The sequence below is a fragment of the Nicotiana sylvestris genome, chromosome 4, assembly GCF_000393655.2.
Source record: "Nicotiana sylvestris chromosome 4, ASM39365v2, whole genome shotgun sequence".
Lineage (NCBI taxonomy): Eukaryota > Viridiplantae > Streptophyta > Magnoliopsida > Solanales > Solanaceae > Nicotiana > Nicotiana sylvestris.
Genome location: NC_091060.1, coordinates 125,855,817 through 125,927,905, shown reverse-complemented (window position 1 = coordinate 125,927,905; position 72,089 = coordinate 125,855,817). Strand labels below are relative to the sequence as shown.

General features: G+C 38.5%; 5 protein-coding genes across 5 annotated transcripts; 1 reads left to right on the top strand and 4 right to left on the bottom strand.

Moving 5' to 3' along the window:
* Nucleotides 1-23,628: 23,628 nt before the first annotated feature.
* Nucleotides 23,629-24,426, bottom strand: LOC138890130 (uncharacterized). Its single transcript, XM_070173491.1, has one exon. It carries the CDS (start codon nucleotides 24,424-24,426, stop codon nucleotides 23,629-23,631), a length of 798 nt encoding a protein of 265 aa, XP_070029592.1.
* Nucleotides 24,427-24,461: 35 nt separating this feature from the next.
* On the bottom strand, nucleotides 24,462-25,091 carry LOC138890129 (uncharacterized). The gene has a single exon (XM_070173490.1). It carries the CDS (start codon nucleotides 25,089-25,091, stop codon nucleotides 24,462-24,464), a length of 630 nt encoding a protein of 209 aa, XP_070029591.1.
* A 10,432-nt stretch (nucleotides 25,092-35,523) lies between these two features.
* Nucleotides 35,524-37,346, bottom strand: LOC138890127 (intracellular protein transport protein USO1-like). Its single transcript, XM_070173489.1, has 5 exons — nucleotides 37,151-37,346; nucleotides 36,920-37,060; nucleotides 36,602-36,724; nucleotides 35,851-36,526; nucleotides 35,524-35,533 (listed from the first exon to the last, which is right to left on the bottom strand). The coding sequence occupies exons 1-5, from the start codon at nucleotides 37,344-37,346 to the stop codon at nucleotides 35,524-35,526; spliced, it is 1,146 nt and encodes a 381-aa protein (XP_070029590.1).
* Nucleotides 37,347-43,754: 6,408 nt separating this feature from the next.
* Nucleotides 43,755-44,558, top strand: LOC138890126 (uncharacterized). Its single transcript, XM_070173488.1, has one exon. It carries the CDS (start codon nucleotides 43,755-43,757, stop codon nucleotides 44,556-44,558), a length of 804 nt encoding a protein of 267 aa, XP_070029589.1.
* Nucleotides 44,559-59,627: 15,069 nt separating this feature from the next.
* LOC104239642 (uncharacterized) lies at nucleotides 59,628-60,182 on the bottom strand. Its single transcript, XM_009794322.2, has one exon. It carries the CDS (start codon nucleotides 60,180-60,182, stop codon nucleotides 59,628-59,630), a length of 555 nt encoding a protein of 184 aa, XP_009792624.2.
* Nucleotides 60,183-72,089: the final 11,907 nt, after the last annotated feature.

Genomic DNA, 72,089 nt, shown 5'->3' with positions numbered 1-72,089 from the left:
TACAGTTACAAAGTGGTACGCTCGGTCCAAGTATGACACCGAGTGCCAGTCATGCCTCTTCAAGTTTGGGGCGTGACAATATTATATATATATATATATATATATATATATAAGCATGATAAGTATGCATATACGGTGTCACTTTAGAGATTCAGGTTAATTCTTATATATCTTTACTTAATGTTGACTTATTGTTATGTTTCAGTTCTGCCTTACATACTCAGTATATTATTCGTACTGACGTACTTTTGTTGGGGACGCTGCATTCATGCATGTAGGTATAGATAATCAGTTTGACGAGCCCTCATAGTAGATGATATTGGCATTCATTGAAGGATCGGTAAGACTCCATCTCATTCGGAGTGCAGCCGAGTCTATGAGTCATCGTGTCAGAACATTGCTATAGACTTACGGGTAGGCCAGTACCCTGTCCTATTTGATGTCAATTAATCTTAGAGGCTTTGTAGACAGAGGTTTAGTTTGTATAGTATGTCAGAGGCCTTGACGGCCTATATGTATTCATGTTTTAAGAAAAATGATTCAGTGATAAAGTATTTTCCCACTTACAGTTGTCCATTATGAGTTGTGATCATTTTGGCCCATGATAGTTGAAAAAGGAATGAGTTCAGCCTCGACCTATGTATGCTCTAATTTTGGTCGTATGATCATAAGTTACATAGTGGTTCGCTCGGGCCAGTGTGGGCGTGACACTCTCTTACTTAGCAAGCTATACATCTTTATTTAATGTACGAAAGCTCTTAAAATTATGGGTTGTGGGCCCCACTTGGTATGATGACTTGGCTAAAGAATTCCCTAATCTTGCCATCTAGCTCCAAGACTTGCCTAGTCAATATTGAATTCCCTACTTACGGCCACCTGAATGCTTATCCACCCAATAATTAACCGCTAATTTTCTTAATTAACCTTTTAATCTCCCACTAACCAATAATTAACTAATTATCCACATAATTAAGAATTATCTCAATTACTTAAAATACTACTAACTTTTAATACACTTTATACATCTTACTATCATGGTCATGTGGTACCTTGTATGGCACTAGTCCATAAATACGGGGTATTATAGCTTGGATCGTATTTTATTCTAAAATAACAACCTTTAACGAAACTCATCTTCTTTGATATGTTTACCCTCTGACCTTCACAACACTTACTTATCACTTGTTTGACATATCATAAATACTTATAATCTCGAAAATAGTCTTGTCCTCATCCTAAAGTACTACTATTAAAATATTAATAGATTATGGTACCATATAAAATTAATACATACACTATTATTTCATTAAAATATCCATGTAAAAATATATATATATTTTCTCCACTTTTAATTTTCCTAATCTCATATAAAAAGTACAAATTTTCATATGCTTAAATTCTTAAAATGATAAAAAAATAACCTTATTTTCTTGTGAGAAAATAATTTCTATCCTTACATTAAAGAAAATCTCATAAGCTTTCTCATATTATGTGTATAATTTAAAGCATATTCGAAAGTAGTAATATTAATAACTATATAAAATCATATTTTTCAAACCTTTTTTTTACAAAAAATGTTCCACTCAAAATACTATATCAAATGTATATAATGGTATCAATGTTGTTAAACTTACGGGGTCTTACAATAACATAGTCACAAATTCTTTATAATCTCATGAATGGTCTTAATCTCTTCAAGCTCATATGGATTACTATGACTCATCCTAATATAAAAGTACGGGATATATCAGTTCCACTGAATAGGAACCCCTGATGTGATCCATGGAGGTGATGGTCCCGGAGCTGCCAAAATCTCAGCTAGCCATAGGCAAGCTGCATCACCCAGTGAGAACTTCTCCAGGTATTGCACCGACTCCACATCCTCAAACGCCAAATATGCGTTCAGGGTGCTCTAATCTAACCTCACATTCAAATTACTCACTTTCGACACCTTGGTCCCCATTTTTATATGCGCCATATTGGCGTAAAATTCCCGGACCAAGTTCTCTTTGTCATCCGCCACACTTTGAGTGAACCATGTCCACCCTTTCCTCTCCCAGACTTGTCTTTACACCGCCGGGTTATATCTATCCAAATCTTTCAATAAAAACTGACGCTCAAGAGTGAGTGATCTCTACAGCCACTACTCTCGGAATCTGTTGAATGTAGTCAAACTAACAAACCTATCTTCCCAAACTTCTTTCTTCTTCGACCTCTTAAGACCGACAACTCTGGTATCACCCCCTCCGCCATCCTCTGAAATATCATCCTCATAAACTATAGTAGCTGGTGCGTCGGGGGTATGTGTAGATGAGGGCTCTAAATCCTGACCATCTTCTGAACCCTCGAAAGTGCTAGCTGAGGTGGAAGTCTCAACTCGAAGCTGAAATATCTCTTGAAGCTACTGTGGCTGTGATTCAGCATCAGGCTGCTCTTGCAAAGAGTCGCCTTACGATGCTTCCCTAGACGGGACATATGAACTTGATTCAGCGGGCTCTTTAGCTCTACTTCTCCCGATTGTCACCTTTTTGGATATAACTCTTTGTAAGGCGAGTAGTAAGGTACTCTTGACAGGGCCTCGGGAGGGTTCACCCCTCCTCTTTGATGTATCACCTCGACCACGTGAGCTAACCGTATTATGCAATAAATAGGAACAAGAGTCAGTTCTAGTTTAAGTACAAAATAGCAGACATTTGCATAAATAAGTATATTGCAGGGTGGGGAAGTACGGTCCGCATAATTACAAGTGCGGCCACAGGTGGGGTTGTGCGGATCGCATAATTTAAAAGTGCAGCCGTAGTGATGATTCTGCGGTCCGCTTAATTTAAGTGAGAATGCACATCTGAAGTGCGGTCCGCATAATTTTGAGTGCGACCGCACAATGAATACCTCAAAAGTGGCAATTCTTTGAAGACAGAGAATGCCCTGATCTGCAGGTGCACACACTTTTCTGCGGCTGTGGTTGAATTTTTGTGGACCGCGTAATTTCAAGTGCGGTCGGCACAATCTAGCAATACCAAATGCCCTAACCTATAGATCTACGGACCGCACAATTCCTTGTGCGGACGCATAATTCCTTGTGCGGACGCATAATTCAAAAATTAATGGGGCAGAGTTCGTAGTGTTTCAATTTTTAGGCACAAATTGGACATGGTAATAGCAATAATCATGATAAGCAAATACCCAATCCCCTAATAGCAACTAAGAGTTCACCCAGCACAATCTACAACCCATATGGATAAGAATTTGATAATTGGTCTAAAAGTAACTTAACAAATTATAAACTAAAATGAAGAAAATTGAAAAATTCTAGAGATGATTTGAAAATACTAGTGATGAACTGGTGTTAAGGAAGTATCAAAGATGTTGAATCAAGTGTGCAATATTTTAGCTTGTGTTTTAATTTCTCAGAACATGGAAAGTTTAAATAGTAGAATAAGGCCTACTATTTATACTTACGAGATTGGACAAGAGTTCAATTTTGGCCGCCGTTCTTGCTCCACCATGGTGACCACCATACGGCGAAGAATGACAAGCCCTAAGAATTTCAACTTGTTCCTCATCCGGTACACATTTTCTAATCACTCCATTCGTACAAAACCAAAAAAGGTATGGTTCATCCCAATAATAGTTTTGACAATCTCATTTGAGCTTCTTTCTTTGGTTTGAAGATAACTCAACCGGAATGATACCACTCACAAGATAATATGCTAGATCAATGAACCAAGGCACCTCTTTCATAGAAATAGCCAAGAGTTGCTCATCGGGGAAAGAGTCATTGATTTCAAGGCCATCATGCGGTCTCCCCTCCTCCTCCAAACGAAACAAGTGGTCTGCCACTAGGTGTTCACTCCCTTTTCAATCTTGGATGTCTATATCAAAATCTTGCAACAAAAATACCTATCTCATAAACCTTGTTTTGTAATCTTTCTAGATCATAAGATAACGAAGTGCCGCATGAACCGTATGAACAATTATTTTTGCACCCATCAAGCACGGGCGGAACTTCTCAATAGCAAACACAATGGCAAGGAGCTCTTTCTTTGTAAGGGCATATTTGACTTGGGTACTATTCATGGTCTTACTTTCATAATAAACCGGATGAAAATTTTGTTGATGTGCTGCCCCAAAATAGCCCCCACCACTACATCACTTGCATCACACATGAGCTCAAAATGAACACTCCAATTTGGAGTGATGATGATGGGAGTAGTAGTCAACTTGAAGTCCCGACCATCGAGAAGTCATCCATGAAGACTTCAAGGTAATCCTCCACCATATCCGTGAAGATCGTCATCATACACCTTTGAAAAGTTTTCGGTGCATTGCACAACCCAAATGGCATCTGCGAGAAGGCGAAAGTACCATAAGGACATGTGAAAGTAGTTTTCTCTTCATCCTCCGGAGCAATAAGAATTTGATTGTAGTTGGAATACACATCAAGGAAACAATAGAAAGCACGGCCAGCCAATCTATCAAGCATTTGATCTAGGAAGGGAAGTGGGAAATGATTCTTCCTTGTGACTTTGTTGAGCTTAGGATAGTCCATACACACTCTTCACCCGATCACGTTCTTGTAGAAATAAACTCATTCTTATCATTGGTGACCACCGTCATGCACCTTTCTTTGGGACACATTGAACCGAAGAAGTCCACGAACTATCGGAAATGGGATAAACAACTCCGGCATCCAACCACATAATTATCTCCTTTTTGACAACCTCTTGCATGGCTTCATTGAGTCTATTTTGATGTTCAATAGATGGTTTGGCATTTCCTCCTAGTTAATATTGTGCATGAAAAATGCGGGGCTTATCCCCCGAATATCCACCAATGTCCATCCAATAGCCTTCTTCATCTTTTGTAGCACCGCCAATGTAGAATCTACATGCACGTTAGTCAAACAAGAGGAAAGAATAACCAGTGAAGTAGAAGAATGGACAAGAAATTCATACCAAAGATGTGGAGGTAATGGCTTCAACTCCAATATGGGAGGCTCCTCAATTGAAGGCCTTGTTGGAGGAGTGGTTCTATTTTCAAGATCCAAGGACAATTTGTGGGGATCATAAGTGTACGACCCCATTCCTTGCAAAGAGTTCACACATTCCACGTAACCTTCCATCTCTTCATTATCACAATTGAGCAAAACGACCTCCAATATATCATCAACATTCATTACAACACTTGTTTCATCCACAATCATATCGGTCACCAAGTCCACAAAAGAGCACAACTCATTGCTATTGGGTTGCCTCATAGACTTACACACATGGAAAACCACTTTTTCACCACCAACCCAGAAAGTAAGTTCTCCGACTTCAACATCCACTAGAGCCTTCCCGTAGCAAGGAAAGGTCTCCCAAGAATAATCAGCACCTCATAGTCAACCTCACAATCAAGAATAACAAAATCCGCCAGAAGAATGAATTTATCAACACAAACCAACACATCATCAATTACTCCCAATGGTTTCTTCATGGTACGATCAGTCATTTGTAATCTCATAAATTTTGGTCTTGATTGCCCCATTCCCAAAGTTTTGAAAACCGAATAGGGCATCAAATTGATATTTTCCCTAAGATCAGAAAGAGCTTTAGAAAATTTGGCACTTCCAATGGTACAAGAAATTGTGGAACCGCCGGAATCGTCCGATTTAGGAGCCATTGAATGCACAATTGAACTCACTTGATGAGTCATCTTTATATTTTCACAATTCATTGTTTGCTTATTTGTCACCAAATCTTTCATAAAACTTTGCATAACCGGGTATTTGCTCCAAAGCTTCAACCAATGGCACATTGATAGATAGACTCTTCATTATGTCAATGAACTTTTTGAATTGATTCTCGCCATTTTGCTTGGAAAAACTTGAGGATATGGAGGAGGAGGCCTAGGTATTGGTGCCTTAGCCTTTTGCACTATCGGTTCTGGTATGTCAATAATGTTCTCCCTAGATGGGTTCACTTCCTCTTGAGCTTCCTCCATATTCTCATCAATACATCCGCACTTCATCATTTGTTTGCACCACATTGTTTAGGATCTCATCTTCTTGTACCACTTGCTCATCATCATAAGTTTTCTTTGATTTGAGGTGGGTGCATCCCCATATTTTCCATTCCTTCTAGTAATGGCCATGTCATGTCCCGTGTTGTGCCCAACCTTTGGGTTCATCATCGTGTCACTTGGTAGTGGCCCCTTAGGACGAGTGTTTAAAGCGTAAGAGATTTGCCCAATTGAACTTCCAAGTTTCGAATAGATGTGTAGTGTGAGGCTGGTTGAGCATCGGAGTCGACATTCCTCTCCATCATTTGTTTGAACATATTCTCAATCCGTCCTATCTCATTGTTGGAAGAACTTGGACCTTGGGAAGGATAAGGAGGCAGATTGCTCAGTTGTTGATACATCGGCGCCTTTGAAAGCCCGACCCCCGTTTCCCTTGGTTATTGTTTCAAACCCCCTAGTTGTTGCCTCCCCAATATCCTTGGTTGTTGCCACTCCAATTTCCTTGGTTATTTCCACAACTCCAACTTCCTTGATTGTTTTTACCATTCTAATTACCTTGGTTGTTAGAATTCAAATTACCTTGATTACCTTGAGGCCGCCATTGTTGTTGATTCGGGCCTTGAGAGTTGTTTCTTTGCCCTTGGAAGTTGTTCACATATTGAACTTCCTCCTCTTGTTCATTGTAAGATTCATCTTGATTAACTACATTATCTTCTTGCACATAATTCTCCACACAGTTTTGCATTTGTGGACCCTTTTGCCTTCTCTTGTTTACCATCATACTAACTCCCTCCATTGCATTGACTTGATTAGGGTTTTTCACTTGTTGAAGTTGAGCCTTGGCTAATTGATTCATTGTAGTGGTTAACTCGGCAATGGCTTGCCCATGATCATGCAATTTTTTATGTAGGTGAATCACGTTCGGATCACCTTGAAGAACATTTGCTCTACTTTTCCATGCTGATAAAGTATCTGCCATTTAATCTAAAATCTCACAAACTTCCGCATATGGCATTGTCATGAAATTTCTACCGGCAAGTTGGTTGACCACGTATTGATTGGTAGTATTGATCCCCGATAGAAACTTTATTGAATCACAGCCTCCGTCATGTCATTATTGGGGAACTCTTTGACCATTGTTCGGTACCTCTCCCATAATTCATGTAACGACTCATTGGGCTCTTGTTTGAATGCTAGAATCTCATCTCTAATAGTAGCCATATGCCTGGGAGAAAAGAACTTGGAAATAAATTTCTCTGCCAATTCATCTCATGTATGGATGGAATGGTTTGGCAATCTCTCTAACCAATCCAAGGCTTTTCCCTGTAGAGATAAAGGAAGACTTTTGTTTGTTTACTCCCCCAACAAGTGTTCACAAACCCCTTCAAGTGTTTGTATACATTTTGACTCAAAGCCCCGGTAAACAATCCTCGTTGCTCTATTAATGTAAGCATTAAATTCGTGATTTGAAAGTTTCCCGTCCTAATGTGGGGAGGGACTATGGCACTTGTATACCCTTCATTAGACAACATCCGGTGTGGAGCCGCTTTTGGTGGAGGTGGGGTGGAACTGGGATAGTGTCTTGAGGCTGTCAGCCTCTTCTATTTGCTTGAGGTTCAAGAAGAACCTCTTCAACTTGGTCATCTTCAACGTCCACATCCCACATAGGCATGTTTTCGAGTGGATCATTGTTGATATCTATTGTTGCAACTACAATTGTTTTACAAAAATCAGTAACATGGAAGGAAAAGAAGAAAATTCACACACAAAACCAAATATATAGCTAAATCCATTTTTAGCTCCCCAGAAACGGCGCCAAAAATTGATCACGTCCAAATGTACACCTGTAACGAGGTATGACACGGTCGTCTGCAATAATAAAACCCAACAAGGAGTCGGGATCGAATCTACAGGGAGCTAAGATGGGAATTAGTAGTATATATTCGTAGTGAGTACGTGAAGTATCTAGATTGAACTTCCATAAATAGGGTAGTGTTTTTACTCTTAAAATTAACTAAGGATTGCAAATCTAAAGGTATAAAACTAGAGATGATTGTTTTTGAATGTTTTTCAAAGATATAAAAAGTCCTAGGGCTATGACAATGACCTAGGTGTTTGCCTAATGGGATAAAGACTTTTATACTGTTTTATTGACAGGGGTGTATTATAGCTCACAACACTACGTTGCTCACTCAATACCTCTCGGTCAGAGAGTGGTTTTGCCCAATTTGGCTTTCTCATGTCCAAATGGGTATCTACCAAAATGGTTAATAAGAGCTCAAGTCGGATTATTACTATCTCTAGGTTCAACCTTTTAATTGGGTTAATCAATCTCCCAATTGATCTAATTCCTTGTTAGCTAAGTTAACATAGACTAGGTTTCTCTTTCTCAAGAAGAAACCAAGTCAAATAGGCATGAATCAATATTTTCAACCATTAATTCCACAATTGAAGCATGAACCTAGAAAAATAACAAACACCCATTCATAAACAAGCATAAAATTAATCACCCATAAGGTTTACACACTAGGGTTGGGTCACAACCCTAGTAAAAAATCTAGCTACTCATAATGGGTGTAGCAGAAATTAAAGAAGAAGAGATAATGATACTCATATTGAAAGATTAAAATATAGAAATCCAATGTTAAATCACCAAAATAAACTAAAGTTTCCTAAATGAGCAAAGAGAAACGGCTACAACACTTTGAATAATCAAAACTTGACCAAAAAAAGTGAAACTATTCTCTTTATACAAATTTGGAATTTTCGGACAAAAATGCCCTTTCGGAGGTTCTGCGGCCGTACAATTCCATGTGCAGTCTGCACTTTGCTTCAACTTAACAGGATTTGGATCTTTTGGCCGCACAATTCTGAACCGCAACCGCATCTCTCATTTTCTACGGTCCGCACATTTTTGAGTGCGGCCGCACATAGCTCTTCTACGGACCGCACAAATGCACTTGCAATCGCATAGATGATCTTCTACAGCCACACAGTAATTGTGGGGTCCGCACTTCCTTTGATCTTGAAATGAAAACTCTCTGAACTTCTGCTCTTGCATAGCTTGTGCTGCTACATATTTCATGTGCGGACCGCACTTCTCACAATCCTCTGATATGAATGTCTTCACAATCTGCGGTCCGCACTTTGAGCTTCTATGCCTTTTTTTGTTCTTGAGTTCAGATCACTCTTTCTTGAGTTGGATTTCATCTTATTGGCTCATTTTCCAATACTCCTGTAATTAAGCATATTTCATCAGTTATAATTAAATGCTTTTGGACTAAAATGAAAGCTAAAAGGCATTAATAAGTAGTCAGAATCCCCACTTATCAAGTTACGATTCACATTCAAACACAGAATGAATGCAAGGACACACCAGAGATTACAGTTAAAATAAAGCAGAATTATGCTTGAAGGGAAGGGACCTGCGGTCTGCAGAATTCTCATTGATGCCGTGATAACTATGGATTCTAGCCTATCTTATTATATTTTTTGCTTAGGTTTTAGATAAAAAATGTGTAAAAGTATTCCCAAAAACTGACTTAATGTGCTTGTTTGTAGGATTTGGTTAAAATGAAACAAGAAAGTCATAACTAGCTCATAAAGGAGTTAAACCTGCACAAGTTTAAAGCTGGGTTAAAAGAACTGACATCGAAGGAATAGTGCGGCCGCGGAAGGTCCACTGCTGAGGCGACCATAATTACACTCTCAACGGAATTGAGGTTCAGAGAAGGCAATTTTGGCACAACAGACACTATTGAGCGCGATGAAATAGCGCAGCAGCGGAATTACTTTACGCGGTCGCGGTCCATATTCTGCTGAGGGCGAAATTGAGAATCAGAGGACTGGAGATTTGAGCTCAAATGAAGAGCGCGGTCCGTGAACATATTTCGCAGCTGCGGTTGAAGACAACGCTGAGGCGGTTACTTTTCCGCTCCCACCGGAATCAAGTCCAGACCAAGCTCAGAAAAGAAGAAACGCGGTCCGCACTTGCTTTTGCGCGGCCACGAAAGTCTAGGCGCTGAGGCGCTCATTATTATGCTGTCAACGGAATCTCCGTAGGGGCATTTTTGTCCAGTAATTTCAATTGTGTATAAATAAATCTTTTACAGATTTTTAGGTTATCTTTTGTAGTGAAGAGCTCGTGAACCGCCGTACTTAGCTATTTTGAGTAATTTTAGAGTAACTTTAGCTATTAATCTTAGATTTTATCCTTGTAATTCATATTTATGGCTTATATTTCATCTTCATTTTTTATTTTTACCTTTACTATGAGTATCTAAACCCATTATCTAGGGTTGTGACCCAACCCTAGTATGAGTATTTAATGGTTCTTTTATTTTAGGGCTTAATTGTTTATGGGTTAGTGATATTTAGCTTGTTTCATGCTTTAATTGTAGAATTGGTGGTTGCAAACACTGATTCATACCTTTATGACTTAGACTCTTCTTGAGAAAGAAGGACTAAGTCTAGGAAATTCAGGCTAATAAGGAATTGGGGTGTACTCAGAGATTGATAGCCCCAATTAAAGGGTAAAACCTAGAGATAGTAATACCCGACTTGAGCCAATTTTACTTGTATTGTTTGAACACCCAATTGGGCTTGAGAAAGCTAATTAGGGCAAAGTCACTCAAACTACCGAGAGGTATAGAGTGAGTAATTATGTATAATGGTTATATCACGACCCCAAATATAACAAGCTTGTCCTAAATCTTAGATCCCATTAGATACTTGCCTAGGTGTAAGTCACTTCCCTAGTGCTTTTTATCACTTGAGAAAGCCCTTACAAAAATATTGTACTTAGCTTATTTTCAGCATTCATTAGCATTAAAGTAGAATAGTAATAAACCCAAACATGTTTAGAAGTGCAACTAAAAGTAACACACGTAGCTAGATTAGATAGAAACCCAACTCCAAACCAATATTAACTCTCTAAGGAAATTGATCCTGACCCCTTGGGTAAAAGCTGCATCGACCACTCCTCGCCATTATATTGTGGTCTACGGTTGGAGCTTATCACTTTTTGGCTCTGTTGCCGGGGAGTTAAATGGTTTTGGCAATCTATTTGACTAGTTGTGTGTCTTGTTTTTCTTTCCTTCTGTTTTACTAACTTGTGTGTGTTAATCGATTCAGGTACAAAATGGCAAACAGTGATCCTAACGGAAATGTTATCCTAGGGGAGGAGGTAGATGATAATGGTGATGATGAGGTGCATCTAGTACCTCAAGGACAAAGAAGAGACCGTCAGGCCAATGACAATATTCCAGACCCTCCCCCAGCTCCTCCACAAGTGGCTCCTTGAGTGCTTCCAAATGAAGGATATGCAAGTGCAATTGTTCCACCTCGAATTTGGGCGGGAAATTTCTAGATTACAAATGTTATGCTCACCTTATTGGAGCAAAGAGGGTACTTTACAGGCACTCCCCATTAGAATGCATATAAACATCTAAAGGGATTTGTGGATACCTGTTGGGTAGCAAACAAACAAATGTGTCGGAGGATGCATTAAGACTGAGATTGTTCCCTTTCTCACTTAGAGGGAAAGCTCTGGACTGGCTTGAAAGACTTCCCAACCATTCCATCACTATGTATGATGAGTTGTCCGATAAGTTTATAGTCAAGTTTTTCTCACCGGGACATATGGTTGCATTATGGGATGAGATCTTAACATTTAAATAGGAACCAAATGAACCCCTTCATGAAATCTGGGAGAGATATAGAACTATGGTCAAGGAATTCCCCAACAATGATATGACTAAAGCAATGATCCAACAAACATTTTATTGGGGTATAAACACGACCAATCAGTGTGTGGTAAATCAGTTAGCAAGAGGTAATTTTATGAAGTTGTTGTATGCAGAAGCATGTGACATTCTTGATGAAATGGCTGACACTTCCTCAGCCTAGCAGAGTCGGGAGAATGTTCCTCAGGGGGGATCCTCATGTCATAAATCTTCACAAGGAACTTCAGGACCACGGACAAGCCATAACTGAGTTGACAACAACCATGAACCAGTTAGCCAAAGAACAACTTCAGCGGATTTAGGGACCAAAGCAAGTAAACACAATGGAAGGTGTTAATCTACTGGTAAACAAGAGAAGACAGTCTGGTCAACACGTGAAAAGCAATCTAGATCAATTTGAGCATGGTAGTAGTGGTTACAGCCAGGATGATGGGTATTGTGAGCAAAGTGAAAAGGCTTTGTATGCCAACAACTATTAAGGCCAACGAGGTAATGCTCCAAATCAACAATGGAGATTGCAAGGGAATAATCAGAATTGGGGCAACCAAGGCCAAGGAAATTGGAACAATAACAACAACAACAACAACTCTAACAATTGGGGCAACAACAACAATTGGGGTGGCAACAACAACCAAGGGGGTTGGAATAATAGTAATCATGGTAATTAAGGGTCGGGTTTTCAAAGACCTCCAATGTTTCAACAGCCAAACAATCCGCCTCCATTTCCATCCCAAGGTCCCAGCTCGTCTAACAATGAGATGGGAAGGATTGAGTCGATGTTTGAGCAAATGATGAAAAAGAACGCCGCCTCTGATGCTCAATTGGCGTCCCATAATACTTCAATCCGCAATCTAGAGGTCCAACTTGGTCAGATTTCGTAAGCTATGAACACTCTCCCTAAGGGGGCACTACTTAGTGACATGGTAGTAAACCCAAAGGGTGGGAACAATACCGACCATACAATGGCAGTGACCACTAGGACCGGTAGAGGTGGTGAAGCAAGTACCTCCAAGCAAAAGGAAGTTGTGAGTGATGATGTTGAAGTGCAAAATGATGATGATCCTATAGTTGTTGAGCAAGTGAGTGAAGAGAATGTGAATGGTGAGGTGAGAATTGATATTCATGATATTGAGGAGGAGATTCAAAATGACGTGAACCCATGTAGGGAACACGTAATAGACATGCCGGAAATGGTGATGCCTAAATAAAAGTCTCCTTTGCCAAGGCCTCCTGCACCTTACACTCAAAGACTTGCAAAGTAGAAGAATGAAAACCAGTTCAAGAAGTTTATTAAAATGATGAAAAGTTTGTCGATCAATGTGCCCTTGGTGGAAGCTCTTGAGAAAATGTCGGGTTATGCCAAATTTATGAAAGACTTGGTCACTAAAAAGAGATCTATGGATTGTGAGACCGTCAAAATGACTCATCAAGTGAGTGTCATTGTGCACTCTATGGCTCCAAATCTTAAAGATCCCGCATTTACCATTCCATGTACCATTGGAAGTGTGAATTTTGCAAAGGCATTGTGTGATTTGGGACCTAGTAATAATTTGATGCCTTACTTCATATTCAAAACTTTGGGTATTGGTCAACCAAGAGATACCTCAATGAGATTGCAAATGGCCGATAGAACAATGAAGAGGTCGCTTGGTATTATTGATGATGTTCTTTTCCGGGTGGACAAGTTTATTATGCCTGTTGATTTTGTAATTATGGACTGTGAGGTTGACTATGAGGTGTCGATAATATTGGGAAGGCCTTTTCTTGCAACAGGGAAAGCATTGGTTGATGTAGAAGCAGGGGAGCTCACCTTCCGGGTGGGTGACGAAAAGGTTGTCTTCCACGTGTGCAAATCAATGAGGCAGCCGAGGATGAAGGCTTGGTAGAATGTGTTAATGCCTTGCACGGAATGGGTTCTTACTCCTATGAGCCCCATAAACTCTCCTTGGATCTTGAGAATAGAACGAGTCCACCAACAAAGCCCTCCATCAAGGAACCTCTTGTATTGGACTTGAAGCCTTTGCCTCCACACCTCAGGTATGAATTCTTGGGTCCTTGTTCAACTTTACATGTTGTTCTTTCTGCTTGACTTACTAACGTGTAGGTAGATGCCACCTTTAAGGTGCTTCAAAGAAGGAAGAGGGAAATTGGATGGACTCTAGCTGATATTCGGGGGATAAGCCCCGCCTTTTGCATGCACAAAATTATACTTGAGGATGATTCCAAACCCTCCATGGAACATCAAAGGAGGTTGAACGAGGCTATGTAAGAGGTCTTCAAGAAGGAAGTTATCAAGTGGCTAGATGTAGGGGTTGTGTATCTCATCTCGGATAGTTCGTGGACTTCACTGGTCCAATGTGTGCCGAAAAAGGGGGGTATGATTGTGGTCACAAATTAGCAAAATGAGTTGATCCCCACTAGGACTATCACCGGATGGAGGGTATGCGGTGGACTACCGGAAGCTGAACAAAGTGACCTGCAAGGATCATTTTCCATTGCCCTTTCTTGACCAAATGCTGGATAGACTTGTTGGGCGTTCCTACTATTGCTTTTTGGATGGGTACTCAGGCTACAACCAGATTATGATTGCACCAGAGGACTAGGAGAAAACCACCTTCACATGGCCGTATGGCACCTTTGCATTTTTCCGGATGCCATTTGGTTTATGTAATGCACCGGCTACCTTTCAGCGGTATATGATGGCTATATTTACTGACATGATGGAAGACTTCTTGGAAGTGTTCATGGATGATTTCAGTGTTGTGGGTGACTCTTTTGAATAATGTTTGGGTAATCTTGACAAAGTGTTGGCCCCATGTGAGGAGACAAATCTAGTGTTTAATTGGGAAAAGTGTCACTTTATGGTCGAGGAGGGCATTGTCCTTGGCCATAAGATCTCAAAGAACGGTATTGAAGTGGACAAAGCAAAGATTGAAGTGATTTTAAAACTCCCACCTCCTACTTCTGTCAAAGGAGTGAGGAGCTTTCTTGGTCATGCGGGCTTCTACCGAAGGTTCATCAAGGACTTCTCCAAGGTAGTGAATCCCTTGTACAAATTATTGGAAAAGGAAGCAAAGTTTGTGTTTAATGATGAGTGCATGAAAGCTTTTGAGCTTCTCAAGTATAGATTGACGACCACTCCCATCATCACCGCACCCAATTAGAGCTTTCCTTTTGAGCTAATGTGTGATGCCAGTGGCATTGCAGTTGGAGCGATCTTGGGGCAAAGGGTGGACAAGATGTTTCATCCGGTGTACTATGAAAGCAAAATTATGAATCATGCCCAGGTTAATTACACGGTGACGGAGAAAGAGTTGTTAGCAATTGTGTTTGCAATGTAGAACTTTAGGCCTTATCTTATGGGTGACAAAGTGATTGTTCAAACTAATCACGTGGCACTCCGTTACTTGATGACCAAAAAGGATTCTAAAGCTCGATTGATGAGATGAGTTTTGTTGCTTCAAGAATTTGACCTAGAGATTGTTGATCGGAAATGTTGTGAAAACCAAGTGGTGGACCATTTGTCCCACTTGGAGGAGGTGGAGAGACCTAAAGATGGTCTCAAAATTAGTGATGCATTCCCGGATGAAAAACTCCTCTCAGTTTCTGTGAATAGTATGCCTTAGTTCGCCGATGTGGCCAATTGTCTTGTGACCAGCATTGTTCCGAGTAAGATCTCTTCTAACCAAAGGAAGAAGCTTAAATGGGACAACTTGGATTATTTCTAGGACGAACCTTATCTCTTCAAGATTTTCAATGATGGTGTGATTCGGAGATGTGTTCCAGAAGAGGAGCAAATGAGTATTCTTGATGCTTTCCATTCCTCTCCCTACGGTGGTCATCATGGTGGGACAAGAACTGCTTCAAAGGTTCTTAGTTGTGGTTTTTATTGGCCTACTCTGTATAAAAAATGCTGGTGAGCTTGTCAAGAGATGTGATGAGTGTGAAAGAGCTGGTGGATTCTCCAAGAAGGATGAAATGCCTCTCACCACTATTCTTGAGGTTGAGATTTTTGACGTGTGGGGCATACACTTCATGGGGCCTTTTGTGAGTTTGTGTGGCAACACTTACATTCTGGTGGCCATTGATTATGTTACCAAGTGGGTTGAGGTTGTGGCTTTGCCCAACAATGAAGCCCGGAGTGTGGTGGCGTTTCTCAAGAAAAATATCTTCACACGGTTTGGTAGCCCTCGGTCAATCATCAGTGATAGGGGTTCTCATTTCTGCAATCGGACATTTGACACTTTGCTTGCAAAGTATGGTTTCAGTCACAAGGTATAAACCCTTTATCATCCTCAGGATAGTGGACAAGTTGAGGTCTCCAACAAGGAGATAAAGAGCATATTGTCAAAACTTGTCAATGCAAATAGAACTGACTGGTCAAGGAAACTAGATGATGCTTTGTGGGCTTACAAGACTGCTTATAAGACTCCAATTGGTATGTCTCCGTGCCAGTTGGTATTTGGGAAGGCGTGCCATCTTCTGGTTGAGTTAGAACACAAGGACATGTGGGTGCTGAAGAGGTTAAATCTTGAGTGGGATGTTGTAGCAAATTTCTGGGTAGAGCAACTCAATGAGCTAGATGAGTTCCGATTTCATGCCTATTCCAGCTCGTCCTTGTATAAGGACAAGATGAAGTACTTACATGACAAATATGCACTGAGCAAGGAATTCAAGGAGGGTGACTTGGTTCTCTTATTCAACACTCGGTTACGACTGATTCCGGGAAAGCTCAAGTCAAAATGGAGTGGCCCTTTTAAAGTGGTACATGTGACTCCATTTGGTGCTCTTGATTTGAAGAATAAAAATGGTGAAGTTTTCAGAGTTAATGGACACTGAGTCAAACACTACTTGGGAAAATTTGATGACAGCCACGTGGTGGCCTTGATCAATTTCAAATGATGATAGTAACATGCTTCGTGCTGCGACGTTAAATCAGACGCTTCTTGGGAGGCAACCCATGTGTTTTTCTTTTTTTTGATTTTCTTATTAGTATATGATTTGTTTTGGACTAGCTGGTTGTGAGATATGTGTAGGAATGTTTGATGCAGTGCAGGATAATACTAGAAAAATTTGGCTAAGTTTGTCACTGGACTGCTGACCATGCTCAAAATTCCACGGTTAGCGGAAGCATTTCGCGGGGGCGTAATCTGGCAGCGGACGCGGACTTGAAAAGTCCAAAATAAGAACTCTCTAATGTTTCAACCGCGTCCACGGTGGTTTTTTCGTGGTCAGCGAATCCTTTCTGCAGTCGCAGCCTCTTTTTCGCTCTCAGTAGTAATGATGATTCTGCAGCTCTTAAGATAGCCAAAAGCACGGGCCGCGGTAGAATTCTGTGGCCGCGCCAGGTAAGCTTTGTGGGTCCAAATCGTTTTAGTATAAATAGAAGGTCATGGGACCTTTTACCCTTTTCGCCATTTGAACTCTCAAAAGCATATTGCTACTGTTCATCTTCGTTACTCTGAGCCCTAACTGCATAACGCCAATTAGAAGTTAATTTCCAACACAAAATCAAACTACTGGTATGTTCAAATCATAGCATTGCTTCTATAATTTTATTTATTTTTTCTTTTAGTTTAACTTTTTCCTCTTTTCTTTTAGTTTCAATTAGGGTTATGTAGTTTGTAATTAGTTGTTACTAAAATCCATGAAAATACTTGTTGTGCATGGCTAGGAGGGGTGAGTGGTGTTTTTGATACCCATTAATGATTTGAAAAAGTGAAACCCTCGGCTGCCCAGTTATTTTTTGAATTCCGCGGCTACGGATGTAATTCTGCGGTCAGCGTTCTTGTGAAAGATTGAGCTAAAAATGGTTAGAATTCCACGATCAGCGGTGGAAATTCCGCTAACAATGGCCTTCTTTACGCGGTCGCGCTTCATTTTTCGCGGACAGTGGATGCTAAGTTCAGAGAAATATAAAATTGGGTTCGCGGTCGCGTTTTTTTTTCCGCGAACAACGCTTCAACTTTCGCGGCCTCGCCCAAAATTCTGCTCTCAGCGGTTGATCAACATCAGAGATTGGGTAGTCTGAATCCCAGTCCTCCGCGGCCGCGTTTGAAATTTCTCTCTCAGCGGTAGCTAGTCCGTGGCCGCGCCCCTTTTTCTGCTGTTAACGGACCTCTGCCTATTGGAACACTGTATATTTTTCATTTGCTTTTTTATTGATTCTTTTAGCAACCATACTAATGATCTTTCACTGATTGTGTATGCAGACAATGGTAAAATCTAGAGGTGGAAGCGAGAAACAAAAGGGAAAGCTGAGTCCCCCTGGGGTAGGGGACGAGAAAAAATCAAGTTACCCCTAGCAGTGCAACAATCGATTGGGAAAATGTGAAAGGCAATCAAAGCTGTGGACAAAGACACATTCCATTCCGAGGGTAGTGATTATGTCCCTTCTCAAGAGGCTTCGGATGGTGATTATGTACCTACTCGTGTCCCGAACTTTCCAGGGAGGTTTTAGTTGAGAGATGCGCCTACACCCCCAGCTTCACCTACTTCTCCTGCTTCTTCTGAGTCATTTGATGGCTCAGAGGAAAGTAGTGAGTCTTTAGTATTAGCCTCTCCTACAGCCTCTCCACCTAGATAAGAGCCAATTGATGTAGATGTTGAGATACTGGATGACAGGAGATGGGGTGATACCTAGACTAGAGGGTTGGAGAGAACACGGAACCCGGTGGTGTGGCAAGAAAGATTCGTCAGTGAGAAAGCCTACCACAAATTTGGGGAATGGTGGCCTCAGAGGTCACTCACACATGAGAGGCATTTCATAGAAAAGGATCTTCTACCCCACAACCCCAATGTGAAGAGGCAATTTGATGAAAGAGTGGGGTGAAAATTCTTCACAAGAAAGCTGCCGGAGGCTAATAAGCATCTAGTCAAAGAGTTCTACACCAATGTAGCCCATATAAAAAGGGGAACTTATGTGACTAAGGTGCGGAACCAGAAAATCAAATTTGATGGTAAAACCTTGAATGACTATGTCGGGTTCAATGACAAGGACGAGTCCTTGTATTTGGAGAAGGTGTCCATGAATGAGTTGGCCCGCCCGTGGATGGCATCAATAATTTCTCTCTCGAGGACTACTCTAGCATGGCTGATACCAGGGATCCCAATCTATTGAAACTCATGACAATGTCATATCGGTCTCCCGGGCGATTATAGTGGGGGCCATCATGGCGGGGTACCCGATCAATGTCGGGAACAATATGTCCAGGGTGATCACTAGAGTGGTAAACAAGAATGAGAGATCCTACCCTTTCATGAACTTTCTCACTATGTACCTGGAGGATCAGGAAGTCGAGGGAAGGGATTTTGATACCAAGGTGAAACCCAAGAGAGCATTCTCCTGGTACAGTCTTCAGGGGTCCGACAACCCCAAGTCCAAAGGAAAAACCTCCACTTCCAATGACAAGTCTGAAGAGCCATGGGTGGTGGCTATTGGTTCTGAGCCTCCTACTGCCATACCACAGCCTCCTTTCGAACCATCTACTTCTACACCTACTTCAGTGCCATCTTCATCAGCTTACCCTCTTACTGCACTGGGGGTTAACCAGACTCTATACAGCATCAACAATTGGATTCAGGTAGTTACATCAAAGTTGTTTGTCATATCCAGCACAGTGGCATCTCAGTCAGTTCCAGCTCAGCCTCAAGTGCCATCTTCTGTGGAGGAATCACTGAAGGAGCTTTGGACAACTAGAAGAAGCTGATGGATAACTAGAAGCTGATTATGGATGCTTTGGAGGCACAGGGAAAAGCTATCACGGACCTGAGCAAGCAAATTAAGAAGATGAAGAAGACTCGGGCTTCCAAGGAGTCGCTGAAGATACTGAGGAAGGAGGTGGACAAGATTAGATCAGCTGGGGACATTCCATTGGATCTATAATTAGAGGACCCAGTTCCAGCAGCTCAGGCAGCACAGACACCGGAGTAGGAGGCTGATAGAGAGCCTATGAGGAGAGGGGTGATTCCCTAGACTGAGGATCTAGAGATACAACTGGAGGACCCCTCGGGAGGTGACCCATGGACCCAGCCATAGGGCCCAGCCAGTGACCCCACTGATGTGCAGGACCCCATGCAGACGGAGGATCCATAGTGAGTTTTCTTTACTCTCTAACCCATCATTGATCTTATTTTTGCTATTAGCATTGAGGACAGTGTTAGTTTTTATTTGGGTGGGAAGGGTCCTATTTTGATGATTTGATAACTGGATTGTAATTATGAAACTTATTTTTCTTTATTGTTATTTTTCACTTGTGGTATGTATATAATTCTACCATTTATTTTTCACTTCTCGTTATTTTTCAATTTTGGTATGTATATAAAGTTACTTTTCCATGTATATATTCATTCCCTCTTATGTATATTCATCTCAATCCCCTATTGTACATATTCAGTTTACTTTCCGTATTTTACTTTATAATGTCTTTTGCAATTTTTCCTTAATAGCATAGCTTCTTATTTCATTTAGTAGCTTCTTTTTCAATTTATAGCTCATGATCAATAAGCCTTTGGTTTTCTTAATGCCACGGTTCTTTCCAAATGTGGAGTTTGTGTGAACTGGGTGGCTCGTCCCGATGATGGATGGAATGACAACCTTCTTAAGGTTTTGAGTCCCGTTTCTTTTCGTTTTTGTGTAAATAGTATTATTGAATAAAAGTGTCTCAGGAAAAGCTTCACTTGGGCCTAACACATTTACCTTTGACCTTATGGTTAGAAACAAATTGATGTGTAAAGGATGGTGATAGTTCTGACCTTTAGACTCTTGTGTTGGCTAAATAATCATCGAGTGGTTTTTAGGAGCCATTTGTGTTTCTCAATCTTAGCTAAAGTTGTTGTGAGCCCTCGACTCTGTTCTCTTTAGAAATCCAATAGCTTGTGTGGTGAGGTTTTGATTTGCAAGTCCAAGTCTTGTGCTAATAAGTCTAGAACTTGCCCTGAATGTTTGTCAAGGCGAAATTTTAAGTGTAGCTCGAATTGAGAATGATTATAGGCTCTCCTTGATCCAAATTTGAACTTGAAAGCATCCATAGCCCACCAAATATGATATCCCTAGTCAACCCCGTTGAGCCATAACCCTTGTTCTTTCAATAACCATGATACAAGCCTTTATCCGTTTTAAAATGACCCTCTCTTGGCACCCGATATTTCCTTAGAGCAATTGGCAAAAACAAAAGTTTGGGGGGAGAGACAAGGAATGCAAAAGTGATAAAAGGTACAAAATGAAGAAAAGGGAAGGCAAAAGAAAAAGAAAGAAAAGCCAAAAAGCCAAAAAGAAAGTGAACAATGTAGAAAAAAGAAGGGATTCAATAAAAGCAATGATGAAAGGCTTAGAATTATTAGAAAGGAGTAAAAGTATTGTCATGAACATGAAAGAGTGACAGTATGCCCTCTAGTCCCCTAAGGAAGAAGAAAGTGACTCAAAGAATCAAGAAGGTGTGAGCCGAAATGAGAAAATGAAATGCTTAAGGAAAGATGAAACCTACATAGACCGATATACCCTACCTTGAACCAAAAGCCTTCATTACATTTCCGCAAAAGCCCTATATGATGTCGAGTTGAGTGAGCTTACATTAGTGGTGATTCACATGAGGGGCAAGCTTATGGTACTTAGAGCCGGACTTGTGACCTTCCTTTGAGAGAGATGAGTGTATTTGTCCACAATCCTTGTTCTACGTGCTGTAATCTATAGTGAGATTTGCTTATGGAGAGTAGAGGAGAAAGAGTTTGGGTTCCACAGTGACCTACGTAGTAGAGCGAGTTTCCTTGATGAGTTAAGTCAACTCTTGATACTCTTATGTCGCACTAGAGCCATGGTTCTAAAAAGATTGTGTGTTGTTGATAATACATTTGTGTTGAGGGTAATTGTTAGTCCCAATTGATGCTTGCTGAATTTACCTTAGAACAACTGAAATTCTTCTTTCTTTTACCTTGTGGAGGTGGGAATTAAGTTATTTGCTTGAGGACAAGCAAAAGCTTAAGTTTGGAGGAGTTGATAACTATGGATTCTAGCCTATCTTATGCTCTCTTTTGCTTAGATTTTAGATAAAAAATGTGTAAAAGTATTCCCGAAAACTGACTTAATGTGTTTGTTTGCAGGATTTGGTCAAAATGAAGCAAGAAAGTCATAACCAGTTCATAAAGGAGTTAAACCCGCAAAATTTTAAAGCTGGGTTAAAAGCACTGACAGCGAAGGAATAGTGCGGCTGCGGAAGGTCCACCGCTAAGGCAACCATAATTATGCTCTCAGCGGAATTGAGGTTCAGAGAAGGCAATTTTGGCACAATAGACAACGCTTACCGGGGAGAAATAGCGCTACTGCAGAATTACTTTACGCGGTCGCGGTCCATATTCTGTTGAGGGCGAAATTGAGAATCAGAGGACTGGAGATTTGAGCTCAAATGAAGAGCGCGTTCCGCGAACATATTTCACGGTCGTGGTTGAAGACAACGCTGAGGCGGTTACTTTTTCGCTCCCAGCAAAATCAAGTCTAGACCAAGCTCAAAATAGAAGAAACGCGGTCCACGCTTGCTTTTGCGCGGCCACGGAAGTCCAAGCGCTGAGGCACTCATTATTACGCTATCAGCGGAATCTCCGTATGGGCATTTTTCGCAGGAAAGGGCATTGCAGACCGCATAATTTTTCCTTGCACCCACAAAAGTGGATTGCGGTCCACAAGTTTCTCTTTGCGACTGTAATTCAGACATCACCAGAATGCCAACTCTCTGATGATAGAGAATTGGCTATTGTGCAGCCGCAATCAATTTTCTGCAGTCCGTACAATTTACTTTGCGGCCGCACTTAACAGTCATCAAAGTGACAACTATCTGATCATAGAGTCTAGGTTGTTCTGTAGTCACAATAGGATTTCTGTGGTCCGTATAGTTTGCTTTGCGGCCGCAGAACCATGCTTTACTTTAGTGCCCTAATCTTTAACTTTTGCGGACCACACAATTTCTTGTGCGGCCGCGGATTCCAAATTTTTACGAACAGACAGTCAGTTATGCAACTAGGGCTTGACATTTTTTCACACTTTTGACATGGAATTAACCTTTAAGTATGATAATAAATTCACCCATTCCCCTTAGAACATTTATCAGTCTACCCACAACATATCCACCCTAAAAAATTGTTCAAATAGATTCATAGACAAATAGTTCAAAATTTTACTAAAAATCTAAAAATTTAAAGAAGTTAATCAAGATGATGATGCATATTAGAGATGAATTTGTGCAAGAGATGAGTGATCAATAGTTGTTAGGATTGTGAGCAACTAATTTAACACAAAATTTCAATGTTTGCACTTTGTGAGCTTAGAGAGGGAAAAAGGGGAACAGTGCGCATCAACTCCTATTTATAGTGAAGGGTGTCTGACAAGTGAAGGGACGATGAGTGCATATGCGAAATTCCTATTGTAGTCCGCACTCCATTACCTGGGGGCCTCAGATGCCCTAGCATTTTACGTACTGCAGAAAAAGTTGTGCGGCCTAAAGCTTTGTTGCGGACAGAATTAGTGTTGCGGCCGCAGATTGGCCATTTCTCTTACAGACCAACTTCAGAGAGTTGACAATTTCCACCTTCAACTTGTGCGGTCCACAATGCATTTGTGCGGCCGCAGATCATCTTTTGCTGTAGCAATCAAAATTGTGCGGTCCGCAATTCTTTCCAAACTTAGCCAATTTTCTAGGCACAATTCCTATAAAGTACACTCATCCCTGCAACACACTTCAAATCCAGTTAGCACAAAAATAACACCTAAATACAAAAGAACAAAAGAAAAGAAGAAGAAACATGGGTTGCCTCCCAAGAAGCGCTTGATTTAACGTCGCAGCACGACGCAAGTTACCATCACTTGAAATGAATCACTACTACAACGTGGCCATCACCACCTTTTCCCAAATAATGCTTCACCCGGTGACCAATTGACTCGGAATACCTCATCATTTTTGTTCCTCAAGTTCAATGCACCAAAGGGTGTCACACCCACAACTTCAAACGGGCCACTCCATTTAAACATTAACTTCCCGGAAAACATCCTCAACCATGAGTTGAACAAAAACACAAGATTACCCTCTTTGAACTCTTTTTTCCAAATGTACTTGTCATGAAGATATTTTATCTTCTCTTTGTATAAGGACGAACTTGTGTATGCATGGTACCGAAACTCATCCAACTCATTCAGATGTGCCACCCTCAAGTTAGCGGCGACATCCCACTTAAGATTCAACTTCTTTAAAGCCCGCATGGCTTCGTGCTCAAGTTCCACCAGAAGATGACAAGCTTTTCTGAACACTAACTGATATAGAGACAATCGGATGGGTGTTTTGTAAGCCGTCTTATAAGCCCATATAGCATCGTCAAGTTTCTTGAACCAATCCGTCCGGTTAGCATTCACTATTTTGGACAAAATACTCTTTATCTTCCGGTTGGAGACTTTCACTTGACCGCTTGCTTGTGGATGATAGGGAGTTATGACTTTATGAGTGACACCATACTTGGGTAGAGAAACAACCTCAACCAATTTGGACACATAATCAACCGCGACCAAGATGTAGGTGTTTCTACAAGAACTCACAAAAGGACCCATGAAGTCAATACCCAACACATGGAAAATATCAATTTCCAAAATGGTGGTGAGGGGAATTTCATTTTTCTTTGAGATTCCACTGGCTCTTGACATTCATCACTTCGTTTCACTAGATCACTTGCATCCTTTTAAAGAGTGGGCCAATAGAAACCGCAACTTAACACTTTGGCCGCCGTTCTTGCTCCACCATGGTGACCATCATATGGCGAAGAATGGCAAACCCCAAGAATTTCACATTTCTCCTTTTGCGGTAAACATCTTCTAATCACCCCATCCATACAAATTCCAAAAATGTACGGTTCATCCCAATAATAGTTTTGACAATCCTGTTTGAGCTTCTTCCTTTGGTTTGAAAAGAATTCATCCGGGATGATACCACTCACAAGTAAATTTTCTAGATCCGCAAACCATCGAACAACATTCATTAAAATAGCCAAAAGTGGCTCAGCGGGGAAGGAGTCATTGATTTCAAGGCCATCATGCGGCTTCCCCTCCTCTTCCAAACGAGACAAGTGGTCCGCCACTTGGTTTTCACTTCCTTTTCGATCTTGGATGTCAATATCAAACTCTTGAAAAAAAGGAACCCATCTTATCAACCGGGCTTTGTCTTTCTTGGTCATAAGATAACAAAGTGCTGCATAATCTGTGTGGATAATTACTTTAGCACCCATCAAGTACGGGCAAAACTTCTCAATTGCAAACACAATGGCAAGGAGCTCTTTCTCCGTAACGGTATAATTGATTTGGGAACTATTCATGGTATTACTAGCATAGTAGATCAAATGAAAAATATTGTTGATGTGTTGCTCCAAAACAACCCCCCACTGCTACATCACTTGCATCCCATATGAGCTCGAAAGGAACACTCCAATTAGGAGCGGTGATAATGGGAGTAGTAGTCAACTGGAATTTTAAAAATTCAAAGGCTCTCATGCAATCATCATTAAATTGTAACTTAGCATCTTTCTCCAAAATCTTGCACAACGGGTTCACCACTTTAGAGAAATCTTTAATAAAATGCCGGTAAAACCCCACATGGCCTAAGAAACTCCGCACGCCTTTCACCGAAGTTGGAGGTGGAAGTTTAGAAATCACCTCAATCTTTGCCTTATCTACTTCAATGTCATTCTTTGATATCTTGTGGCCAAGGACAATACCTCCCTCGACCATGAAATTACATTTCTCCCAATTTAGCACCAAATTTGTTCCTTTACATCTTATCCAAGTTTACGAGACAATCATCAAAAGAATTCCCGACCACCGAGAAGTCATCCATGAAGACTTTAAGGTAATCATCCACTATGTATGAGAAGATAGCCATCATACACCTTTGAAAAGTCGTCGGTGCATTACACAACCCAAATGGAATCCTCTTGAAGGAAAAAGTACCATAAGGACATGTAAAGGTAGTTTTCTCTTGATCCTTCGGAGCAATAAGAATTTGGTTGTATCCAGAATACCCATCAAGGAAACAATAGAAAGCAAGGCCGGCCAATCTATCGAGCATTTGATCTAGGAAGGGAAGTGGAAAATGGTCCTTCCTTGTGACTTTGCGATAGTCCATACACACTCTCCACCCGGTCACTGTTCATGTAGGAATCAACTCATTCTTGTCATTGGTGACCACCATCATGCCCCTTTCTTTGGGACACATTGAACCGGAGAAGTCTACGAACTATCGAAAATGGGGTAGACAACCCCGACATCCAACCACTTGATGATCTCCTTTTTCACAACCTCTTTCATGGCTTCATTATGTCTCCTTTGATGCTCAATAAATGGTTTGGAACCTACCTCCAAGTTAATCTTGTGCAGGCAAAATGCGGGGCTTATCCCCTGAATATCCGCCAATGTCCATCCAATAGCCATCTTCCTCTTTTGTAGCACCGCCAATCTAGAGTCTACCAACATGTTAATCAAATAAGAAGAAAGAATAACTGGTAAAGTAGAAGAAGGGACAAGAAATTCATACCGAATATGTGGAGGCAATGGCTCAACTCCAAGATAGGAGGCTCTTCGATTGAAGGCTTTGTTGGAGGAGTTATCCTATTTTCGAGATCCAAGAACAATTTGTGGGGTTCATATGTGTACAAACCCATTCCTTGCAAAGAATTCACACATTCCACGAAGCCATCCATATCGTCATCATCAAAGTTGTGCAAGACGGCCTCCAACATATCACCAACATTTATCATAGCACGTGTTTCATCCATAATCACATTGGTCACCAAGTCCACGAAAGAGCACACCTCATTACTATTGGGTTGCCTCGTGGACTTACACACACGGAAAACCACTTTTTCATCACCAACCCAGAAATTAAGTTCTTCGGCTTTAACATCACAAAGATCCTTCCCATATCAAGGAAAGGTCTACCAAGAATTGACACCTCATAATCAACCTTACAATCAAGAATGACAAAATCAGTTGGGAGAATGAATTTATCAACACGAACAAAAACATCCTCAATCACTCCCAAGGGTTTCTTCATAGTTCGATCGGCCATTTGCAATTTCATAGAGGCAGGCCTTGGCTGCCCAATTCACTATGTCTTGAAAACCGAATAGGGCATCAAATTTATACTTTCCCCAAGATCACAAAGAGCTTTTGCAAACTTGGCACTTCCAATTGTACAAGGAATTGTGAAAGCACCGGGATCCTCCAACTTGAGATCCATTGAATGCATAATTGCACTTACTTGATGCGTCATTTTTATAGTTTCAAAATTCATCGACCACTTCTTTATCAAAAAATCCTTCATGAACTTTGCATAATCGGGCATTTTCTCCAAGGCTTCAACTAATGGCACATTGATTGAGAGACTATTCATCAGTTGGATAAAATCTTGAATTGGTTTTCACCATTTTTCTTTGCAAGTTTTTAAGGGTAGGGAGGTGGAGGCTTAGGCAATGGTGCCTTATCCTTTTGCAATACCGGTTCCATCATGTTAATAATGTGATCCCTAGACTGGTTCACCTCTTCTTGATTTTCTTCCACACTATCATCAATATTAATCCGAACCTCATCATTGGATTACTCAACATAGTTCGGAATCTCCTCTTCTTGCACTACTTGCTCTTCATCCACAAGTTGCCTTTGGCTTGAGGTGAGTGCATTCCCACATTTTCTACTCCTTGTAGTAATGGGCATGGCATGCCCAGTATTGTTCCCACTCTTTGGGTTCACCACCGAGTCACTTGGTAGTGCCTCCTTAGGACGAGTATTTAGAGCTTGAGAGATTTTCCCCATTTGAACTTCCAAGTTATGATTGATGTACTGTGGGAGGCAAGTTGGGTATCAGAATTGGCATTCTTCTCCATCATTTGCTTGAACATTGATAGAATAAATGAGTCCACCAAACTATATAAAGACTGGGTACTCTATTAGTTTCCACTGAGAATGCTAATGAAACAGTAAGTAAATAGAACAAGGAGTTTTTACGTGGAAAAATCCCTGCTCAAGGGGGATAAAAAACTACGACCTACATTGGTAGGATTTCAACTTCATTATGAGCAACTTTAGATTACGACCTATGCAATCTAGGAATTAAACTCTTAATCCCTCACTAACTTGTAATACACATATTACAAGCCACTTTGCAATACACCTATTACAAAGACTTCAACTCATGACTAACTCTAGTCATGACACAAACACTAAAGGTTTATGGTTTACAAGGGGTTCCTAAGTAACTTTGCTAGATAAGCAAAGTAGGAATTACAATGAAGAACAATCACAAAGTTACAACTCAACTAAGGACATACAAGATATTAGTTGTAGGATCTAGTCTGTAGTAGTGTTAAACTTTGTTCTTGATGCACTTGAGAATTGAATGCTTGATTGTCAGATGCTTGAATGCTTGAGTGAATTCTCAAATGTTCAAGTGATGTTTTGATGTAATGTTTTTTGTTAATACAACATGGATGACATTACTTGAATGATGTAATCACTTGGTAGGTCAAATGAGAAGTGACTGTAGAACTACGCTGCACTTTTTCTATGTACAGTGCAGGCAGTCACTTTCCAGCTATAGACAGTTGACTTCATACTGCTGTCAGGGAAACACAAGGGTATCAGGTCCCTATTTTTATTCTCTATTTTTTGAAGACATAGAAACTCACATTAGCTGAAGTCCGTTGATTTGAGTTGTGTACCAAGTGTGTCAAGTTCCTTATCTAGTTCTTTGTCAGTAAGTTTGTTAGATCATCAAAACGCTAAGCTAAGGTACTGTAAACCCATCAAACATATTCTCAATACGCCTAATTTCATTGTTGTAAGAACTTGGACCATGGGAAGGATAATGAGATGGGTCGCTCGGTTGTTGATACATCGGGGGCCTTTGAAAACCCGATCCCCGGTTGCCTTGATTATTTTTTCAACCCCTTTCATTGTTACCTCCCCAATTTCCTTAATTGTTGCCACTCCAATTACCTTGGTTATTTCCACCACTCTAATTTCCTTGATTGTTATTGTTATTCCAATTCTCTTGATTATTACTACTACTCCAATTACCTTGATTGCTTGAATTCTAATTACCTTGATTCTTTTAAGGTCGCCATTGTTGTTGATTTGGGCCTTGGAAGTTGTTTCTTTACCCTTGAAAGTTGTTCACATATTGCACCTCCTCCTCTTGTTCATGGTAAGATTCATCTAGATCAAACCTATTATCTTCTTGCCCATAATTATCTGCTCAGGTTTGCACTTGTGGACCCTTTTGTTCACCATCATGCTTACTCCCTCCATGGCATTGACTTGATTCTTTATTTTCTGAAGTCATAGCAACTCACATTAGCTGAAGTCTGTTGATTTGAGTTGTGTACCAAGTGTGTCAGGTTCCTTATCTGGTTCTTTGACAGTAAGTTTGTTAGATCATCAAAACATTAAGCTAAGGTACTGTAAACCCATCAATTTCCTCCTTTTTGGTGATAACAAATTAGAAATTGATAACACATGATTTAGAGCAAAATTGACCAGATGAAGTAGCAAGAACTTCACAAGTTCCCCCTGACTTTATGCTTCCCCCCTTAATCAGATCTCTGTTTCAATTATACTTCCCCCTTTTGGCATCATTAAAAATACACATGCAAGTAATAAACATAAAGAAGTCTAGCCTAGCTAACTCTTTCCACATATGTGCACACAACATGATAGAAAAAGAGAAGTAGAGAGACATAAGTAATAAACAGCAAAAGAGGATAGTTTTTATAAAACATAAGCCTTTACCATTACAGCAAAGGCAGAATTTGGACTGTTATCACCGGGAGCAGTACAAGTACATTCCATCCACACCACAAAAGAAAAACAAAAACAAATTCCATAGTAATAAAAAACAAAAGAGATAATCCAGAAACTGGTCACTGAAGGGTTAGCCTAGGGGACACTAGAAGTTGAGGGCTTAGAAGCTATAGCGAGGGTGTTGAGAACTAGATCAATTCGGGCATTGGCTAACATTTTCTCTGTGAGCAGTTTTTCCTTCAGGTTCTCCACTTGTTGCCTGAGATCAGCACTTTATTTGGTTAGTCGAGCAATCTCCTCATTTGACCCTGGTGCCTCTTGGGCCTGGTGGCTGTCCAGTATGGCATTTTTGATTTCAGCTTCCTAATCTCCTCAGTAGCACTATTTTGGGCATTGATAAGATGAGAAATTGTTGAAGTGCTTCCTACCCCTCCTCCTTTTTCAACACATTCACATTCCTCCAAAGTAGTTTGGGAGAAGGTCTGCTTCTTGGTTCCCATATTGGGTTGTCCCAAAGGCACATCGAAGAACTTAAAGACATGCGTGAGAAGAAATCCATAAGGAAGACCATGGTTTCAATCTTTGAACGTTGCCACATTTTGCATGTGCTTAATCATGATGGCTGACAAGCTTATAGCTCGGAACCCATCTAGTGCTTCCATCAAATATAGATCAGACTTAGAAGTGATGGACCTTCTCTCAGCACGGGGTGGAAGAACCTTGTTTACCAACTCAAACAATAGCTGGTAAACAGGAAGCAGAGGTTTCTTGTGAACCCGTTCCCCCTTCTGGACTGCACCTTCCTTCACAATAGCATTCATAAAATTTGACCCACACACATTCTTGACAAAGGGCATACCATCAGCAGGGACCTTAAGAATGTCCCCAAGCAGAGCAGCATCCAACACAATATCAACTCTATTGACCAAAACACAAATATGATCAGTTTCAACAGGAAAGAGGTTTGCATAGAAACTTTAGACCTCATCCTCATAGACTTTGGGCACATCCACCTTGAATAGATGGCCCCACTGTTGAAACTCAACCATGTCTATTATTTGTCTCGTTCTGTCCATTTGAGAGATTTCTGGGTCAAAAGTGCGAACCCACAGAACCTTTTGGTACCTCAGTCGTTCCTTAGCAGACATACTCTCGTGCTTCATTCTTTTTGCAGAATCAGGTTCCTCACAGTTTTCACCTTCCTTTTTCCAGACTTCACACTCGATTTACCCTTTCTACTGGACTTTACTAACACATCCTCATCAGACAATGACTATTCACTCACTACTTGTTTCAACTTTTCACTACTTTTTACTGATTTTGAACTTGGCGTAGCAACACCTTATCTTGCTTCTTTTTTTGAGACCTTTTCACCAAGGAACTTGGTTCCTCTGTTGCTTCCTCATCTACTTCCACTATAGGAATATTTTTGTCACACACAACCTCTCCATTTTTCACCAACCTCTTTTTCTTCTTCTTGTTACTCCATTTAATCTTCTACAGGGCAGACTCAAAAGCCTCCTTTTCTTGCAACCTAGTAGTAGGTCGCTTAGGAGAAGGCTCGGTAGTGGTTACTGCCCTTCTCTTGGCAATGAACGCATCTAGAGCAACATTATCTTGATTTTCTTCATCACTGGACCTCATAGCAGGATCCAAAATTTCCAAGGGCTCAACATCAAAGTGTGGAGAAGGAGAGTCAAAACTGACCTTGGAAGAGGATCCTTGACCTATTTCCTTAGGAGAGCGGTCAGGTCCTTCAAGAGGGGTCCCAATAGTTCTACTAGTGCAGAATTTTCAAAGAGCACCACAGCTCCTTCTTCCACTGGGAACTGCGTCTCTTTCTTCTGAGACTCAGGAACAGAAGAGATTACCCCCATACACTATTCCATCAGTAGATATGGCCAATATGTTATCTACGACCTCTTTCTCTTGAGACTCCATGGGTACCACAAACTCAGAAATGAGAACAACTGTAGACTGATCAATACTAACTTCTAAGACCTCTACTACCTGAGGAACTTTACTCTATTCTCTATCCTCACTTTGTTCAGTGAGAATCTTAGGTGATAGAGATGAAAGGCCATCGGGTTTTAGGGTTTCTGAGTTCTCGACATTTGTAGGGAGAGAGAGTGACCGGAAAAATAGAGGGTGAAAGAGTGTCAGGTTTGGGAGTGTCCTCTGCAGTGGTTGTTGGAAAGAGGATGGTGAGAGGTGTTTCACAAGGAGCATAAGAATCAAGGGTTTTCTCTGGGGTTTTCTTAACTAAGGAGGGGATTATCGGTTGATCTTCAGCCATGGCAGAGAAGAAATTTGAATGTTCTAGAGAAAGACTGAAGAAAATATATGATCATTCAAAGAGATGAAAGGGTTTTAATGGGATAAGAGATAATTATGAGGGAGAGAGAAACCGGTTCTGAAATATCGGTAGTTTTGTGGGGAGTTGCAACATTTCAGAGGGAGATGAAGGGACTTGAAATGAAAAGACGTGACATACAGGGTCTGAAAAGGTTGCTGACATGGCACTCAATTTTTTGCATCCTTTTAAGATATGTATGAAAAAGCAGAACACTACTAACCTGTGCTGCAAGAACCGGGTTCTTGACCTATCTTTCAAAAATTTTACCACTCATGTAGTGCATCTACAGCTTCTATAATCATCATGCGTGTCTACCTGCAACGGTATTGAAGTGAGTTAGACTTGGCCGAAAAACACTTTATCTAATGTTACCTGAATGTGACTTTCATAGCCAACTGATGGGAATCGGGTTCTCAATTAGGCTTTATTAGCCCTAGCTGCAACCTATTTCTCTCAAAATGTTCCTTGCCTAGTACTTTGGTGAAGATATCTACAAGTTGTTCTTCTGTACTACAGAACTTCATACATATAAGCCCTTTCTCCACGTTGTCTCTGAGAAAATGATGTCTCACATCAATGTGCTTGGTTTTTTTATGTTGAACCGGGTTCTTGGCCATGTTGAGTGCACTAGTGTTATCACATAGGAGAGGCACACAGTCAGTGTACACACCAAAATCTTCCAATTATTGTTTGATCCATAGGAGCTGAGCACAACAGGAAGTTGCAGCAACATATTCTGTTTCAGCTGTTGAAAGAGCCACTGAGTTTTGTTTCCTTGTGCCCATTGAGATGAAACATGATCCTAGAAAGTGAGCCATTCCAGAAGTACTCTTCCTGTCCACAAGATAACCTCCATAGTCAGCACCAGCATACCCAATAAGATTAAAATTATCACCTGAAGGGTAGTACAGGACCAAGTCGTGTGTTCCCTTAAGATATCTCAAGATTTTCTTGAAACCTTGCACATAGCCCTACACTAAAGACAATATCAGGTATGCTGTCATTGAGGTAGAGAAGAGACCCAATAATGCCTCTATACATTGTTTGATTTACAGGAGAGCCAGATTCATCCATGTCCAGTCGAGTAGCAGTGGCAATAGGAGTGTCAATCACTTTTGATGCTTCCATATCAAACCTCTTCAGGAGCTCCTTGATGTATTTCTAGTGACTGATGAATGTACCCTTTGTGGACTGCTTCACTTGAAGACCCAAGAAAAAGTTCAACTCACCCATCATACTCATCTCAAACTCACTTCCCATGAGTTTGGAAAATTCTTCACACAGTGAATCAGTTGTTGCCCCAAAAATGATATCATCAACATATACCTGAACGATGAACAAGTTCCTTCCTCGTTTCTTTAGAAATAAAGTGTTGTCAATTTTTCCTCTTATGAAACCATTTTCTAAAAGAAACTTTGACAATCTTTCATACCAAGCTCGAGGAGCCTGATTCAACCCATACAATGCCTTGTCCAATTTAAATACATATTCAGGGTGTTCATGACATTCAAAGCCTGGAGGTTGCTTTATATAGAATTCTTCCTTAAGGAATCCATTCAGAAATGCACTTTTGACATCAATTTGGAATAGAGTACATTCCATATGTGATGCAAATGCAATAAGGATTCTAATAGCTTCCATGCGAGAAACCGAAGCAAAAGTCTCATCATAATCAATTCATTCCTCCTAATTGTAACCTTGGACCACTAGCCTAGCCTTATTCCTTGTAGTGTATCCATGCTCATCAAGCTTATTCCTGAATACCCACCTGGTTCCTATGATGGTTCTATTTGAGGGTCTAGGTACCAGGTGCCATACATTTTTCCTTTTGAACTGATGCAACTCATCTTGCATAGCTGTAATCCAGTCTGTATCCTTTAAGGCTTCCTTGATGTTTTTGGGTTCTATTTGGGAAATAAAGGCTGACAAGGCAAGTGAATTTCTAGCTTTTGATCTGGTTTGTACTCCTGAATCCAGAGGGGTAATTATGTTTTCAAGAGGATGGGAGATTTTGTGTTTCCAATTGGGCACTTGAGCCCTATTTGTAGAGGAGCTGAGTAAGTCTGACTGCTTCCCTTGCATTCTTCTCTCAGCTACCTGTGGAGTACTTTGAACTGCATCAACCATTCTTTCTTCAGCTTTAGTGGTTGTAATTGTGGCACCTGGTTCCTCTCTGGCTGATGAGGAAGACATTGCATTATCTTCACTTGGATCCTTCACTTGACTCATCATGTTTGCCTTTCCATTTGTCATGTCAATGACTTCACCTGAAACTAGCAGAGGCTCTCCATCTTGATCATCCTTGTTGCTTTTCTCACATGAGGGATAGGACTCGTCAAAGATTACATGTATACTTTCCTAAACACACTGAGTCCGCTTGTTTTATATCTTGTAGGCTTTACTTTGAGAAGAGTATCCTAGAAAGATTCCTTCATCACTCTTGGCATCAAATTTTCCAAGCTGATCCTTTGCATTGTTTAGAACATAACAATTGCACCCAAATATTCTTAAGTGAGTCATCTTGGGCTTTCTTCCATTCAGCAAATCATAGGGGGTTTTGTTCAAGAGAGACCTAATCATGCACATGTTCACCAAGTAGCAGGTTATGTTGATAGCTTCAGCCCAGAAGTTCTTAACAATCCCACTGTCGATCAGCATTGTTCTTGCCATTTCCTCAATGGTTTTGTTCTTCCTTTCCACAACTCCATTTTGTTGGGGAGTCCTTGGGGCTAAGAAGTTGTGAGTAATGACATTCTCGTTACAGAATTCATCAAACTTAGCATTGTCAAACTCTATTCCATGATCCGATCTAATACATGCTACTCTTGATTCCATCTTCACTTGGATTTTCTTCAAAAAGGCTATGAACACTTCAAAGGTTTCATCTTTTGTTCTAAGTAACAGAGTCCAAGTGAATCTGGAGTAGTCATCCACTATCACAAAGATATATCTTTTTTCTCCCCTACTTTGCACTCTCATAGGGCCACATAGATCCATATGAAGAAGATCAAGTGGTTTTGAGATGCTGACATCCTTCTTTGGCTTGAATGAGGATTTCACATGCTTCCCTCTAGTGCAGGCATCGTAGATTTTGTGTTCTTTGAACCTTGACATGGGCAGACCACGAACTAGGTCCTTCTGAATCAGCTTATTCAGTAGAGAGAAGCTTGCATGCCCTAGTCTTCTGTGCCAGTTCAACATCATCATCAACTGCTTTCAAGCAACTCAGATCACCACTTTGTAGAGATTCGAAATCAGCAACATAGATATTTTTGTATCTTTTGGCCACAAGTACTACTTTACCAGTTACTAGATTTGTAACTGTGCATATCTTGGACAAGAATTCCACTTTGTTTCCTTTATCACATATCTGGGAGACACTCAAGAGACTGTATTTAAGGCTATTGACATAGTACATATTCTCAATTGAGTGAGAGAGTGACTTTCCAATTTTTCCAACACCAAGAATGTACCCTTTTTTCCATTTCCAAAGGATACACTCCCTCCTTGCAGGGCTTTTAGTGAAAGAAAGTCTATGGTATTTCTAGTCATGTGCTTTGAGCATCCACTATCCATGAACTATTGTTGACTGCTTCCTTTCACTGTTCCCTGCACAAGGAGATAACAGGTTAGATTTAGGAACCCAAGCAAGTTTAGGTCCCTTGTAATAAGCAAGAGGATGAATAAGTGGTCTTTTAGTCCATGCAGGTAATATACGTTTTTAACGAGCGGTACCTGGTCCCTTTTCAGCAGTTACTCTTTCAGCAAAAACTTTGTTTTTCTGTAGAGACTAAACCCTGGCTTGGCAATTTTCTTTGAAATGCGTATTGTTCCCACAGTGGGTACACAGCTAGTTATTGGGTACAATAAAATATTTGCTATGAGGGTTGTAAGGAGTTCTCTCCCTTTGAAACCATATTCCCTACCTGTTTCCACCATTATTAACATACATAGCAGTATTAGCATCTGAGGACCAGGTCCACTTAAGGAACTTCTCAAGATTATTTTTTACTCTTTCCAATTCTGCTTGGAGCTGCCTATATTTCTCAAGTTCAGCACACAAACTAGTTCTCACAACATTTAACTCATTTTCAAGCTTAATGTATGCCTTACTAGCTACTTCTTTCCCTTTTTCATAATTTCCAGGCCTACACTCAACTCTGAGTTCCTCTATTATTTCCCTTATGTCTACAGTTACTATTAAGAGGTCATCTCTCTCTTGCTCAATAACAGTCACTTTCTCCACTAAGATATCTTTTTCTTTACTAAAATTCTCAATGGTTTCTTTCAAGTCAACTACTACTACCATCAGATCATCTCTTTCATGTTCTACACTAGTGATTTTCTCAGTTAAAACCTTCTTTTCATTTTCCAGATTATCTACAATTTCCTTCAAATCAACCACACAGACTACCAAGTCATCTTTGGTTTGCTCGGCATCTCCTAATTCTATGGTCAAGGCATTCTTATCATCTACAAGACTATGATAGGCATCAATTAATACATTTGTTAATGACATGAGTTTCTTAGGAGAGTAGGATTTCTGATTTCTCTGAACATCCCTGAAGTTTACCTTATCATTGTCATCATCTTCATCATCGTCTGATTAAGCCATCAAAGCAAATATTGAATCATATTTATTTGCTTCACTTTCAACTGCCATCATAGAACTGTCACCTGCATCAGTTTCTTCTTCATACTCACTGGAGGAATCTCCCCATGCTGTAAGAGCTTGCTTCATAGCGTTGTCAGCGGCATTCTTTCTTTTGAATCGTTTGTTAGGAACCGGGTTCCTCTTGGCTGCTTTATTAGGGTTGTACTTAAAGTGTTCTTACTTCAGGAGAGGGAAATCTTTGATAAAATGCTATGGCTTCCCACATTTATGACAAAGGTCATTTTAGTCTGCTGGAACAGCTTCTCTTGGGTATCCCTCCATTCCTTCTTACCATTTTCTGAAACTTTTGGTTAGGTAGGCCATGTCATAGTCCTTCTCACTTGAGTCATTGCTTTCAGCTTTGAGTACCAGGTTCTTTTCTTTCTTTGGTTCTCTTCTTTCACTGTCCTTCGTCCTCTTCATTTCGTAAGTTTTAAGATTTCCAACTAGCTTATCTATAGTTAGGGACTGCAAATCCTTTGCTTCAGTAATGGCATTCACTTTGCTCTATCATGAACTAGGCAAGACACTAAGAATTTTCCTCACGGGCTTGTTCCTGGGAATAATTTCACCAAGCGAGTGTAGCTCATTTATGATTGAAGTGAATCTTGTGTGCATGTCTTGAATAGATTCATCGTTTTCAATACTGAAGAGCTCGTACTCAGTGGTGAGCATATCAATCTTAGATTGCTTTACTTGAATGGTTCCCTCGTGTGCTGTTTGCAAAGCTTTCGATATTTCCTTGGCGGATTGACAAACTGAGATCATTTGGTATTCATCAGGTCCTATGCCACACACCAAAATTTTCTTGGCATGAAAGTTTTTCTACAAAACTTTCCTATCTGTATCATTGTATTCTTTCCTGGTTTTTGGCATCGTCACTGGAGGGTCTCCGACCTTCTTTGTTGGGACATAAGGACCATCACATATAACATCCCACAACTCAGAATCTTCTGCCATGATAAAATCATGCATTCTTGTCTTCCACCACCCATAGTATTGCCCATTGAACCTGGGTGGTCTATACATAGACTGACCTTCTTCAAAATTTGGTGGAGCAGCCATGAGGATCCTTCGTAGGTGTTAAGAACCTGCTCTGATACCAATTGATATAATATATGAGTCCACCAAACTATATAGAAACCAGGTCCTCTATTAGTTTCCACTGAGAATGCTAATGAAACACTAAGTAAATAGAACAGGGATTTTTAAGGATTAAAAACCACGATCTACACTGGTAGGATTTCAACATCACTATGAGCAAATTTAGGTTACAACCTATGCAATCTAGGAATTAAACTCTTAATCCCTCACTAACTTGTAATACACCTATTACAAGCCACTTTGCAATACACCTATTACAAAGACTTCAACTCATGACTAACTCTAGTCACGACACAAGCACTAAAGGTTTATGGTTTATAGGGGGTTCCTAAGTAATGCGTCTAGATAAGAAAAGTAGTAATTACAATGAAGAACAATCACGAAGTTACAACTCAACTAAGGACATACAAGATATTAACTGTAGGAGCTGGTTCGTAGTAGTGTTAAACTTTGTTCTTGATGCACTTGAGAATTGAATGCTTGATTGTCAGATGCTTGAATTCCTGAGTGAATTCTCAAATGTTCAAGTGATGTTTTATTGTAATGTTTTTTGTTAATACAACATGGATGACATCACTTGAATGATGTAATCACTTGGTAGGTCAAATGAGAAGTGACTGTAGAACTGTGCTGCACTGTTTCTGTATACAGTGCAGGCAGACACTTTCCAACTGTAGAGAGTTGACTTCTTACTGTTGTCAGGGAAAAACAAGGGTATCAGGTCCCTGTGTTGATTCTTTATTTTCTGAAGTCATAGCAACTCACATTAGCTAAAGCCCGTTGATTTGAGTTGTGTACCAAGCCTGTCAGGTTCCTTATCTGACAATAATTTTGTTAGATCATCAAAACATTATGCTAAGGTACTGTAAACCCATCAAACATATTCTCAATATGCTTCATTTCATTGTTGGAAGAACTTGGAGCATGTGAAGGATAATGAGGTGGGTTGCTCGGTTGTTGATACATCGGGGGCCTTTGAAAATCGATCCCCAGTTGCCTTGATTATTTTTCCATCCCCATTCATTGTTACCTCCCTAATTTCCTTGATTGTTGCCACTCCAATTATCTTGGTTATTTCCACCACTCTAATTTCCTTGATTGTTGTTGTTATGGCAATTCTCTTGATTGTTACTACCACTCCAATTACCTTGATTGCTTGAATTCTAATTACCTTGATTGTTTTAAGGTTGCCATTGTTGTTGATTTGGGCCTTGGAAGTTATTTCTTTGCCCTTGAAAGTTGTTCATATATTGCACCTCCTCCTCTAGTTCATTGTAAGATTCATCTAGATCAAACCCACTATCTTCTTGCACATAATTATCCACTCAGTTTTGCACTTGTGGACCCTTTTGTTCACCATCATTCTTACTCCTTCTATGGCATTGACTTGCTTAGGACTTTGCACTTGTTGAATTTAAGCCTTTGCTAATTTGTTCATAGTGCTGGTCAATTCGGCAATGGCTTGACCATGGTCATGCAACTCTTTATGGAGGTGAATCACGTTTGGATCACCTTGATAAATATTAGCCCAAGATTTTCATGTTGATGAGGTGTCCGCTATTTCATCTAAAATCTCACAAGCTTCCGCATACGACGTTATCATGAAATTTCCACCGGGAAGTTGATTTACCATGCATTGATTGGTTGTATTGGTCCCCCGATAGAAGTTTGTTGAATAATATTCTTCGTCATGTCGTTATTGGGGCACTCTTTGACCATTGTTCTATACCGCTCTCATATCTTATGTAACAGCTCATTGGGCTCCTATTTGAATGCTATAATCTCATCTCTAAGAGTAGCCATACATCTAGGAGAAATAACTTGGCAATAAATTTCTCCGCAAACTCATCCCAAGTATGGATGGAATGGTTTGGCAATCTTTCCAACCAATCTAAGGCTTTTCCCCGTAGAGAGAAAGGAAAAAGCCTTAGCTTAAAAGTATCCTCGGAGATGTTTGGCTGTTTACTCTCCCAACAAGTATCCATAAACCATTTCTAGTGTTTGTATGCATTTTGACTTGGAGCCCCGGTGAAGAAACCTCGTTGCTCTAGCAATGTGAGCATTACATTAGTGATTTAAAAGTTGCTCGCTCGGATTCGAGGCAGGACTATAGTACTTGCATACCCTTCATTCAACAATACCCAGCGTGGAGCCGCTCTTGGTGGAGGTAGGGGTGGAACTAGTACATTGTCTTGAGGCGCTCGACCTCTTCTATTTGCTTGAGGTTCAAGAGGAACCTCTCCAACTTGGTCATCCTCAACGTCCACATCCCCCAAAGGTATGTTTCCACGTTGATCATTGTTGTACCTACAATTGATTCACACAAATTAGTCACATGGAAGGAGACGAAGACAATTGATAAGTAGGGATTTTGGCTACTTATTTGCACTCTTTTACTTTCGTTTTAGCTCAAAATTGCTTAAAGGTATTCCCAAAAACTAATAAAATGTGCTTTCTTGCAGGAGTGTTGAAATATGAGCTAAAGAGATGAAAATCAACTCAAGAATGAGTAATTTTGGACAAGGACCAAAACAAGGCTAAAAGGGCAAAAATGCGGACCGCACAATATTGAGTGTAGTTGTAGAACATGAGGCAGACTTTGTCATTTTCCCATGCAAAATGCGGACCACATAATTGTTTTGCTGCCGCAAAAGAGGAGATTTAGAGAGATGGATTTTTGGGCCATGAAGAAGTGTCCGCACCATTATTGTGCGGCCGCATAATTAAGAGCACGGCCGCACTCAGAATTGTGCGGTCCGCAGAAGTCCCTCATGCCAAAAGCCTAAGGTCAAGAAATGCGGACCGCACCATTATTGCGTGGCCGTAGAAGCAAGAGTGCGGCCGCATTCATAAATGTGCAGTCCACAGAAGTTGATGAAGCACGACCGCAACCCAGAATTGTACGGCCGGAGAAGTCCAACCTGTCAAGCCAAGTTTCAAAGTGTGGACCGCACACATAATTGTGTGGCCGCACAACCTCTGCATGGGAAATTTTGTCTGATAATTTTAGCTGGGTATAAATAAATCTTTTTGTCATTTTTAGGTTAAGTTTTGTGCACCTGAGAATAGATAGCTGTTTTTCTTTTCTGTAATTAGGTAATCTTGTATTAGTTTAACATTTTAGCATTAGATTTTCTTCCCTTAATCATCTATTATGAATTTTATCTTAGATAATTTCTTCATTTTCCATGAGTAGCTAAATCTCTAACTAGGGTTGTGACCCAATCCTAGTTTGGGTACTTAATGGGTGTCTGATTTAGGGCTTGTTTGTGATTGGGTTAGTGATATTTAGCCTAGTTCTTGCTTGAATTTGAGAATTGATGGTTGCAAATATTGATTCATGCCTAATTGACTTAGTCTCTACTTGAGAAAGAGAGACTATGTCTAGGAAAACTTAGCTAACAAGGAATTGGGGTGAACTCAAGAAATTGATAGCCCCAAATTAAAGGGTTGAATCTAGAGATAGTAAGACCCGACTTGAGCATTTATCACTTATTTTGTGCAATACCCATTTGGACTTGAGAAAGCCAAATTGCGCAAAATCACTCTAACTACCTAGAGGTATTGAGTGGGTAATTGCATGTGATTGCTATATTACGACCCCGACCAAACAAACTTTCCCTAGAGTTTACAATCTGTTAAATAACCACCTAGGTGGAAGTCACGACCCTTGATCTTTTATTACCTGAAAAACAACAATACCAAAAACATTGTCTCTTAGATTTTTAATTACAAGTATTAGCATAATCATTAGAAGTAGAAAGAAGCAACCAATCATGTGGAAGTGCAATCTTGGGCATGTCATACACTAGCCTTGGTATATACCTAATCCCATATAAAACTCTTTGTGGAATCGACCCCGACTCATATTGGGTATTTATAATTGCATCAACCGCCTCATAATCCCAATTAGTGGTGTGAGTTTGGGCGACATCAATTTTTAGCACCGTTGCCGGGGAGCTAAAAATGAATTTAGCTATATATTAGGTTTTGTATGTGATTTGTCTTTTTTTCTTCTGAGTTACTAATCTTTTCGTGAATCAATTGTAGGTGATATAATGGATCTCAACAACAATGATCATCTTGGAAATGTGCCATTGGGGATGACGGGGATAATGACCAAGTTGATGAGGTTTCTCTTGAACCTCAAGGAAATAGACGAGACTGCCCCCCTCAAGACAACGTCCCCGTTGCTCCCCCACATCCTCCAAGAAAGGCGGCACACTGGGTGTTGCCGAATGAAGGAAAACGCAAGTGCCATAGTCTCGCCCCGCATTAGGGTGGGCAACTTTCAAATCACAAATGTAATGCTTACACTATTGGAACAACGGCGATTCTTCACCGGGGCTTCGAATAAAAATGCATACTAGCACTTGAAAGGGTTTGTTGACACTTGGTGTCAGAGAAAACAAACCAACGTATCTGAGGATGCTTTGTGGTTGAGTCTATTCCCTTTCTCTCTACGGGGAAAGCTTTAGACTGATTGGAGAGGTTGCCAAATCATTTTATCCATACATGGGATGAATTGGCCGAGAAATTTATTGCCAAGTTCTTTTCTCCCGGGCATATGGCAACTCTAAGGGATGAGATTCTAGCTTTCAAACAAGAACCCAATGAGCCTTTGCAAGAGATATGGGAAAGGTATCGTAATATGGTGAAAGAGTGTCCGAACAATGACATGACAGAGGCTATGATTCAACAGACTTTTTATAGGGGGATCAATACTACAAATCAATGCGTGGTTAACCAACTTGCCGGTGGAAATTTCATGTCAATGCCATATGTGGAAGCTTGTGATATCTTAGACGAAATGGCGGACACTTCATCCGCATGGCAAAGTAGAGCTAATGTTCCTCAAGGTGATCCAAATATGATTCACCTCCACAAAGAGTTACATGATCATGGTCAAGCAATTGCCGAATTGACCACCATAATGAATCAACTAGCCAAATCTCAACTCTAATAAGTGCAAGGTACGAAGTAAGTAATTGAAATGGACGGAGTTAATTTGATGGTGAACAAGAGGAGGCAAAATGGTCCTCAAGAGCAAAACGGGATTGAAAATTATGAGCAAGATGATAGTGGATTTGATCAATATGGACAATACAATGAGCAAGAGGAGGAAGTACAATATGTGAACAACTTTCAAGGTCAAAGAAACAACATTCAAAACCCAAGTCAACAACAATGACGACCACAAGGGAATCAAGGAAATTGGCATTCAAACAATCAAGGCGGTTGGACCAATCAAAACAACCAAGGGAATTGGAGCAATCAAGGCAATCAAGGAAATTGGATTGGTCAAAATAGTCAAGGCAATTAGAGTGGCAATAATCAAGGCTATTGGGGAGGTAACAACCAAGTAGGATGGAAAAACAACAACAACTAGGGGTCGGGTTTTCGAAGGCCTCCGATGTTTCAATAACCAAGCAATCCACCTTCCTATCCTTCACAAGGTTTGAGCTTTTCTAACAATAAGATGGGTAGAATTGAAAACATGTTTAAACAAATGATGGAGAAGAACGCCGACTCTGATGCTCAACTAGTCTCTCACAACACTTCTATTCGCAATTTGGAAGTTCAATTGGGCCAAATCTCGCAAGCCTTGAACACTTGTCCTAAGGGGAAACTACCAAGTGATACGGTGGTGAACCCAAAGAGTGGGAATAATATGGGACATGTTATGGCCGTGACTACAAGAAGTGAAAAGGGTGGAGATGCAACCACCTTAAATCAAAGAAGAGTTCTGGATGATGATGTGGTGGTTCAAGAAGATAAAATTCCAAGAAATATGGTTCTAGCTAATGAAGAAGTGATAATTGATATTGATGAAAATATGGAGGAGACACAAGAAGAGGTGAACCCATCTAGGGAACACGTAATTGATATGCCGGAACCAGTAGTGCCAAATTCTAAGGCACCAATGTCAAGGCCTCCTCCTTCATACCCTCAAAGGCTTGCCAAGCAAAATAGCGAGAACCAATTCAAAAATTTATTGACATGATGAAGAATTTGTCTATCAATGTACCATTTGTTGAGGCTCTAGAGTAAATTCCGGGTTATGCCAAGTTCATGAAGGACTTGGTAACAAAGAAAAGATCAATGAATTGTGAGACTATCAAGATGAAACATCAAGTGAGTGCTATTGTGAACTCAATGGCTCTGAAATTGGAAGATCCAGGCGCTTTCACAATCCCATGTACAATTGGAAGTGCCGACTTTGCCAAAGCTTTATGTGATCTCTGGGCGAGTATCAATTTGATGCCCTACTCGTTGTTCAAAACTTTGGGAATTGGGCAACCAAGACCCACATCCATGAGGTTGCAAATGGCGGATCGTACTATGAAGAGGCCTTTGGGTATTATTGATGATGTGTTAGTTCGTGTTGAAAAGTTCATCCTCCCGGCGGATTTTGTGATTCTTTATTGTGAAGTTGACTATGAGACTCCTATTATTTTGGGTAGACCTTTCTTTGCTATAGGGAAGGCACTTGTTGATTTAGAAGCCGGTGAGCTCACTTTCCGGGTTGGTCACGAAAATGTGGTCTTCCATGTGTGCAAATCTATGAGGCAACCGAATAGCACTGAAGTTTGTTCGTTCGTGGATTTAGTGGCCAATGTGATTATTGATGATGTTAGTGCCACAATGAATGTTGAGGATAATTTGGAAGCCGTTTTGCTTAACCTTGATGGTTATAAGGAGAAAGAAGGCTATGTGGAGTGTGTGAATGCATTGCAAGAAATGGGGTCGTACACTTATGAGCCCCGCAAGCTATCCTTGGATAATAAAAATTGGAAGACTCCTCCAACAAAGCCCTTAATCGAGGAGCCTCCCACTTTGGAGTTAAAGCCATTGCCTCCATATCTTAGGTATTAATTCTTTGGCCCTTCTTCTACTTTACCGGTTATCCTTTCTTCTTGTTTGACTAACATGCAGGTAGAGTCCACATTGGAGGTGCTACAACAGAGGAAAAGAGCAATCAGATGGATATTGGCGGATATCGGGGGCATAAGCCCCGCCTTTTGCATGCACAAGATTATTTTGGAGGAGGGTGTCAAACCCTCCATTGAACATCAAAGGAGGCTAAATGAAGCAATGCAAGAGGTGGTCAAGAAGGTTTGTTGAGCATTAGCTAGTTGATTGAGCATTGCTGTGGAGACTCAAGGTAAACTAGTTATTGCGTTTGCAGGCCTCGGAGTCACCTTCTGGAATTTTACCCTGTAATGTTTATTTCTATTCTGAAACAGTTGTATTTAAGGATTTTCTAGCAAACTCAGTAGAGCTTATGACTTGTACTACCGGCTTTTGGGATATTAAATCATATTGGAAATGTTAGCTGCATTTAGAAATATCTGGTTTCTTCTTAATAGTTTTGTTGGTTAATTGCTATCATTTAATTCAGTAAGTGTTAGTCTTACCTAGTTATAGAGGCTAGGTGCCATCATGACATCCTACATAGGGAAATCGGGGTCGTGACATAATTTGATCTAGTGAAAATGATATAAATTGTCTTATAATAGATAGGTATAAAAAAGAAAAATCATCTATCTTGCTTACATTTCTCATCTTATAAGTGTCATATCAACTGCATATATTCTACTTCTTTAAGAATATTTACCCATCTTTTAACTAAAATGTTATTTTCTCAAAATATTTGTTGGTGATGATATAGTATGGGTAGATGTTCATAATCTTGTGAGATCTTATTATTTATGCCTTACATTTATTCAAATATGGCACAACTAATTTTATTCGAGTCATGAGAATATCAATTTGGTCCTTTGAATAAAGTCATTTAAAATGATTTATAAATGACACATTAGCTACTCTAAGGTGCTATGAGGTCTTGATTCCTTTTGTATGAAAAATAGTTAATGTGAATAAACTACTACGATGATGTGATGTAGTCTGAAATAATACCTGAAATAAAACCTTCATATTCTTCTGAATCTAATAATGTATCTAAATAGAAGAAAAATCTTCCGGGTGAAGCTATATTATTAGCTTGTTATTTATAAAGTAGAACTCGTTATGAGTTGTGAAAAAGTTATGTCCTTAACTTGAAATTTTCGAAAATGTGGGGGACCATTATGTCCAGAGTTATATAGCCTAATTTAAGAAGGAAAAAAGTGAGGAAAATTATTTATTAATGTTATAATAAAGCCTTACAAAATGGAGATTTTTTGTAGTAAAAATTTGTATTGGAAGATCAAAAATATGTTGTATTTCTTGCTTTGAAAAGTTATGCTGCTTCGGATCTCTTAGTCATTTGGGTGAAGAAATCTTTGAATTATGATCTCTTCCTACTGATTTGAGATATTTCTAAAAAGTTAATTTGGTGCTTGACTATGGAAGATGCATAAAGAAAATAAATTCTTATGTGTTGAAAGATGTTTCATAAGGCATTTGTACAGAAGTAAAGTTTTATTTCATTTGAGATGATTTTATGCCTTATTTGAGAAATACTACGAGTTAGTATTTTGTATGTGAATTTTTCACTATATTAGAAGGATACAATGATAATATTTAATCTCTGATTCAGATGAGAAAAAACTGGCGAGTTGTTGTGTGATCACCTTTTGGTGGGGTATTATGGTATTGAAATTGCTTGGCAATGAAGCTGATTAAGCAAGCTCTTGGTGAATATTCTACTAGGAATTAAGTCAACAATATTTGTGTCGATGAATTTACCTAGGCGCAATAATCATTGTAAGAAAATAAATCGTTCAATAGGAAGAGTAGACACATTTTCTTAAGATATAATGTCGTACAGCAATTACTTAGAGATGGAGTTTTTATACATATTATGTGTAGTCAAAAAAAGATTTGGCCTATCCTTTGACTTATAAGTGAAATATTGAGGGGTTGAGACTTTTTCCAATTTGAGATGTATCAACAATGATGGTAACCCAACCTATGTGATTGGAGATCCCATTAAGTAGGTTCATATGGATAATAACAAGTGATTAGTTGATCAAACATGCACTATTTAATTATGTTTCTTCCTGTGGTGTGTATGTATATAGTGCAAGACTGCAAAGAATGTGAGGCTGAGTTATTAAGCTCTTAATCCAATAATTCATAACCTTTTATACTTGGTGTATTGCGTTGTAGAATACACTTGATGGATGGACCTATATAAGTGTGGAGTGGGGTCGCTCCTATGAAATTTATAGAAAACTATTTCTAGAGCACTCATGAAAATATCACGACCCCATATTTCCCTCCGCAAAATATCGTGATGACACCTAGTCTCTAAAACTAGGTAAGCAGATTTCTCTAACAATTAAGCTAATTTTTTTATAATGATAATTCGAAAAATGGTTTAACATTAGTGCCGAGACAAAGCGGAAAAAACATACGCGGCAATAATCACAACGATCTCCCAAGACTGGTAATACAGAGTCAAGAACTCTAGTAAAATACATGGAATGATCGAAGGGATCAAAATACAATACTGTTCAAATGGAAAATTGACAGTACAATATAAGGAAGAGACTCCAAGGTACTGCGACGACCACGCAGCTCTACCTTGAATCCTCGCGACCAATATGTTAACTCTGCTCGAGTCTGATATCTCTAATACCTGGCTCTGCAAAAAAATATGCAGAAGTGTAGTATGAGTACACCATGGTCGGTACCCAGTTAGTATCAAGAGTAACCTCGGTAGAGGACTGACGAGGTACAGTCAATATACTCACTAGACAAAATAATCTGTGCAGTATAGCAGTATAACACTAATAATAAAAAGCAGAAATCAGTAAATGGAAACAAAGTCAACATGTGCATATATGCAGTAAAGCAATAAGAATATCGAGAAAAACATCATTTAAAAACGAAATAAGGAATACAAAGGACAACCAATTAATCAAGCTGTCTAACACAAGTTTCCAAACGAAATCAATTTGTGATACCTCATATCATAGTCACAAGTCCCGGGTCTCAACCCGCCATTATATACTCACGACACCTCGTGCTCACAGCTCAAAATCACAATTGAACGAACAACTTACATGCCAAAATCACAATCCGCCCGGCAATAGTCATAGGCTCACAATCATACCTGTCCGGCTTGATCACATGCTCACAATCACAATCCTACCGACATGGTCGCATGCTCAAAATCACAATTCGCCCGGCATGATCGCATGCTCAAAATCACATTTCGCCCGGCATGATCACATGCTCACAATCACAAATCGCCAGGCATAATCACAGACTCAATAGCAATATGAAACGAGTAATACCAGAATACATGAACATGATCAATAAATATTAAGTTTCGTACTCATGAACTAGTATTAGTGGCATGCTACAATGTATGCTTGTGTGAGTGTACTACTGCAGCTCAAGTCAGCAAGTAATATCAAGGACATCGAATATCCCATCGAAACAACAAGACAAGTCACACAAAGGGTACAACAAACACAATGAAAGTCACACCATCACACGACATTTACCAACACAATGTCTCCAAACCATCACATATCATCCTTGATATTTGCCACCTTTATCTCTCTGATAGCCAAACGTATCACTCCGTATAATAGCCACTCGTATGACTCTGCCCTGACAATATCATTAGCCATTCTTATCTCTCCTATAGCCACCTATATCACTCCATATAATAGCCACCCTTATCACTCCATGCAATAGCCACCCTTGTCACTCTGCCTTGACAATAACATAATAACCACCCTTATCACTCCATGCAATAGCCACCCTTGTCACTCTGCCTTGACAATAACACAATAACCACCCACATCACTCCATACATTCAACAACAATGAGATGCCACCCTTATGCCCCGTATGATAGCAATAGTGAAATGCTACCCTTATACTCTGTATACCAACAACCCAATTACATAACAATTCACGCGTACTATCTTTACAACTATACAACATAATCAACTCATATCGCAAGTGCCCGTAGGCCACAACATTTCCAAAGATTCTACGATATCAATAATTTCACAATAAATAGCCCATGGCTTAACACAAAGTGTATATAATCTCAATAACAACAATATGAACGGAAAAATAACTCAACAAGGAACAACACCTGCTTTAAACACAGCTTCGAATAAAATAGATTCGATAACTTCAATTACAATTAATTATTTAAGAATAAACTCTATAGTGAAAGTATCTCCATGAAATGGCAACTCAACGATAAAAGAAATCACGTAATGGTAAAAGTGGTAATAACTCCAAATAAAGCATATAAAAGCAAGCTCGGCAAGTAAAGAATGTGACATGTAATGACAACTTCCAACAAAGCATGTAGTAGTGGACGTGGCAAATAAAGGATATAAAAAGTGCCTACAATTTCTAATTAAATACATAAAAGATGCCAAAGAGTTTAAGCCGATAGGATTTCCACATATAAGCCCAAGTACGTACTCGTCACCTCACGTACACGGCTTTTGCATTATACAAATAGCACAAACGACTCAAATCCTAAGAGGTAGTTTCCCCCACACAAAGTTAGGCAAGATACTTACCTCAACTAAGCTAGACTGATACTCTAAAATGACCTTCTCGAGTGAAAAAACCTCCGAACGGCTCAAATCTAGCCAAAATAATTTTATAACATAACTAAAACTCATAGGAGACAATTCTGGATAATAAAGCTTCGGTTTTTAATTAAAACCCAAAAGTCAACCCCGGGACCGCACCTCGGAATCTGATAAAATTTACAAAACCGAACACCCATTCCGATACGAGTCCAACCATATCAAAATTATCAAGTTCCCATATTGAATCGCCCTTTAAATCCTCATTTTACATTCTTGAAAGATTTTATAAAATATCCCATTTTCTTCCATTCAATTTACTGATTTAATGATATAAATGAATATGGAATAATGAAATATATTCAACTCCAGATAAAGAACACTTACCCAAATCAAACTTGTGAAGAATCCCTTGTAAATCGCCCAAAACTGAGGTCTAAAACTCCAAAATTTATAAAATCCTCAACCCTCGAAATATAACCTTCTGTCCAGGTCTTTCGTATTTGCGGACAGATTAGCCGCTTCTGTTGCATCGCTTTTGTGACCAACATTCCGCTTCTGCAGAGAATCACTGGAGGCCAACCTTCACACATGCGGGAAAAGTTCCGCTTCTGCACAAACGTAGGTGCGAACCAAAATTACGCTTCTGCGGTGCCCTTCGCTTTTGCATTCCCAGTCACCGCAGGTGTGCAAAAATGCTCGCTTCTGGGACCTCATGCCCAACTACCAATTTCCATTTCTGCGATGAATGTGCCGCTTCTGCGCTCAAAGTTTCGCAGGTGCAACCACACCGGATCCTGCCCACAACAGCTTAGTCACAACATGAACCAAACATTCTGAAACCCCGTTCGAAACTCCTCCAAACCACTGGGACCTCGTCCGAATATACCAACAAGTCCGGTAACATAATACGGACCTACTCGAGGCCTCAAATCACATCAAACAAAGTCGAAACTATGAATCGCACCTCGAATCGAACTTATAAGTTTTCAAATCTTCCAACTTCCAAAACTCGTGCCGAAACACATCAAATCAACCCAGAACGAACCCAAATTTTGCACACAAGTCCCTATTCAAATTCTCGAATCAAAATTCGAACCCAATATCAACTTTTCAAACCTTCCAAGCCTTCAACTTTTCAATTTTCGCTGAAATGCATCAAATTAACCTACAAACCTCCAAATCCAAATCCGGTCATACGCCTAAGCCCAAAATCACCATACAAAACTATTGGAATCATCAAAACACCATTCATGAGTCGTCTACACAAAAGTCAAACTCATGTAAACTAGTTTCACTTAAGCTTCTAAAACAAGAATTATTCTTCTAAATCAATCCCAAATCGTCCGAAATCTGAACTCGGCCACACACGCAAGTCATAATACATAATACGAAGTTGCTCAAGACCTTAGGCCACCGAACGGAACACTAATTCCCAAAATGGTCAGTCGGTTCGTTACAGAAAACCAGGCACGCGCATGACCTATTAGCGTAAAATCGCGATAAACAACAAAGTGTGTGGGAGTATAACGTGATAGATAAGACACTAATCTTATAAAATAATTCTTGATTCATAGAAGTTTTGAATTTCACCAATTATTCTGTAAGTTTAATCTTATTTTATCTAGGTCTGGTTCATAGTTTAAAAAATACCAAATTCGATGCATTATGCTCATTTGTGAAAACCCAGCAAAACTTTTTATTGCACTCTGTTACTTAATATTCATTTTGAATTATGTGGGGGATTGTTAGGAAAATAATTTTGATAAATCAAAAGGAAATATTCAAATTGATGTCTAGGTTCATTCTTTCAAAATTATGTTAATGGGTTTTTATTACACTAATTATTTTGAATATATTTCTTTAATATTTGTAACTAATGATTCATAAGCTTAAATTCAATCTTAACAAATTGAATCTGACCATTTACTAGCTATTATGGGATTCCTTAAGTTAATCTTTTGACAAAGTCAAATTTGACCATTTTATTAGCTTTAATGGCTTTTATTTTGCAACACCCATTTGAATAGTCTTTGAATGACTTTTAATATTTTTTTAACGTTATTTACCATCAGAAGTTAAGAACCTTGGACTATATATGTTTTTCTGTGTTACTTTGAGGAGTGAAGTAAAAACTTTCCTCTAATTTCTTTTATTGTGCTAGATTTTCTTTTGATTAATCTTTGTTGTTTCTGTTCCTAATTTATATTAGAAGAGTTTGTTGAATTTTGGAGGTTACGCATAATTTTATTCATCGCGGTATAGGCGAAATATCCTTACACACTAACATATTTTATGTGATTTGTAGTGATTCTTTTATCTAGAGTTTTTTTGTTACTGTGTGTCTCGTGCAAAATTGGACGTAAAATAAAATTGGAAAAGAAGATTTCTATCAGGATTGTTTTTTATTTTTAGATACATGAAAAACACGTATCATAGTGGAATGGGTTTTTCGTTAGTTGGATCTTTGTATTATTAAAGGACCATTATATCCTCAATAATACGATATGTACAACGATTGAAAATTTAAGAACAAAAGCATAAACGATCTTTGTAGAGTTATTTTTCAAATTGTCGGGGGGGGGGGGGGGGTTGGGTTAAAGCCTACCAATATGCTTAAGCAAACTTCTTCTCGTTGTTCTTGAGTCACAAAGTGCTTACGGTCACCTAGTGGATGTTGCGGGACTTCAATTACTTAGATAATACATAATCAAGAATTCCTTTAAAAGCATAAAGGAAAAAAGCATTTCAAAATATTGTGAAGTAATGTAAATTTAATACTTGCAAGCAAAAAAAAACATGAGTTAAAGGAACTTTTGAGTAAACATTCTAATTAAATTGGTCATTGTTTAAATATACCTAAAAACAGTTTGATGGAACTAACAAATTGTACGAGTAGAAAATTGCAGCATTTCACGGGTCAAAACCAAATGGTCAAACGTGAGAAATGAATTAAAATCAAACTCTAAATGTGTTTTAAAAGCATGTCTAGTGAGTTATGAGTGGTGGCCCTTCCCCAACAATTGAAGCCAATTTGATCATGGGTTTAAACATTTTTTTTGACGCATGGACTGCACCAACCTTTCATTATCGCTAAAAGATTTTTTCTGATTTTTTCTTCTGTTTCCGTTTCTTCTCTTTGGACTCTAATTCATGATTTGAATTTTATTAGTTTTATAACAAACTTAAGTTGACATACAATAATAGCTAGTTATGCAAAATTTGTAGTGGACTTTTGTGGATTTCTTAGTGCATATATACAATTTGAATAAAAAGTATTTGATTCACGTGAATCCGTACCTCATAAGCTAGTCTCTATTTCTAAATAAAAATGAGGTATTTAAAATGTGATTCCGGAATACCACTAGCTAGGTTCGACACGAAAAATAATCAAACGACGATTCCGTAGCGAAATTGAAATAATTAAACGGTTGGATTCTTTTTGAGGAATTCTCCCTTTTTATTTTACCTATTTCTTTGTCCATTTTAGACTCCCTTTTCTAAATATTTTCTTTTATTGTTGTGAAATTATTCTCGGATTCTTTTTAATTAATTTTAAGTCAATGGACGAAAAAAAACTGCCAATTAAGTAGTGTGGCATATGTAGAATTGGAAAAGCAAATTTCATGGATTCGCTATGACAATTTGATGGCCAAACAATTTTTCTTACTAAAGCTCATAGAATTCCTTATAAGTTGTGTGACAAGTAGGGTACTTACAAGAATATCGAGATTCTTTAAACTAACTAGGAGTTCAAATATAGATTTGGCTAATATTTGAAAAAAATATTTTTTAAATCGTGTTGAAAGATAATTTTTGAAAGTTGAAGTTACGTTTGGATATATATAACACTTGAAAAAAAAAAAGAATAAAGTTTTGTGACTGGAATTTTTTTTTTATTCAAAACTAGCCCAATGAAGTTTTTGGAACTTGAAATACTTTTTTTCAAAAGATAATTAAATTTTATGAACAAACAATATTTAAAAAAAAATTGAAAAAAATTAAATTTTATTGCGTTCTTAATTAAAACGTTTTGCTTCACTTTTCAACGAAGAAGTCCGTCCTTTAAAAAAAGAAAAGAAAAAAATAAAGAAAATTGTTAATCACCAAAATTTGGATTTTTTTTCAAAACCTTGTTCATTCTAAATGCTACAAAATTACATCAAAGATAAAGATCATTTATTGAAAATATCCAGTTTGTACGCTTATTCAAACATCAAAGGGCAAAATTGTGTTGACTAGAAGAGCCGTAGACAAAATGCACAAGTCACTACATATGTAGGAAAGGATCACAGACGATAAACATTTGCAGAAGAAGACACATATTTAAGCCATCAAAGATTTATTAAATGCTTCAGCAATTACTCCAAATTAAAGTTCAATTATATGTATGATTCGATCACTCAAATTCCAATCCTTTTTTTAACCAAAATTTAGTTTCTGCACGTGCAAAACTTTGGAAAGAGCACGCAATTTGTAGACAACTCGAGCAAAGCACCCAGAAAACTTAGGAAATTGGTACGTAGGGTCATTTTCAAAAGAAAATAGAGTGGCTCGATCTCCTGTCATTGTATTTAAAGATACTATAATAATTTCTGTGTGCAAAAAAAATCTCAAAATTAGTTACTCATATGTCTTTTACAAGACAAAGCACGTGAAGAATCCTACTTGTTTACTTCTTTCAATCTTTTCAAGTTTGCTGGATATTTCTGGAATCCGAGATCATCTGTATTTTCATCTAGTTGCTCTTGTAGCTTCTTTTTTTTTTTTTTAAACAAAAACTAATACTACTAGAAGTCTCTGCTGATAATGGGGAGAGGGAGAGGATTAATTGAACTCAAAATATGGTTTAATACTAAACCTAATATTACTTTGAAGACGTCTATATGTACTTATGCATTGTTAGAAAGTAGGTACATAGAATAGATCCCAAAAATAAATTTTAAATCATTTGGAAAGAGTTGATAAGAGTTAAAAAGTGTTGCAAGTATATCAAATTAATTTAAATTCCAATTCTGGTATTTTTAAAAACAAATTGTTGATCAACTAGTAGCTCTTTTATTAAATATGTTTGCAAAGTTTAGAATCACATTTAGTGGGTGTTCGGACATAAGAGTTGTAATTTCCAGGAAAAAGTTTAAAACAATTCAAGTGAAAATAGCATTGGAAAATTAGAGTTGTGTTTGGACATAAATACAATTTGGAGCCGTTTTTGAATTGTTGTGAGTGATTTGAAGTGAAATTTTTGAAAAACAGAATTTTGGTGTTTTAAAATTCTGAAAAATTTCAAAATTCTACTTCTAATAAAATTTAAAATTTGTATGGCTTCCAAAAAGTTCGAAAAAAGTAAAAAAAAAATATATTATGGCCAAACAGGCCCTTAACGCGGGAATCAACTTTTATCAGTTCAGGCCTCAGGGAACAGCGGCTGGGCCCAATTTAAGACATGCCTGACCTTTTGATACAATCAAAGCCCACTAAACACCAAAACTCCAAGGGAATACTATACAATATAGACGCTCTAAAAATTAATAACCGATAAAATGTATATTTTATATATTAATACATAATATACATCTTTTTAGATATTTTTTGTATATATAACTAGCAAATGAACGACTGGCCAAACTCTAACCTACCTTTACTTGCCCATTAAGAAGGGTCGATTTTGCGTGTTGTAGCTTGTTTAAAACTGAACATTGTTCACCTCGAATTAGATTTTGGAGGTGGTTAGAGGAGTCAAAAGCTTTTATTTTCTTCTTAATTGATTGCTAAATAAGACCATTAGCTGGAATAAAAATATACTGTATGTTACGTTAAGGTTGTTGTTGAGCATGAAACGCTGCTGCGTTAATCATTTTTATTGGGTTTAACTTTTTAGTATGGAATGAGTCGTGAATATTGAGAGAGAAAAGGGAGAAAATGACTTTTGCTGCGATTCTACCGCTACATAGAAGTTAGAATTCTCTTCAATTAAATTGTTCTTTGGCATAGTACGTAGTTTGACTGGAATATAGTGAAAGTTGAGGTAAACATATATGAAAATTCTTCTTTAGAATATTATTTCCAACAAGTTGACATCAAAGATTAAGAGTCATTAATTAGAATCTCCAATTTTCAATCAAAGGAGAAAATTTTGTTTATTAGGAGAGCCGTAGACAAATACACAAGTCACAGTACCTTTTTTCGAATTAAAGTGTAATTGAATTGCTATAACATTTAATTTATGCACATTCAAAACTTGGAAAAGCATGCATTTTCTAGACAAAGCGCCTAGAAAATTCTCAGGATAGTTAGGCAATTGGTGTGGTTGTGTCAAATTTAATGAGGAAGATCATTCATGGAGGATTGAGCTATGAGCTTCTTCTTCTTACTGAAAGAGAAAAATGAATTACAGTACATTTAACTTCCTAAACTACTGTTATAAAACTAACACACCGACTAACTACAAAGTTAGTTACTAACTTCTATAAATGACATATACACCCATCATTTTAAGTTAGTTTACACAATATTACCCTACTCTACTCTTACTACTCTCAACACTCCCCCTCAAGTTGGAGGTGTGAACACATTTAACAGACCCAACTTGGACACTAGATATTCATGTTGCTGCCTTCCAAGCCCTTTAGTCAAAATATCTGCTTGTTGTTCTTCAGATTGTATGTACTGAGCCATTACATCTCCTTTCTGCACTTTCTCCCTTATGAAATGGCAGTCTATCTCGATATGTTTGGTTCGTTCATGATAGACTGGATTCTCAGCAATTTGGATTGCTGCTTTGTTATCACATAACAACTTAACAGGGAGCTTCAACTTTATCACCAGTTCTTCATATAATCTGATCACCCATGTTATTTCTGACATAACTGAAGCCATGCTTCTGTACTCAGCTTCAGCTGAGCTCTTAGACACTGTAGTTTGCTTCTTGGACTTCCAGAATATCAAAGATTCCCCATACTTCACTAAGTATCCTGTCACTGATCTCCTGGTATTTGGACAAAAAGCCCAGTCTGCATCACAGTATGCCTTGATTTCTTCTACTGGCTAGCTTGATAGCAACACTCCTAATCCAGGTTCTCTCGTGATGTATCTAACAATTCTCATGGCTGCTTCCATGTGAGATATCTTTGGGTGCTGCAAGAATTGGCTCAAGGTTTGAACAACAAAGCTTATATCTAGCCTAGTCATTTTAAGATACAACAGCTTGCCTATTAACCTTTGATAAGCTCATATATCCTCTAGTGGTGTGTCACCTTTGAGTCCAACATGATCATCATATTCTGCACTAGTCAACTTCTGATTGCTTTCTAAAGGAGTCCAGGAAGGTTTTGCTCCCCCTAAGCCTGAGTCTGAAATCAGCTGCAAAGCATACTTCCTCTGGTTCATAAGTATGTCATGTCTAGACCTTGCAAATTCTATTCCCAAGAAAAACTTCAGCTCCTCCAGATCCTTTATTTTGAAGGCTTGTTGTAGTGCATTCTTAGTGTCACACACCAACTCATTATCATTCCCGGTGATAAGTAAATCATCAACATATACTAGTACAACAACAATTTTGGATCCCATCTTCTTGATTAATAAGGATTGATCCAGTTGGCTTTGTAGAAACCCAGACTTCACCAATGCATCTACCAGCTTCACATTCCGTTGTCGAGATGCTTGCTTAAGCCCATATAAGGACTTGACAAGCTTACACACTAGGCATGTCTCCCTCTTGCTGTGAAAACCTTGAGGAAGTTGCATGTAGACTTCATCATGGAGATCTCCTTGCAAGAAGGCATTATAGACATCCATTTGATGGATATGCCAGTTTTGAGCTGCTGCAATGGATAACACTATCCTAACTGTTACCATCTTCACAACTGGTGAAAACATGTCCTGATAGTCAAGACCTTCCCTCTGGTTGTACCCCTTACCACTAGCCTTGCCTTGTATCTCTCAACTGCACCATTTGCCTTGTACTTGATTTTATATACCCATTTGCAACCAATAGCTCTTTTGTCTGGTGGCAAAGGCACAAACTCCCAGGTTTTGTTGTCTGCAAGAGCAGTGAGCTCAACCTTCATGGCATCTACACACTTGGGATCTTTGCAAGCTTCATCAAAGGATGCAGGTTCAACTATTGCAGAGAATGCTGCTAGATTGGTCTGATAATGATGTGACAGACTACTGTAATCCAGGTAGTTGCTCAAAGGGTAATAACATGAACTACTGGCTTGAGCAGTCACATAGTCATGCAGCCATAATGGAGGCCCTTTATCACTAGCTGACTTTCTCGGAGGAACTGCAACTGCTTCATGATTGTGGTCAGTGGTTACAACATCTTGGTCCATATTTGCATTTCCAGGCATGTCAACATCTTCACTTGCTATTGCAGGACTCATATCTTCAAGTCCACATGAAGAAGCCTCTCCTGAGTGAAGATCCTCCATAACAGTTCCTTGTCCTGTGCTTTGGTCATCAAGTTGAGGATCAGATGTAGTTGTAGGTACATGATCAGTGATGTTGGCATTAGGCACAGCCTGAGTGATCAAGTAGGGATCAGCTTGAAACATTGCAGGTCCTATGGTCTGCGGGTCTTTGAAAGGAAAAATTGATTCCCTAAAAGTCACATTCTTGCTAACAAAATATTTTTTGTGAGTTAAATCAAATAACAAATATCCCTTTTGCACAACTAAATACCTCATCAGAACACTCCTCCCAGCTCTTGGTTGGAATTTGTCACCAATGACTGATGATGTAGCATAGCAAAGACATCCTTGGACCCTCATATGTTTTATAGATGGACTTTTCTTATGAAATAATTTCTAAGGAGACTTCCCTGCAAGCACTGGTGTAGGCATTCTGTTTATCAAGTAGACATCTAACAACACACATTTATCCCAAAACTTTAATGGGATGTGTCCTTGAAATCTGACTGCCCTAGCTACCTCCAGTATGTGTCTGTGTTTCCTTTCTACCACCCCATTTTGTTGGGGTGTGTAGGGACAAGACCTCTGATGAACTAACCCAAACTTACTGAACATGCTTTCAAGCTCAGAGTTAATGAACTCTATTCCATTATCTGTTCTAATCACTTTAACCTTAGTGTCAAATTGTATATGAACCATTAAAAGAAAATCTCTAATGACAACAATTACATAAGACTTCAGCTTTAAAAGATAAATCCTTGTTACTCTAGAATGGTCATCCACTATTGTTAAGAAGTATTTATTTTCATCATGTGTTGCAATTCGAAATGGTCCTCATACATCCATATGCAATAGTTCAAACACATTCTTTACTATATCTCTACTAATAGGGAAAGGCAATTTGGCCTGCTTAGCCAAAGGACAAACATCACAACTGCTTACTACATTTCTACATAACGCCTTACTAACATTCAACATATGTTTCATAACCTTTGGTGATGGGTGGCCCATCCTTTTGTGCCAAAGCTGTAAGGTATTTTGATCCAATTGCACATTCATGGACTTTCGAATTAACTTTTGTCCTTTATTTGGAATTGCAGAAGTCAGCAGATAGAGCCCACTAGTTTCTCTACCAATCCCCTTCAGCTTCCCAGTGAAGAGGTCTTGTAGTACACAAAAACCAGGAAAGAATGCAGCCATACATCTTAGCTTTCTAGTTAGCTTAGACACAAACAATAGACTATACTTAAAATCTGGAATGTACAGAACATTCTTAATCTCTTGTCCTTCTCCTATCTTGCATTTACCAATATGTGAAACTATTGCTTTAGTTCCATTAGGTAATTGCACTATTTTTCCATCTTGAGATGTTATATTGTATAACTCAAAAAGTGAGCTAAAGTTCGAGGTCATGTGATTAGTCGCACCTGTATCTATGATCCATTCATGAGTACAACCTCTCTTTTCTACTAAGAAGACAGTGGAATGAGATATACCTGCCATGTTGGTTGTGGTCTCCTGTATCTCTTCTTTGTTGAGTAGCCTCAGAATCTGATTGAATTGCTCCTCTGTGAACATAGGTCCCATTTCACATCCTGAGGAGTTCCCCTTCTCAGCATGTGTGTTTAGTACATTCCTGTTCCCCTGCATCTGTGAGTCACCTTCTCCCAACACTGCAGAGTTAGTTGAACCATATCATCCTCTCCTTTTAGACTTGAAATCAATTGGATATCCTACTATCTTATAACAATTCTCCCTAGTGTGCCCTTTCATTTTGCAAAAATCACATTGGAGATTGTAATTCTTCTTAGGTCGAAACTAACCACCAGTAGTCCTAGTAGACATTAGTGCAGCAACTTCACTTCTTTCAATTGAATCATGAGGATTGGACATAGCTCTTTGACTCTCACATTCCATCAACATTGAGTAGGCCTTATTTACTGTAGGTACTGGAATCATCATAAGTATTTGACTACGAGCTTGTTCATATGACTCATTAAGTCCCATAAAAAATTATAGCAGCTTCAAATGTTCTATAAAAACCACATATTCACCAGATTTTGCACAAACACATCCCAAAGCTGGGGCCAAACTATCAAATTCTGCCCAGAGTACTCGTATCTTCGAGAAATATGAGGATATAGAGTCAGTACCTTGATTAATCCTTGCAATTTCTCTATGAATTTGAAAGATTCTCGAGCAATCTATCTTATCAAATCGCTCCTTCAAGTCCTTCCAAACTTCACTGGCGTTAGAAGAATAAACGATCCCACTGAGTAATTTCGGTGAAACACAATTTATAATCCATGACAAAACGATTGCGTTGCATCGCTCCCAAAGATCTACGAGATTTGTACCAAAACATTCCTTTTTACAGGTGTCGTCGATGAACCCTAGCTTGTTCCGACCTAGGATTGCAATTCTCATCGCTCGACTCCATAAGAAATAGTTTTCTGGTCCTCGTAACTGAAGAGAAATTGACACAGCTCCCGAATTGTCAATTGAATTGAGAAAAAGTGGGTGATTGTGACTCAATTTCTCTGGTAGTTCATTGTCAACAGTTGCCATGGCTGAGCTCTGTCAAAATTCTCCGATGAAGAGCTAGCTAGCAGGAAAATTACTCTAGATGACCATACTTATGGCTGATTGCTCTGATACCATGTCAGATTTAGTGAGGAATATCGTTCATGGAGGATTGAGCTAAGAGCTTCTTCTTCTTCTTACTGAAATAGAAAAATGAATTACAATACATTTAACTTCCTAAACTACTATTATAAAACTAACACACTGACTAACTTAAGTTAGTTACTAACTTCTACAAATGACATATACACCCATCATTTTAAGTTAGTTTACACAATACTACCCTACTCCACTCTTACTACTCTCAACAGGTTGCTTTCTAAAGAATGGCAGTAGCAACTGTACTCAAAAGATACTATAATCACTTGTGTTTGCAAACAAAAGATCTTTAAATAATCTCTATGTCTTTTACACGACAAAGCACGTGAAGAACGCTACTGGTTTCTTCTTTCAATCTTTTCACATTTCCAGATACCTCTAGAGTTAGAAATACTTTGTAGAATTTTCTTGTTGTTTAACTAATTATAGGTGCCTCTTTTGATAATTGGAACACTTCAATCGACCAAATTATCAACATACATTACGTGATTTTTTTCTATCCAAATTTTGGTAGGCAGAATTATCTATACCTAAGCTAGCGTGGGAGATAGCACACACTCGATAGAGTAATCCTGAATCTCACAGTTACAAAACTTTATGGTTACCCGTCTTCAAGACTTCAACTATTGTAAGAGTGACATGGCACAACTAAACAAGATTATGCCCCCATAACACTATTTTAACTACAATACATAAAATGATATGAATTCTTGCTTTGTTCTAACTTACATGATCCTAATTTTTGATCCATAGTTGAAATAATCACCAAATATTAATTTAAATTTTTGAAACAAATCTATGGAAGTACTGGCGCCAGTTATCTATAAATAAACTAATAAAGACCTTTAAGAAGATACAGATAAATATAAGTGTCTGTGTCAATCAAGACAAATGTCGGGGATCATAACTCTCCAAAAGGTTCTCCTAGCCCAAAAGATTTTTATTAGTTTTGAGCCAAGCAGGCTGGGCTGGACGAAGTGCACCAGTAGCCATTTTTAAGTTTGCTATTTAAAATATATTCATAATTCACAATGTATTTAAATATTAGTTAATTCATCCATATTTTAGGACTAAGTATCATGAATTTTTAAGCTACTAATTTGAAATTCAGTACTTCGTGTCCTAAATGTTTGAGCTGCTAATTTGAAATTCAGAACATAAGATTCGAATTTCTGGACACAATTTCGAACTTTAAGACATGATATCTTGAAGTTTAAACTTTGAGGTTTAAATATCAGGATGTCGTATCTTGAAGTTTGAGCAAATTAATCAATCTTTAAGTACATTAAAAATCATAGATATATTTTAAATATCATACTTAAAAGTGACTACTTTATTTGTGAAAAGTTGGTCTTTTAGGATTCTTAGGTCCCTATATTCATGGAGTATAAAGTTGTCCTTAATACGATTGAGTTCCTATTTACTAGTTTCACCCCTACATGCTTTAGTTAGAATTTATTGCTTTAGGATTCACCCTTGTTGCCTATTTGACCCTTAATTGACTTAACTGAAGATTTTACCTCTTCTACTGTCATGCTAACCTTCATAACTGCTTATCCTTGTTTAAAATTATTATTATCTCATCCTATAATTGTTTAGTCTTAATTTTGGTTGCGATTATCTTTATGTCGCTTATCCTTAATTGAATTGTTGAATAACATTCGTAATTGCTCAACCTTAAAAGAAGTTAGATATCCTATATTTCAGTTGACTTAGTATTATTTGGAATTATTTGCCTCGTGTTAACTTCCTTGATGTTGAATTGTATATTGTGGGATCGTTGCTACATATTAGTTTTCCCTTATTGAGCTGTTCTCTTTACGCCTAGCATTCTTTACTATCGTTATTCCTTGTGAACGGGTTCTACCGTTTCTTTGTGATTTAAAGTTCTTGAGTTGATTTACTTGTAGTACCTTGTATTATTGTCATTGTTGTTGTTGTACTTGTTGTGGTGATGCACGAGGTTTCTGTCGTGCTGTAAACTGTCATCTCTGTTAGTTGAGCGACATATTTACTTTGGGACTATGGAACGGTGTTCCGGTAGATTTCCCTATTCTGCATAATTACTTTGGGATTACAGAATGGTATTCCGGTAGATCCCCATGTTCTGCATATTACTTTGGGACTACAGAATGATATTCCGGTAGATCCCCCTGTTGTACATATTTACTTTGGAACTACGGAATGGTATTCCGGTAGATCCCCCTGTTCTGCAAACATTCTACGTGTTGTCCGTTCTTTTCCTTATGCTTACTAGCTGGTATGAACTATATTATGACACTTGTATAAGCATACACGTAGCCAAGCACCCTTCTCGGATAAGAGGTTTTCCTGATATTGTTGAGTATAGATGCACACCCTTATTTACTTATCTTCTATGTGAGAATGACTCTATTTGGTACGTGAGTCGTCAGTGCGATTATAAGGTGTGATGAGGGCATATGATACCAAGTGTTAGGGTTCAGGTATTGAGACCTGTGAGTTGTGATTTGTCCGGGGTTCGGTACCTCGCGGGGCTTGTTGACTAAAATCTGATGTGAAAGCGATCATAGTTGCTGAGTTGTTATTGTTCTTCCTGCACCTGTGATTTCTGATTTATGTTGTGTTTCCGTTCACTCTTATATGTCATTATTATGGTACTCCGCTGATACTTGTCGTTTCCTTTCTTATTGCAATTACAGTATTGTTAATTATATTGTGTAGTCTTTATGCAGAAATCTGGTGTCATTTTCACAGCTGGGCTTAATAGAGATTTCGAGGTGTGCTCCAAAGCCCACTAAAACCACTCAATAACCTTTCAGTACAAGTCGATTAATATAATGGAAAACTACCGGCTATGTCCATTTATAGGTAGCTCATTACAAAAAATAGCCAATTCATAAAATATTACTAATATTGGCCAATTAGCTATTTGTAGCAAAAAATATCAAATTTTTGCTTTCTTTTGAGTGTGTGTTATTAGAATAGATTGGGTACATCTTAAGAAGCTTGAATCTCAATTTTGTGATGATTTGGTGACGTTTTGAGGTGGTTTGAATTGAAAATTCGAAGAAAAAACTTTACATGAAAAAATAATATGTGTATCCAATTGTATCATTTATGTATCACATATATATCATATTTGTATCAATTGTGTATCACATGTATATCCATGTATACCTGTGTGTGAGATACATGCGTGATACATGTTTGATATATGTGTCGCAGAAGAATTTTTTGAACTCGATTTAATTACGAATTTTGATACAAAACCAGTCCAAATCACATCCAATCTTCCTCAAATTTTGTATATTGACTTATCTATATGTTTTCAATGAATTTCAACTATACCCATTGAAAAAGTTCCTTTTTGCTTATATTTTTGGAATATTGTATATATTTTTTTGTATTTTATCAGCTTATTTGCTACCTCATTCATGAAATTTCCTTTCCGTCTTGCATCTAATATTGCTAATCACGCTTGAAAATATGGAAGGTGATTTTTGCATGTGATTCTTTGAGAGAAATAACCTTATTTATTTGGTTTTTCAAATGTTATATGTACTTGGCTAGTTTTGATAAGTCTATAACTAATGGCTAAAGGTTGGTAAGTTGAGATTTATTTGGGACATTTGTGTAAGTTTCCCTAATATAATATAAGTCAGGAAAAAATTTCGGTGGGTTGATAAAAAAAGATTTATTTGCCATTGAAGTTGTAAATGTGTTTAGGCCAACGTTAGAGCTATTTTTAAGAGCTGTCAAAGTCATTTCATTAGGATACTTTTATTCCTCTTTTCTTCACAGGTACTAAATAATTAATGAAGTAAGTAATATGACCAATGTTTTAAAAAGCGGATGTGTGAGACGAGGCGTTTTACCTCTGACGAAGCGAGCCCTGAGATATGGAGCGTAAGTCCCACGGATCTTTAAGTTTTACTAATTTCAAGAATTTTAAAATAGTATAAAATAAAAAATAATTATAAAAATTACATTAAAATCATAAAATTATAACAAATAACCTATTTAAAATATTTATAAATTATAATTCAACTATGAATAATACTAAAAGTATGACATATGTCATAATATGCAAATTAGCTGCAACGTCGTTACAACTCAAACATCAAAAGTAATGTATCGATGTGAAATCTTATATGTATCTCTTAAGGAGTAATGAATCTTGAAAGAATTTCGATATTACAATTTGATTTATTTTTTAAAAAATACACTTTTTATTTTATATGCTTTCTATTTGAAAGAGAATTTATATAAAGACATAATTCATAATTTAAATATGATTCTCTAGCATTATTTATTTTTAAGTTTCAACAAATTAATAAAGTAACACATAATTCACCACACTATACAATGATAACAAATAATTTGCAAATAGTTACTAGCTAATACCGAGCTATTAAATTAATAAGTATTGTATCTCGCAAACATCAAAAAAATAATATTTAGGAAAATAATTATTAAAAAATTATGGACTATTATGTAATAAAGACATAACAAAAGTTAATAAATAAATACTTTTAAATGAAAAAATATTAAAATTTACGATCATAGCAGTCTTAGTGGATAACGTGCAATAATTTTTATTTTAATTATGACGTAAAATACTCTCAACTTAATGATTTGTGATTAAGAAAAAAGTAATTTTGAATAGCCAACAATTTATTAAGAAAATTTGAGGATTTACAAGGTTAGTTACACATAATTGCATAAATTTTATTAGGCGAACCCAGTACATTGGGTGTTGGGTGTGTCCGGGGCATAAACCTCGATGGCAGAGGCGTAAGTCTCACGGAACTAAGCCCCACACATAAGTCAGGGACGTTTTACGAGTGTTCGCCCCAGGGCAAGTCCAATTTCTGCCTTTTAAGAGAATATGACTAATTTAAAACATAAGTACAAAGTAACAAACATTAAAGTGCTAATTAGTTTCTTCTTGCCCTTATAAATTTGTTTATCGGATTTAGACTGCCACACCCCTTTTTTACCTCACTAACCACTTTAAAATGATAAAGAGTGATTTTTAAAGCTCAAAAGAGTTTTCCAATTAGAAAGTGACAAAAATTTGTGTTCAAAAGGATTTTTCAGAGTCGCCACTTGACATTTGATTTCGATGTGTCAAGTCACCGTTTTAAAAAAATAATAATTTTTCCTTTTAAAATACTTTGGACTCCAAAATTAAGTCTGCACCGAAGATTCAGGTAATAGGCTTCGTTTGACTCGGGAAAAAGGTGTTAGGCATTCCCCGAGTCCCGCAAAAGTCACGGTTGTATACTCGATCTAGTTGGCTTTTAAAATATTCGAATTAAGGTAAAAAAACACAGAAAAAGAAAAATAAATACACAAGAGGCTCGAGGTCGTCCCCACCTAAATATAAGAAAATAAAATAAGAGGAAAATACTAAAAGTCTATACTATGCTCACTCCACGAATATGTCATGGCCTCCATTTACATTCACTTCAGGACATACTCCGGATAAAAATAATATACAAACTCTAGGGGGCATACCCCTGTATATAACTAAAGGGAACAACCTCTTTTCTCGGCAAAATGAAAAGAAGCGACCTACGGTTTGCCTATCCGAGTGTGGTCGGCCTAAGCATGCTCCTAGCGAAGAAAGCGATAAAATAAATTAAAAGCAATAAAATATTTAAAGTCTAATTTGTTTACATGTGTAGTGTCACCTCCCACAACCCAATCAGACAAATCAATTTACTCTTTAAAGAGTATCTTAGGATTTAATTAAGATAAGCAATTCATCGTCACTAGTGATCACCTAAATGTCATTCCGAACCACAAAATCAAAGCAGTAATAAACCAAAGATATCCAAATACCAAATAAATCAGGGAAACCGGAGAAAGAAAAATCAAAATAAACCCAAACAGACTAACATCACATTATGAATCACATAGTATCAAGAATTGAAGATTAAGGGAAGAATAGACCTCTAGTGGAGCAATTTTCCTTTGAAATTGAAGAGTTTAAAACGCCAGAACTTGATTTATACAATAAGATCGAACCATCAAAATCACGAACCGAAACCACAGATGGGTGGCAGATTGACCAAATCCCACCGGAAAAACTCAAACCTTGCCGACGAACTCGAATCCTACTCGAACAAGAGAGTATCGAAGTACAAAGAGTAGACCAAAACTCTGCGTTCAGATCTTTCAGAGTTGTGCAGCGTAACTTATCGAGTCTTGTTGCTCTATTTTTGGAGAGACAAAAGAGGAACAAAATATGGTTATAATATTTTCGGTGGTGAAGGAGATGAATTTGTGGTTGACCCGCAAAACAAAGATGATGGATGGTGGCTTCTAAGGCTGGGATCTACGGTGAAGCTCGCATGGTGAAAACAGAAAGAAGAAGAAAAGCTGCAAAGATGGTGAAGCTTTTTTTTTTTGGGATTGTGGCGTTGGTGGTTGCCGGATTTCCGACGGTTTGGTGGCTGGCGTCGAGAGGGTTGGGGTGTGGCTGCTATTTGTGTAGGAGAGGGTTATTCTTTGGAGAGGAGGAGATGAATGGCGGCTTCGAGGTTCAGGGGGTGTGGAAGGGTGGTCGTTAGTTGTTGATGGGGGTGGTCGCCGTCGTTTGTGGGGGTGCTGCTGGAGGAGGCGATGGTTAGAGAAGGGAGAGGTGGTGCGACTGGAGAAGGGGGGTCCAGCGACGACTGGTGCTTCTTGGTGAAGGGGAATTCGGGTTCTTCTTTTTTTTTTTTTGGGGGGGGGGGAGTCTCTCTTAGGGTTAGTGAAGGGTCCTCTCTTTTTAGGGGAGTGGGGGTATGGGTTAAGGGATCAATTCCAAAAATAGGCCTAAAAAATAGATTGTTTAACCCAAATTTGATTCTTTCTCATTGAACAAGAATAAAAATACTATCAACATATATTAATTAATCCTACTTAAGTAGAAATAACTATTAAAATAAAACTAACCATTAGAACAAATTATTTTTGATATTTTTCAAATATCATGCTAAAAATAAAAATAGGATTAGATTAAAATCATCACAAAATTTAAATAATATTGCTACAAAAAATACTAATATTCTTGAAAAAGATATGTAGTGAGGTAAAAAAAACAAAGTGAAACTATTTTTGTGTTTTCGAATTTTATGTTCTACTATTCAATTAAAAGTGAAAAATAGGCTAAATCCTATTAAAATAAAAATAAGTAAATATTTTTAAAAATACTACTTTTAAAATTTGCGCGGGTAAAAAATTACATACTTACAGCTGCCCCTCTTTACTTGGAAACACGAAGAGTTTTCAGAGCAAAGAAAAATAAGCAACGTAATTAATTTATGACCCGACGCTTATTCAAAAGAAAAGAAAGATGGGTAAAAGATTGTGACCGAGCCCTGGTATTTGAGCTGCCTACATATCCTTGGCTATAAAGGAATCAGGCCATATGTAGTTCAGAAGTGAATGAAGTTATGGAGTGTGTGGAGAGGACGAGAGAGTCGAGTGAGATACCGTTCTGTCGAGGTTCCGGTCTGCGGTCCTGTTATTACGTCAAATCAAAATCTAAAAGAACTAAGCAAGCCTATCAACTATGAGTTACAAGATTCCTATCTATAAGTCTACTGAAGCTTGATCTTGAGTCTTGAATGGTCCTTTATGCAGAATTTTGATTTGAACCTTGATGTTTTCTAGCTGCAAGTGTTGATTCATTCTTCCACGACTTCTTCGGATCAAGACCGGACATGCAGTGCTCGTAACTTCAACTAGGAAGTGCGTCTCCTAGGAATGAACATAAATAAACCAAAACTAGGAAGTGCATCTCCTACGGGTAAAATCTCAATATAGGAAGTGCGTCTCCTAAATAGTATAACCTGAAAAACCCAAACTTGGAAGTGCGTATCCTAGGGGTAAAACTTCAATGACTCAAACTAGGAAGTGTGTCTCCTAAGAATGAACTTAAATGACCCAAAACTAGGAAGTGCATCTCCTACGGGTAAAATCTCAATTTAGGAAGTGCGACTCTTAAAACAAAATATATCCTGAAAAACCCAGACTACGAAGTACGTCTCCTAGGGATGAACTTAAATGACTCAAAACTAGGAAGTGCGTCTCCTACAGGTAAAATCTCAATTTAGGAAGTATGTCTGCTAAAGCAAAAATATAATCTGAAGGACCCAGACTAGGAAGTGCATCTTCTAGGGGTGAAACTTCAATGACTCAAACTAGGAAGTGTGTTTCCTAGTAATGAACTTAAATGACCCAAAACTAGGAAGTGTGTCTCCTAGGGGTAAAATCTCAATTTAGGAAGTGCGACTCCTAAAAATAATATAACCTAAAAGACCCAAACTACGAAGTGCGTCTCCTAAGGATGAACTTAAATGACTCAAAACTAGGAAGTGCGTCTCCTATAGGTAAAATCTCAATTTAGGAAGTGCATCTGCTAAAGCAAAAATATAATCTGAAAGACCCAGACTAGGAAGTGCATCTCCTAGGGGTGAAACTTCAATGACTCAAACTAGGAAGTGTGTCTCCTAGGAATGAACTTAAATGACCCAAAACTAGGAAGTGCCTCTCCTAGGGGTAAAATCTTATTTTAGAAAATGCATCTCCTAAAAAAGATATAACCTAAAAGACCCAAACAAGGAAGTGCGTCTCCTAGGGGTGAGACTGAGCTTGAGGAAAACTATAAACTAAGCTTGACTAAAGTAAAAACTGACGCTATTCTCCGGGCGGGACCCCTGAAATCGAGGAAAACTAATGATTATCCAACTTAACAAAATTAAATACTGACCCTATTCTCTAGGAGGGACCCCTGAACTCAAGGAAAGCCAAATATTCCGATCAACTAGGGAAAATACCTAGGAGGTATGGTTCTTCTCAACTAGGGAAAATGCCTAGGAGGTGTGATCTAGCCTTTGCGTAAGCAGAATTTGGGTATTACACCTGAAAAATTCAATCTTCCAAGATTTGATATGAACATAGCCTTCATCCCTATTTCAGACAAAGAAAACTTGTGAGTTTAAAACATGGTGGTTAGTTTGTGGCCTTGACTACAAGGGCGATTTCTCTTGCACTTGTCATGATCAACTTGGACTTCAACTTGGAAGACAGAGCTTGTTATCAGCCGACCGCTTTTCCGGACAACCCTTATCTCAAGAAATATTCATGATTCATTCAAGTCCAATACCTTATGCCTGATGCATTGCACTCGTGTTCTAACATTCACCAAATATTTGCATTTTACATCAATCCCAAAGAACATCTATTACACCAACTCAATGCACACACTATTCTCTTGTGTCTTATGTTATTTTGATGTGCTTTCCAGACTCGGCTTTGTGTGATTAAAAAGCTGGTAGCAGATTTTGAAGTCATTTCTAACTTGTTTTGACAAAATAGACTCAAAAGAGATTAAAATAAGAGGAACAAAATAAGAAAAAAAAACGAGAAGAGATGGTATCTAACAAGAAAAAAATTTTACCTAGGAAAAAGAACAAAGTAGAAACTAATCTTATTTGAAGGCCATCTCCACTAACCATGACATACATTTTGAATTAAGCGGTCTGATATGTCAAGCGAGTCTAATCTTCAACTCTTGTTATGCCTCTAAGTTGTGAAACTGGGCTTCAGCGCTCCAATTGTCCTATTTGATCCACAATCCTCAGTTAACTTGTAGTGCCCTGAAGGGTTTTCACCATCAAGCCTCTATCATTTTGCTATTTTTCTCAACTCACCGTCGCTTTACGGTGCCCATGAGGGTTTTCACCAATAAGACTCTCACATTTAATTATTTTCTCTCTTTGTGCTGGGAATAAGGTATTACCCATGATACAGGAAGATCATATTTTTACACACGCTTGATTTGGCATCCTCAAAGATTGGGCAGAAGGTCTTTCTTTGGACCGTAATGTAGACTTTTAGACAGGGTTAGAAAGAAAGGGTGGCATGAATTCTCAAAATAATTTAAGATGAAAGGGTTCAAAATTACAACTTTTGGAATCAGATCTTTTGGCAAAATTAAAATTTCTGCCCCAGTTTCTTGGAGTCTGGGATTTTTTTTTGGATTTTTTCTTTGATGGGACCGAACCTTAGAGTAAGACTGCCTACATATCCTTAAAAGGAATCAGGTCGAACGTAGTTCAAACATAAAATTGGTTTATTTTGTTGGTTTTCTTTTCCTTTTCTTTCTTGTCTTTTTTCTCTTTTTTTTTTCTCTTTTCTCCTTTTTTTATTTTCTCCTTTTTTTTCTCTTTACCTTTCTTTTGCCTTTCTAATCCCTAACTCCACTTCTGATTCCAAAAGAGGGGTATGAAATAAAACAAATTAAGGCTCAAAAGGGGTAGTAAATGATAAAAGTGTTTGGGTAGCAAAATAAAATGTCTTCGTCATACCGAACTTTAAAAATGCCAAGTACAAACATGCAATTGAGGGTAAGCGAAGAAATTATACATAGTATCTATTGATGGCATCAACACAAACAGAAAGTGTCGACGGGCAATACCTTTGTCCCAATGAATGATCATTTCCAGTTCGAAGCAGACTTGACTCAACCTTACCTTGATATGGAAGAATGCATTTCAACACTGACTGATCTACCTCAAACTGTTTGAGAGACATTTCCTTGTTGTATGCTCTTATCAACCTCTTGATTTCCCAGACTAACTGCCTCAGTTTCACTTAATTCAAGCTTCAGGTTATCTCAGAATGCGTGAATCTTAACTTGTTTCCTCAAATGCATCCTTTTATCATATTCGAAACTGTGTCATTGCTTCAATTAGACTAACTTTCAAGACTAGGCTGTGAATTATACGTGTATGTTATGTCACTAGAGTTAGCATGAAAAGAACTATAAAAGAAAAAGTAACCTAAACAAAAACTGACTAGAACTAACAGAAAACAGGAGATTGCATTAGATAGATAGGAAAAGGGTTTGAACAAAACAAGCAAAATAGACATGGGTTACAACCCTGGAATAATCCTAGATAACACTAAACGAGTTACTACAACTAAACAAACTAGGCAAAATAAGAAGAAGAAGAAGAAGAAGAAGAAGGGTTTGAGCCACAAGACAATATCTGGATTACAATGCTGAAATAACCCGGACAACAGAAATGACAACAAAATAAACCACCAAAACTCCTCCCTGGCTAGCCAAGAAAGGAGTGTCTTTCCAATTACCAAGCTCGACATCTTAGCCACTGAGTTCCACATCAATATTACCAGAACCTCTACAAGTCTCCATCATGTTGACCTTAGCAAATAGATTTTGGGTCCCTTTTTGCCAACTCGTTCTTAAGATCAACCTCTAGAACCGAGACTGATAGCACTGAAAAATTTGCGGTAAGTGGACTTCCAAGGTATTCAGAAGAGTTCTCATATTCCTTTTCCACATGAATCATGCCCGCCATATGCGTCTCATTATGAACAGGCAATGGACTTTGGCTAGTATCTGCTGTATTTGGATTTTGCACGGTAATGTCACCTACATCAATAAACTTCTGGATTGCTCTTTTCAGATGCCAAAACTTTTCTATGTTGTGCCCCGGGTCATTAGAACAATATGCATATCTTTGAGAAAAATCAAAATTCTTTGGAAGGGGGTTCAACATTTTTATCTGAATCGGCTTCAACATGTCCAATTGCCTCAACGTATGGAATAGACTGGCATATGATTCTCCAATAAGAGTGAAAGACTTTTCTCTTTGCTGTTGCCTTCTCATTTTGTACTCCGTCCTTGGTTGGAACCTCTTTCAGGTAGGTGGTTGATATGCTTGTAGAGGTGGGTAAGACATTTGTGGAGGAGGTGCAAGCTGTTGCAGGTTTCGTGGGTGTGGAGCA

What these genes read in the sequence shown, in the direction of transcription:
- LOC104239642 (XM_009794322.2), bottom strand. Translation starts at nt 60,182, where the DNA reads ATGGCAACTGTTGACAATGAACTACCAGAGAAATTGAGTCACAATCAC.
- LOC138890126 (XM_070173488.1), top strand. Translation starts at nt 43,755, where the DNA reads ATGAAGGACTTGGTAACAAAGAAAAGATCAATGAATTGTGAGACTATC.
- LOC138890129 (XM_070173490.1), bottom strand. Translation starts at nt 25,091, where the DNA reads ATGAATAGTTCCCAAATCAATTATACCGTTACGGAGAAAGAGCTCCTT.
- LOC138890130 (XM_070173491.1), bottom strand. Translation starts at nt 24,426, where the DNA reads ATGTCAAGAGCCAGTGGAATCTCAAAGAAAAATGAAATTCCCCTCACC.
- LOC138890127 (XM_070173489.1), bottom strand. Translation starts at nt 37,346, where the DNA reads ATGATCTCAGTTTGTCAATCCGCCAAGGAAATATCGAAAGCTTTGCAA. An exon ending in AGCTGAAAGCAATGACTCAA is followed by an intron (nt 36,725 to 36,919) that starts GTGAGAAGGACT and finishes CTAATAAAGCAG; the next exon opens with CCAAGAGGAACCCGGTTCCT. An exon ending in TGAAGAAGAAACTGATGCAG is followed by an intron (nt 36,527 to 36,601) that starts GTGACAGTTCTA and finishes TGGCTTAATCAG; the next exon opens with ACGATGATGAAGATGATGAC.